Genomic DNA, 71166 nt, shown 5'->3' with positions numbered 1-71166 from the left:
AATTGCACCGATGCAACTTTAATTCCACTACTAATAAAACTTAACCACTTGCAACTTATCTATGCAGCCAAACATAAAAACAGTGTATGTATGTGTGTGTATGTGTGTGTGCATACTGTGCATACACATACATACGCATATGATTGAATGTGTTGGTGCACATTTGTATACCTACATGCATTCATACAAATATGACTGCACGTGTGTGTGTGTGCATGTGTGTACATACATGCATATATACACACATGTAGTTTATAGGTACACATATACACATGCTTTTATGCATATAAAGATGTATGTATATGTATATATGTATACATCCTTTTTTTACTATCCACATCATGTACCCTCCACTGTTCATATTTCCATAGCCCTAACGACATTTTCTGTCTTTTTATGTATTTTATTTCTTTTATTTCTTTTCTTATAGTCCTCAACATTCATTTTTTATCCACATATCTTATCTTATCTTATCTTATCTTATCTTATCTTATCTTATCTTATCTTATCTTATCTCATCTTATCTCATCTTATCTTATCTTATCTTATCTTATCTTATCTTATCTTATCTTATCTTATCTTATCTTATCTTATCTTACCTTATCTTAACTTACCTTAACTATCCTCACTTTACTTTGCCTTACCTTACCTCACCTTACTGTATCTTATCTTATCTTATCTTATCTTATCTTATCTTATCTTATCTTATCTTATCTTATCTTATCTTATCTTAATTTAACTTACCTTACCTTACCTTACCTTACCTTACCTTACCTTATCTTATACATACTTACGTATACATATTTTGGGCGTGTGTGTGTTTGTCAATGGTGTTTGTGGGCGTGTGTGTGTGAGTGATATAGCGATTGAGGTTAAAGGTGACGGGAACAAATCCATTTGTGTTCTTGTGCAGGAGGCGATAGTTAATAATGTCTGTGCTTATTTGTTTGCGTAGCGAGGTGGATGGGGGATACGCTGCTGATTAATAATCCAGTAGACATCTCTGCTCGTGTTACATTACTCTACCTCCGTCTCCTTGGCGATGCTGACAGACACATCTTTGTTGGCCACGGCGGACCGTGTTTCTGTCTTCAGGTGGCGGAAATGGTAATAACTCTTCAGGTCTCCGATCTGGCGAAGAGAGAGAAATGTCGATGGTGAAATGAACGCGTTTTGAAAGAAAGCTGCGTTTTCCGACGCCGCTCCGACTGGCTTTTAAATTATGAAACCGAAGTCGGCGTCTTTCACGGCGGCGAGCTACCTTACACCTGGGATGGTTTTCACAAGAGCAACCCGAGCCACAAGATTCTCACAGGTGTGCTTGAGTGTGCTTCCGTGCGTGTGAGACGTGGCGAATCACTCTTTTGAGATGAAGAAATTACCCCAAAGACACCCGATCATGAATTAATCGCTATTTAATCATGAATATATGGGAAAAACCTTAAAAAAATTCATTCACAACATTTATGTAAATGACTTTATCAGTGGCACATGCTTTGAATTTACACTTTTTTTTTGGGGATAAAAACATCTTTATTTTAATGATTTAGTCGGGTATTTCTGTCGGTCTGTTTACGAATAAATCCATATTCTAAGCCCTTCCAAGTTGGCTACTTTTAAGCATGATTGAAATGGTAATAGGGAACTATCATACGTGGTTTTTTGATGCTAATTGGTCGAGTAAATGAAAGGTTAGGTTATTGAATAGTTCAAGCAGTCAGAGAACAGAATGTGATTACCGGCAGTTTGGTTTCTCACATCAACTAATATCTTATCTTGGTTGCCACGTCGACGGGCAGTTCACCCTGACGCAATGTAAATCACTTGCTAACTCTTCTGTAGTTAATGTAATTAAAGTAATATTTTAATTGAAGTGTGCAGCAGCTAACAGTGGCATTTTATCGCCCGCTACATGAATTATAATGATTTCTGGCATTTGAAACATCTAATGTGAGTGTTCGTTTGTTTGTTTTTTTTCCCCCGGAATTTAAAATTAAATATTAAATAATTTACTCCCCGATGCAAAGTTTGCACTACACATTTGGAAGTGTTCATTTACTGTGTTTCTTTTTTTTTTTTTTTTTTTTTTTTTTCCAATATTGCCTATTTGAGCGTTTTGCACTGTTTGTTATCTCTGGATTTCACCTAAAGGCCATAATCAACTTCGACGACCGTCAAATCGCGAGTATAAACATCCCGTCGACGTATTTCTTCCTCTTCCAGTGTCCGATCAAACTTACCTGACCCATATTTTCGAAGCCATATTTCTCCGCTATCTTGCTTGCCACCTTACGGCCGGCGTTTATTCTCACGGCCCAGTCGTTGGTGTAAATCGCAGCCTGACAAAACTGGAAGAGAATTCCCATCCGCAGCATGAAAGAGTACAACATAACTGCCGAACAGGACCAAAAAAAAAAAAAACACATTCAATTCAGCTTGTGCCAAGGTGTTTTATGCAATGTCCCTGCAACAGTTTCTGTTGCGGTATATCATTGTCCAAAGATAAAAAAAAAAATTAAAAAAAATTCAATTCCTGTGGTGAAAAAATTTCATCATTCATTAACAGGAATCATCAAATGTTTTTTTTTTTTTTTTTTTTTTTTTCCCAGAAAGGTGTTAGATGCTGCTCAGCTCAAACCCAAAGACCAGACTGTCTTTCAATGCGAATGAGCCGATATCGAATTACCGTTTCAACATGGGAGCCAGGTGTCGGCTGCAGAGTGTCCTTTACCGGGTCGGAGATGTGGGTTGCAGCTAAAAATGCCCTTGAGCCGCAGTCTCATCTGTATTATGCATTTTAATTAAACACACCATCATTTTCCATTTCAGAGGGAGAACCGTTCAGTTCGAGCTTTCAGATTCCATAGATATATTGTAATTTGCATTAATTAAATCCCTTTGTCAGCCGTCATCATAGTTGACCTCCATCGTTTAATGACCGCAAAGAACAGAGAAAACGTCGGATTTAGAGAATTAATTAAAAAAGAATGGGATTCCTATCAAGAAATAAACAGCAGCGGTGTGCGTTTGCAAAGACCAAATATATGGACTTTGTGTGGGATTCCACCTACTGTATTTTAAAGGTGTTAAAGAAGGGTTTTGTCGTGACAAATCAGAGAACGAGTTTGTCTTTAAGCAAAAATACGTCCGGGCTTTGTTTGCAGAAAAAAAAATAACCGCTTGAATTTATAGATGAATAATAAAAAGGGCTTTGTTTCTTCAGAGATGATAAAGGTCATATTTAGAGATGAAAAAGTTGGGCTTTAAATTAAGAGATAAAGATGGGATTTCTGTTTAGAGATGAATAATGTGGGTCTAATGTTCAGATAGTGGAAAATGTTTCATTTGCTACGCTATTCAGGGACAGAGGTGGAGAATACAACTTCTACTGAGTTTGCATTCATAGAAACGAAACGGTGCATAATCATCATTAGAATTTCTTCCAGAGGATGGCTTATTGACTTCCCAATTCTTGTATGGAATTGCAAAAACAATTTGTTTGGTGGATTGAGTGACATGGAGGAAAAGAGTGGATACGTGAAAAGCGCTGGAGCTCGTTGGAACGAGTGGCCAAACCATACAATTACAAGTTGGACTGCATTGATTGGTGTTTTTTTTTTAATTAAAATTATCTTTTTTTTTTTGTAATAAATAAATGATGAATAATTTGCTATTTTATACACTGCTCAAAAAAAAAAAAAAAAAATTGCGTTTGGAGTTTGATTGTTCTCATCGTATCTTGGTGGGTTTCTTTCGTGTTTTCAGGTTTCCTCACACAGTCACCGGAGACCTGAAATTGCCCGAAATTGGACATACAAGACAGATGCGGGACGTTCTTACACAATATAAGATACAAAATATACAAAGTATACAAGATCCAAAATAATATTTGTATATATGAACATGAATGATTTTAAAGTAGAAATAAAATGCTCAAAAAATTTCATATTTAAATTGCTATTTTTTTATTCAATTTATATGATACCATAAAAAATTAAATATGAAATTTGAATTTTTATATATTTTTTAATATTGCAATTTTCACTCTTTTTATGTTCCTGTCGTTTTAGTTTTCTATTTTTATCCTTACTGTTTTTTTTTTCCATTCTGTTGCCCATTCTTAGCCTTATTGTTTTTGTTGTTCTCTCCTCTTACCATTCATTTGTCTTTTGCCAATTTCTAATTGTCTTCTAATAGTCTCTCTATCTATATTTCTATTCATATTTACTGACACAATAACTGTTTCGCTACTGTGACAAAAGAATGTCACCTATTCACTTCCTTGTTGTCGTTTTGGTTGTCTATTTTCACCCTTTTTTTTTCCATTCTTATCCTGGATGTGATGTTGTTGTTATTGTTGTTGTTGTTGTTGTTGTTGTTGTTCTCTATGCTGTCTATTTATTTGTGGATGTCTTTTGTCTCTCTATTTATATTTATATTTCTTGATACTAAAACTGTTGCGCTGCTGTGACAAAAGAATTTCCCCCTTATGGCGATCAATAAAGTTTATCTTTATCTAAATGTGGCCCCGTGATCAACAGGTGACTGTTGGAGGGCGAACGCATCTCTTCGCCCAATGACAGTTGGAACGGCCATCCCATACATACTCATTGGCCGTACAGAAAACAAATGAAATGATCTTATTTAAAGAGTCACAAGTTGTAAAGGTTTATTTTTACCCATCAAAAGATATCCAGCGTTCTAAACTGGTTTGACAGAGGAGATATTATTCTGTTGCTATCGGCAACTTCGTCTACGTTGATCATTTTCACGTCAAGTCGGTGTAAATACTGAATACATCCCCTTCCGGCGGCCTCATATTTTTTTGACGGGATGAAGTCCTCCTTTAAAAATCATACAGGTTTTCTTTGTACGCGCCGCGCGCTCCTGTTTATATTCCGGCAGCTTATTTGCATGGAGGGTTGCGGTGCTGTGAATTCTGAAGAAAAGGGTGCCTGACATTGAAAGAATAGAATCTCAATGCGGTAGTTAAATAAACATCATATGTGCCTCTACGAAACTTTCTCGAAGTTTTTAATGACGGGAAATAAACTAAAGCCGGCTCTGCGTTTGTTAAGAACAGGAGCACGCCGGAAGTTACATATGCAAATATTTGTCGAATTCGCCTTCTGCTTTGCATACGACGCGGTTACGATGCGGCATTAATAATCATAATATTGTAGCGTCCGGTCAACAAAACTCCTCAAAGATTTCTTTAAATTTCACGAATCCGGCTCCCGAAGAACAAAAAAGAATCGAACAGTCTGAGATTTTTTTTTTTTTCAAATCTTTACATCCTTTTTTTTTTTTTTTTTTGAGCCGCCTCTTTGAAGTATTTAAGCGCAAAACAACTTCTTCCATCTCTTTGTGAGGCGTGTACGAGTAATGAGCTCTAACTTCGTGTCTACCAGAAACGGTGAATAAGCAGATCTCCGCAGGTGCGTGACGGTTCGCTTTGAGGACTTGAACGCGGCAAAAGAAACAAGCTGCGCGGCGGCGACTTTGCACGAGGAGGTTTTGGACGGCGTCTCGGCGTGACGGCCCTTCCGAACTTCGACGGCGAAGGGATCGTTCCGACCGAATCGGAGCTCATTATGTAGGTAAATGCAAATAGAAAAACGCAAGACACCCTCGTGAACTATGGATCTGAGAGGAAAATACCACCCAAAGGGAAGATTATTCATCATTAAGCGGGATAAATGCACATCGCAATCAGAGGACGATCAATTACGCCGTCGTTACTTCCTGATTGATGCCGGATTCCCGGCTCCCGTTTCGAAAAAAAACGCGCAAGTGATTAGCTTCGCGCTCGGCGGCCATCGTGTCGTCGAGACGTAAACGGCAAAGGACGGGTTCATGATGCAACGCGCACCGCGCTCTATCATCTACTCCACAGCGGCGTGGAAAACAAACTAGTTGAGCAAAACAAAAGGAAAAAAAGCACCTCTTGGCGAAGCAGTCGCAGGACTTTGAAGTTATCTAACACGTCTTCAGAGAGACTCTTTGATGTGCAGAAAAACTCGACTCAAACCAGTGACACGTTCCCCTGGAAATAGTTGTCAAATGTCTTTCCGAGCGCATCGACTGCCCCGCAGGCAGCGCAGGCATGAACCCTTGCTTGTTCCCTTCCCTTCCCCCCCCCCCGTTCAAATTGTTTTGCTGCTCTGTAATTTCTCATTGTTTGGCGTCATGAGATTTACGCGCCGTGACAAAAGTTCCCATTACATGGTTGCGTTATTTCTATTATTCGTTTTTTTTTTTTTTTTTATCCAGCGTCTTCCGAAGAAACTCATCAATCCGACGGCAGGGACGGATGTTAAAAAAAAAAAAAAAAAATCGCCAATTAAAAAAAAATCCAAAGGGCGATTCCGAACAAACACGGCGGCGGAGATCCGATCACGGCGTCGCGTCCCCGCCGTCTGCTTCGCTTCCCGGCGTCTGTTGCCGAACGCTCAAAGTGTCAAACAACAGCTTACTTTCCTGACATTTTAAGGGTAGTAAACAGCGTTCTGAATTCATCCAGGCATTAATTAACACACTTCCAAATGCCACCAGCCATTTATAAACACTCTCCTAATCACCACCAGGTGTTTAATAATGGCTACCAGGCATTTAATTAGTGCCACCAAGAGTTTATAAATGGCCGGCGGTATTGGAGCTGGCGCGGTTCGTGTTGTGGACGGGCCCTCTGGCACCCGGGGTGTTTAGCGGGCCGGCCCCTTCGGACGCCAACGCCACGAAAACAACAGCGAAAACTGGAACAGAAGTAAGCATTTCAATGACTGGGCGCCTCGCGGAGCAGCTCCCGTCACTAAAGTATGCACGGCGTGTTTGCCGATTAGTTGGTCTGACTGGATTTTCCAGCATGATCTATAACGTCCTGCACGCTAGTTTTGCTGGATAATTTCTTTTTTGGAATATTAGAAGATAAACATCTGCATTATGTTTAAAGTCATTTTCACCGAGGGCTGCATCAGCATCATGGTTGTCCTTAAAGGGCCACATGTAACGGTAACAGTATAAATGTAACTGAATGTAACCAAATGTAATGTAAAGTCCAAAAATGTTATATATGCATTTGTGTAGATTCTATGCAAATGCTTTTGATTCTTGGACAATTTGTATTTCTTTTTTCCTGGCTAACTTTAGCATACTTAGCCCCGTGTTTAGCGTCAAAATGCCGACGTAGATTGGACTCTTTGACAAGCGACGCTGCCTCGTAACACGAACATGATCTTCATGAATTGTGGATAATGTAGTTTGTCAATGCGCACATTTGACTTGTTCATTTTAAGATAAATCAGATGTTTTTTAAGATGTTCTCGCGGGCCGCATAAAATGACGCGGCGGTCCACATTTGGCCCGCGCGCCTTGAGTTTGACACGAGAGACTTAAAGGATTCACGCATCCACACGCTCATGTTGTCTGCAGCTAATTTCCATTTTTTGCACGAGAGTTGATACCCATATTTTATTTTCTCTCGATTTACGATTATTTGTTTGCCACTGTTTTTTTTTTTTTAAACTCATGATAATAATAACACTTTCTGTCGTGCAAATTCGATTCTACTTTATTCACTTTGAATCTTGAATTTTGAGTCTCAAGTGAACCCTCTGTGCCATCATACATTTAAGATATCAGAAAAAAAATATACAGGCTGTTAATTTGTGATAAAATAACAATAATAATCTGGCGATGCAAAGAATAATCTTTGGATAAGATTACCGTCATTTTCGGACTACAAGCCGATAGTTTTTCACACCCTTCGAACACCGAGGCTTAAATATCTTTATTTAGTTATTTATTTTTAGCCTTTGTGTCTTATATATATATATATATATTATTATATATATGTATTTCATTAAAATCTAAAAAAAAAAAGTTTCCGTCTAAATATCTCAACACCTGCGTCCGACACATATATTTATTTAGTTAGTTCATTCTTTATTTTTAGCCTTTATGGCTTATATTCAAGAGCGCTCAATAGTCCAAAAATTACAGTATACTGACTCACCTATTTATACGGAGATGCAGCAAAATCAAACCATAACCAAGACATATGAAAGAAATGTTTATATACTGCATATATTGCGGGAATGATTGAGAATCAGAACGGATGTTTCAGTCCGACTTAGGTGCGATTTTGTTCGTGGGGATAACAGATGCCGCTCACAACTAGCAGAAAAAAAAAGAAAAATAGCTCCATTTTAATATTCTTCCCGTGCTCCGATTGTCTTCATCTGGGAAGTTTAACCGAATATTGCGAACCACCTCCAACATCTGTTTGGGTCTGGGCCCTGTCAGATATGGTTGGGCTCCTCCCCAGAATCCCCGCTCTGCCTACCCACCATGAAATTCCTTGTGAAGGCGAAATGTCCGAGACAAATCAATACTTTGCGAGAGGCGCCGCCAAATTCAGCACTTTGGGTTTGTTATTTGTCGACGCGGCCTGCCAGAAAACTGTTTGCGTGTCACAAACGCCCGATCACGGGTTCCGGAGAACCCCGATGTCGCTGGTCCGCCGTGTTTGCGTCCTCCTCGGCCCGCCACCCGGCAAGGCAGGATTCAGCTCATGTTTTATTAAACCAATACGCGGCGATCACAGATGACTCAGAAACTTGGCAGGTCGTCTGGAAATGGGTACTTTTTAATTCATTATTAAACATTTCCCAGAGTGCGTACACACTCATACACACACACACACACACACACACATTGATATGCAGACATAAATTCAAACGGACAAATATGCTAATGCACACACACACACACACACAGGGGTACACGTGCAAGCGTGCAAAGGCGCGCACGGGTGGATTCGCAAGTGTGTACGCGATGCACGGGAACGGACGTTTTTGTCTCGCCGTCCGCACGCGCGCGCGTGGGTGTATTTTTAATTTGGACGTCCGATCCATATTTTTCTTTTATTCGGTCACTAATGAGCCTCCTATCTCGGTTCAAAGGGAGGAGAATTCTTTCAAGTGTCATCGCAACTTCGGGACTTGTTTATCAGCGTCATTATTAAGTCACGGAGCGGAAACACATCATTTATTGCATTAGCCTTCAAATGAAATTATCCCGCCGCCGCACTCGCCGACAGGTCGCGTCCGCGGATCCCGACGTCTGGCGCCGAACGACTGTGAAACGACCTCTTTAGCTTCGGTGTGGTAAACTGAAGCATAATATCTCCGTGGCAGCCTAAGCTCAATGACTCATGCAGTATTAGCCGCCGTGCCTCCTCTCAGCATGCCGGGGCAGTTGTAGTTTCCACATGCCCATTATGCACGCTTGTTGATGCCTCAAGACATAGTTATTTTTTTTTTTCTCCTTCATTTTCAACCGACTGATGTTTCTCCGAATTGCGTGAGCCAACTTTGACCCTTGATGTTCCTTTGAAGAGGCCCCTCAAAAATACGTTTTTTTTTTTTTTTTTTTTAACCCTTTTTCACACGTCGCAGACCTTCATCTTCTCCGTCGAGGTTCCCTAAAAAAAAAAAAAAAAAAAAAAAAAAAAACGACCAAAAACCCATTTACCTTTACTTGTCAGCGTGACACCGCCGGCAAACCCGAGATGGTTTCCGATCCTTCCCGCGCGCTCCGTCCCTCCGGATCCGTGCGCCGGTATTCTCGAATATAGCACTGCGGCATCGCTGACAAAATAGTTACCTACCTCGCCCCGGAATCCGTACAAGCGCGCACACACACTCGCGTTCTCTTTATGATTCAAAACCAGTCTTCTCTGGCTCCTTTGTTCGCCACTCCAGGCTGGGCTCAGATCCTCTCTGCTCTCTGTAAACCCGCTCTGCTCTGTCATCAGGATTACAGGCTGTGCTGTAGCAGATTAATGACTGACAACTCTACACTGCTCTCCATTGCGTGGCGCACACAGAGCCACTAGGAGGGAATACGTGCCTGGTTGTAAGAGAGAGAGAGGAACAACTGCGGGGGAAGAAAATGCTTTTTGTTGGCCTAAGAACAATATGTTATCTTACGATTGTGTGTCTGCGTCCGTGTGTGTGCGGATACATGTGAATCTGCGGTGGTTCACGCCGGGCGGAAAGCTTTTTGGACTTGAAATTCCTGGTCTTGAGAGCCTCAAAAAAAAAAAAAAAAAAAAAAAAAATGAAAATGTTTACCAGATCGGCACGTAAATGGTTTTTTTTTTTGTTTTTATTTTTTTTCCGTGCGACGCAGCTGGACGAAGCCTCGTGCATCTGCTTGCTTTGTCAAAGGCGGGTTTAAAAGTGTTTCAAACACGCTAGAAGGTAACACTTTCCAAAGTTTTGTAATAAATTAGGCTGGGATCTCGCAGAAGCTGTCGATGTGTGTCATGAATTACTAAGTAGTAATATTTGGGGCTTCTTGCAGCCATCAAACAGCTGAGGCTTGATTTCCTGAGACTTGCCCTCAAGTGTCCAGGAAAGTGGGCTGTCTGAGTCGCAATTTGAGGTCTGAGTACTTGCATTTGGGTTGTGAGAGAAAACATTTTCTCCTGCCAGAGTCGAACGAACCCACACATACAAAGTTTGTGCATCGCATTGACTGAGAAGTCAATCCTAACCTCAACACACACCTCACATTCATCTTCCTTAGCACCTTAGAATTATCATATCGATGCATTAAGAGCGCAAACGTGACTCCGTGAGGAGGTGACAGAACATCTAACACGGACATTGTTGAATGTTCAAGCCCCATTTAGCGGGACAATGTCGCCATTTCATAGAAATTATCGTTTCTATGCTTGACGACAACTTGATGACGGAAATCCCGTGAAATTGGTTCAAACGAGCGCTCTCGGAAATTTGCAGAAATGACGGATGTTACGAAAGAAAAGAGGGATTACGTATTTCGGATAGCTGTGTTAAAAGATTGACGTGTTATAAGCAGGTCCGGCACGATTAAGTCTCTCACAACCGCTCGGCTTTTTGGTTCGATGTTCTGAAAGCCTTGAAAGGCAAGAGATAAAATATAGATCTATAAATAACGTTAGTACTTGCAACAATTGCAGCACACTGCATCAGGTAAGAAAAACAGGTCGTCCTCAGCTTGCATCAAAGAGCTAACATGATCCTGCAAACTCTCCCAAGAGCAATATTTTATTTATTTTTTTTATTTTATTTTACTTTATTTTATTTTATTTTACTTTATTTTATTTTATTTTATTTTATTTTATTTTATTTTATTTTATTTTAATTTATTTCATTTTATTTTATTTTATTTCATTTTATTTTACTTGGCTGTTCGTATTAATTCATTCACCTCTAGTCTATAATTTTTCTTTTGAAATAAAATGGCTAAATGCTCATCTGTTTTTTTTTGATTTGCACCTAAAACATTTCCCATCATTGCCCCCCCATATGAAAAAAAATATATAAAAATGATGTTATATTTTCTTTTCTTTTTTCTTTTTTTTTGCAATTTATATTAATATCGTAATGCTAGAAAAAAAGGTGTTAATTTCTCAATTTATCTGTTTTATTTTGTTGTTTGCACAGATCACCTCTATGGGCCTAATATCTTCTGAAAGCCACATTAAAATAAACAAATGGTTAAATAAATAAAAACACACCAATCAGCTGTGGTAAAATACTTTTATAGAGCAGTTATCCATATCTGAAATATAGCATCCAAGCCAAACAGTCCTGAAACGCTCAGAACTCAACTCCTTCATTTTCTCAATTCGTCAATGTTTTTTTTTTTTTCTGTAAATATGTCCGTTCATTTAAGTATGTATGTCATTTGTGTGTGCGTGTGTGTGTTTGAGTGTGTGTGTGTGCTGTTTGCTTATGTGGTCATGTGCAACATTATTTTTATATCCCCCGACAATTACAATATTAAAGTTGTTGTTTTTTTTTCATCTTTTTAAATACAGGTCATTAATAATTTCTTCAAATGTCTCTGAATATAAAAGCTGGTGTTCTGACCCTCATTAGTCCATTAATGAAGATGAATCACTCGTCCTCCGTTTACCTCCGTATCTTTGCGTTCATATAAATTATATTCATTTCATCTTACATAAACAGCTCCGTTCTGCCGTATCGCCTCGTCGCCGCGCTCGGACCGACGCTATATTTTCTTTAAATCTCGTAATTGCTTTCCGACCGAATCACACGGCGGATTGAACTTTTACCGTTGTTTGACTTCAGCACGTTTACCTTCCTACATCAGTATCAAAGCTTTAAGTGCTGAAGAGGAATTTAAAAGCTGCAACAAGTGCCCTCCCAGTCAAACAATTCTTATCAACTCCGACACCCAGAGCTAAACGCGCGACTCTTTCTCCTCCCACATCATTTTATTTCTCCGTTTCTAAAATCACATTTCCATAGGTGTGTGTTTAAGGAGGGTGCGCAGTGCATTACAGTATCAAAATGTCTTTTCCCTGATCCTCGAGTTCAGAGGAACCAGAAGCATTTCTTCCTGTTCTTCTTGGTGGCGGCGGACGGACGCACCGCTTGAGGGGAGTCTTGTTGGTGAGGCGTGGAGGGCTGGGGGGTGGCGGACTGGGGCGAACCCTCCGGGGGATCACCTACCTTCCACGTGCGCACCACCTGCCCTTCCTGCAGCCGGAAGTCGTGCTCCACGCTGGGGAGAAGGGCGGCGGGTAAGAGACGTGAGTCACGGAAAACAGCGCCCAAATCGAAAAAAACTCCGACGGCCTTTTCCGGGTGAAGCTAACGGAGAGATAAAATGCTGAGTGTCGGGGGAAAAAAAAAAAAAAAAAAAACAAACCGCGCGGCACCGGGAGGGATATCAGGATTGCGGTTTGCACCGAACGGGAAGTCAGCAAGGTGCATCGTCAGTCGCATTAGAGCGTCGCCGAGGGGTTTCGCCGGCGAAATGAGAATCCGACCCCGACGCGCCTCGGCGGAGACTATCGGTAAAGGTAAGCAATAATGAATGAACGCATCTGCGCTAAAGAAACAACAATATTTGCTTTTCTGAATTACATTTGTCAGCAGATATGTATTGTGCGTACATCCCTCCCACCCCCTCCGTGAACTGATTCTTTTTTTTTTTTTTTTTGTTCATTTTACTTTGCTGCTATTCTTGCTTATTATGCAGTGGCCTAGTTAGCCGGTGTTTCTCATCACAGCACAGCACAGATGCTGGATGGAAATAAAGAGGACTCCCGTGGTCGAGGATACGGGGGGGGGGAAAGCGCTGCAGAGGAAGCGCGGAGGACGGGGCTCGGCGACGGCGGGGCCCGGAGTTTTCATGCAACAACAATGAGGACCCGCGTTCGTTTTCCATCTGGCTTTAAAACACCCACTCCCTAACTCAGTCATCCACTCCACTCTGCGTGCCCACCAGTATTCAAATGCGTGGAAAAAGTAAACGAAAACAACAAACGAAACACACGGGAGCGCCGTGCGGGCACGGGGTACGGCTAGGGTAAACAGTAAATGCGAGCGGGTACACAAAGAGCGGTGGAGAGGATTTCTTCCATCCACAATATTTACAGCAGGTGGAGGGGTCGGGGGAGGGAAAAAAAAAAAAAAAAAAAAAAAGCCACTTCAACTAAACCTCTTTGTGGCGGCGGGGACGGCTCCACAGCTTGAAACACACCTCCAAAGCTGCATAAAATGAGGCGCTAGTCAGCAGGAAAGACAGAGATGGAGTCAGTCTCGGTTGTTGAAATGAAGAGAGTGGGTAAAGTACTCGGCGGCCTCCCTATTTGTGCGTCGGTGCGGCTCGGCTCCTCGTAGAGGCTCCCCGGTGACTCTCGCCTTCGCCGCGATGTTCTTTGCGAGACTCCGCGTGAGCGACGCAGCGGGGCGCCGTCCGACCCTCGACCTCAATTATCCGCAAGCCGACCCCGAAAGATGAGAATCCGGCGTCCGAGCGAACCCCCGTTCGGACGCCGGCATTTCCCTTTCGGTTTCGGTACCGAAGACGACGTTCATTTCGGAGCTCATCTTGAATATTCTTTCTTATCGGACTCATTTTCGTGTGTGTTTTTCCATCCGGTCCGTTTCGGCCTTTATAGGAATGAGTCAGCATTTCCGCGAACAATTCACCTGAACCCCGAAAACCCCCTCTGAGGTCGGCGCCGGTCCTTTTTTCTGCTCCGGCTTTAAGTCTTCGCCGCATCCGCTTACGCCGCCTGTAATGAAAAGTGCTTCGAGTTCACTTTTCCTTTCACCGACATAAAGAGGCCCGAAACCCCGTCGGCGGCGAATTGGCCCAGAACACAAAAAGAACGGTGTCAAATTTTTGTTGCTGGATTTTCAGAGGTTTAGACGGTACATATCAAAACACCCTCGCTAGATTCTCCGGTTGAGGTTCATTGCTTTGGATCGAAGTTCTTAAAACGGTTCGCGGTGGAGCCTCGCTGCTTCGCGGTTCGGCTTTCGCCACCTCGCTATTTCGGGGATTTTTTTTTTTGTAATTCGGTTCTCGCGATTTATTGTTTTGTAAGTCGCTTTGGATAAAAGCGTCTGCTAAATGACTGTAATGTTAATGTAATGTAATTGGTCCGGAACCTTTTTTTTTTTTTTTTTTTGCAGTTTTGTTTTTTTTTCTTCCAATAATGAAACAGCCATATCCTAACCTAAAAAAAATAAATAAATAAATAAATTAAAAAAAAAATTTTTTTACAAAAAGTAAAATATATTGTATTATTGAACTAAAATTAATTTTATAAAATAAATACAGTACGAGACCTCCTTTGCCGGCACGCATTCTTTAGGGGATGGCTTCTCCGACACGACTCCTGCATTTTTTTTTTTTTTTCCCCATCATGAAATAGCCATATTCTAGCCTAAGAAGATAAATTAAAAAAAAAAAAAAGGAAAATAAATTTTTTTACAATTAGAAAAAAAAAAAGTAAAATTGAACTAAAAATAATTTTACAAAACAAACAAAATACAAGATCTCCTTTGCCGGCATGCATTCTTGGAGGGGATGGCTTCTCCGACACGACTGCTGCATTTTTTTTTGCAGTTTTTGAATTTTTTTTTCCCATAATGAAATAGCCATATTCAAGCCTAAGAAGTATAATTTAAAAAAAAAATTTTTACAAATAGTAAAAAAAATATTTTAAAATTGAACTAAAATCAAATTCATAAAATAAACAAAATACAAGATCTCCTTTGCCGGCACGTATTCTTTGAGGCGAAGGCTTCTCCGACACGACTGCTGATGGCATCAATGGCTAAATGGCTAAAAAAACACCATTCGGATCCGTTGACGGACGACGACCTCACCGAAATGAAGAAGAAGACGAAGAAACCAGAGACTGTTCTCACGCTCCAACAAACGCCCTGCAAAATATGTCGCAAGATTGGGACGACGATACGGGTCGGTCGGTCGGTCCACTTTTGAAACTTGATATAAAACCATTTTCAAGCAGAAGAAAAAAAACATCAGTAGAGCAGAAGGTAAAGCCGTGTGTACAGGAAGGTTTGTAAAGGGTTAATATATCCGTAAATACCATCAAAATTATCATGTCTCCACTTCACGGAAATTCACAGGTACCCTTTAAAATTTTTTTTTTTACAAGCAGGTAATTAAATGTTCAATAACAAGCATTTTGTTTCACAAAAATTGACTTTTTTCCTGATTCTAGTCCATCCTTAATGCAAGTTTGCGGTTTAAAACTAACCTTATGGCAGATATGGAAAAAAAAAGCCAAATATCTATAAATATCTACCGCAGTGGATCCATTCTACCTGCTACTTATTTTTTTTTTTTTTTTTGTGGAATTATATATATATTTTTTTTTATTCTATGCTATTTTTTGGGGGCGTGTAATTCCGCTCAGTACCTGACTGTCGATGCATTATTTATAAATACAGCATATGAATTCAGTGAAAATGATGAGATTTCTATTTCCACTCATAAACGCTCCCGTTGTTCCTCCGGTGGAGGTTTGTACTTCACTGATAGTGTTTGTGTGTGCGGCTTGACACCATGTTTTCCCATTTATCTGCTGCGCTGTTGCTATTTTAAATGTGAGTTTGAAACGTGTTAACACATTTACACGTATTATGGAGAGCCGACAGAGACGGATATGTCTGCGTGTAGGTGGGAGGCGGTTTGGTGTAGATAAATAAAACATCTTTCGGGAACAAAATGGGCTCAACACCTGCATTTTCAGTGCGAGAGGTAATGTAATTTTCTACTACATATAAATCTGTTTTGTTCTGAGACTATATCAGGATCAAATAGTGCCAAATCTTTAGGTCTGCGGATTTGCATCAATGACGTCATCGTGGAAAGTGACCCGCATCAGCCGAATACCACCTGGAAATGTCGCTCCCAGAAAGGTTTGGGATTTTTTAAATTTTTTATTATTGCCCCAATTGTTTTTATTCTATTTATGTCTCTTTCTGTGGTTTTGCACTTTTTTTTTATTTTATTTTACAAATAAGATCCAATTGTTTAAATCCCATGATGTACTTATATCCTTGGGGTTTTGGGATTTTTTTTTTTGTGTGTGCATGTATTTGCTTTTATCTGGCAAAATTTGTCCAAGACACTTGTCAAAGAGGAAATGAATCAACGCATTGAAAATGAAGAACCTTGAATTTGAAGTTTCTCAACTGTCATTTCAAGCAAACGGAATTTTTTTCTCGAAATATCATCACAATTTATTTTCCGTCTATTGTATAGCGCCGCTGACATCAGATGAACTCACAAACAATTCTGAGGCTTCGGGGGAGTGATACTCATTACAAACTCAGCCAAGGAAAGCAGTCATATTGGATAGGGGGATAGTGGGAGGGGATCGACATGCCCAAAACAATATTTTAGAACAGTTTTTTTTACAATAAAATAAGCATAGGGGTTGAACAGGGCTTCATCTCTTTTCCAACCCACCATCTATAAAACATTCATACACCACCACCAGCAGGAGATCATCATTCCTCCATCACTTCTCTGCTTTGGCTGAGACGGGGAGGAGAGACTTTTGCTGGAGAGAAATATAGCGGTGCTGGGGTAATCAACTTTATACATTTACAATTTTCTCTCTCTCTCCTTCATAGAGTTTCCTTAAAAAAAAAGGTGGGGGTGGAGGGGGTGGGGTGTTATTTTGCAGCAAGAATTACATGTGCAGCGAATCTCTCCGGGGATCAATATTCATCTGCTGCTGCTGCTGCTGCTGCTGCTGTATATATGCATGCAAACGGTCAATAGAATCGATATATGTGCATGTTGTTAGCAATTTGCACACATGTATGCACAGAGATAGAGAGAGAAAGAGGAAGAGAGTAGTTAACACATGCGGTGAATGCATCGGCTTCCCGTCACTGCGGCTGTGTCTTATCTCCAAAGAGTCTTTTTTCTTTTTTTCTTTTTTTTTTTCTATAAAGTATAACTGATGCAGTGATAAACCGATACAGATAAATGGGATTTTTTTTTTTTTTCCCAACATTTCTGGTTAGAATGTTGAGTTATTTTCCATTCTAGATTGAAAGTAGGTTTTTTTCTGGGATGGAAAAAAAAAAAAAAAAAACTTGGAAAAAGTACGATTTGACATGATCATCCAGACAAGCGGCAGTTGATGATGTATTTGCAAAAGGTGTTGAGCCAAGCGGGGAGCAGTGACGTGTTCTGCCTCGCTGTGTCTCCTGCTGCAGCGTGGCTAGGCTAACCCCACGGCACAGCTATCTTCATCAACCGCCGAGGTTAATTATTTACCGAGCCGAACGCTTGAGGAGGCCGAAAATTTAATTAGCAAAATAAAATTAAAAAAGCAGCCCTGGATATTCTGCCCAAAAAAAAAAAAAAAAAAACAATAACTGATAACTGATGTTGTAATTTCACAACTCTTGCATAGTGCATTTTTAAAGAATCATTTCCCAAAAAAAAAAAAAAAAAAAAAAAATTAATAATAACACCAAGCTCGAAAAAAAAAAAAAATGTGAGTTCCAGATTAGAAAACCGCCTTCTGTCCAGAAGATAATAATTGGCAAAAAGCAAGTTTTAATGTGGGACTTTTAATTGACAGCAGGGTGTTATTTTAATGATAAGGCGCAGGTACAGATGCACGGAGTGAGCGCTCTCGGAGGCCTTAAAAGGCAAAAAAAAAAAAAAAAAAAACAACAAACCCCATTATCCATCTCGCACGTTGAAATCTTCATCAAGTCCGCAGAAGTCTGTGGAAAATCTCATTAAAAATTAAGATACAGACAGGCTTTACTAACAAGACCGAAGACTCGGGCGACATGTGATTGAAAGCGATTTCGGCAAACAGATGGAGAACAGAAGAAAAGCATCATCCCAGTTAGTTTGTCTGGGATGGAAGTGAGCGACGGAGCGAGAATAGAAAGATACTGACGCCGGAGTCATGACCGATACCCCTTGGATTCGGTCAATCCACGGCGGGAGTCGACCGCGCCCTGTAATTTATGCTAATCACTGGATGCTAAAAGCCCATTTACATTAATAGCGGTCAGATCAGATTACAACACATCACCAGACGCTACAATGCACTTTTTTCAAGGTCGGTATATTTGGCTTCACGACCGAGAGCCGGAGGATCTTGGCAGCGCCGCACATATTTCAAGAAAAAGTATTTAAACAACACAACCTTGGCTGCTTCAACCTTATTTTGTCCGTTAGCCTAGCCTCTCCGTTTCGCGTTCCTTTTTATCCGCGCGATAATGCACTGCTTGTATTTACATTTCTATGGCCGTTAACCCACATAGATTTAAATAACATGACCTTATTAGCAACCTCTGGCGTTCTCAAAAAAAAAAAAAAAAAAAAAACAACAGCACAGCTATTCCCAAAGGGAGTTTTTCTTTCCACGCTACGTGAATAAGATAAACAAAACACGGCTTATTGAGGAACGCATATGAAGAACGTGGAAGGTGAGAGATCGGGGGGGGGGGGGACAACAACAAAGATTCTCCCACAGAAGGGCAAGTGAGGTGATGGTGGAAGTAAAAGTAGACGGGCGATAGGGCGCCGCTTTTGTTTACTTGACAGAGCGGTTTGCACCGGGGGGACCACGCCGCGCAAAGCGTACAAAAGTGAAACCCGTTTACACCGAATCGGCAGCCGGGAGTTAAGCCGGCGTTCCCGGGCGTTATGATTTGCTCCGGCGGGAAGAAAGACGTCCGCTGTGAATACACACTCATTACGGGTTTACTTTGGGAGTCGACTGTGTGCACGCCGCTATCTCACGACTGCAACTGTCACTATCTGCTCTGAGCAACCTGATTAGAAAATGTTACATCACAGAGGAACTCTGCTGAAAGCTGCACACCCTGGAAAAAAAAAAAAAAAGAAAAATGATATCAAATTCCCGGGTTAGTCTTAATTTCCTCATTTCTATTTTTATGTCTTGATTCATTTATTCGTCCATCCATCAATCTATTTTTTTTAGTCATAGTGCAAGTTGTGGCTCAGGCTAGCACATCATCTGTTCAAAAAAGATAGATAGATAGATAGATAGATAGATAGATAGATAGATAGATAGATAGATAGATAGATAGATAGATAGATAGATAGATAGATAGATAGATAGATAGATAGATAGATAGATAGATAGATAGATAGAGTGTAAACAGACTGTAGCTGTATATCTTAAATGCTTGCTAATGCTGTTATTTTCAGTTTGAAAAAATGATAACACATAATAATTGCAATATACATTGTGTGGATAAAGTTGTTATTATTTATAGTTATTTATTATTCTTGCAGATGGAAAAGAAAGAATGGACCTCTAACACAAGCACATTTAACTGCACCTTAACGGCGTCTCAAGAAGCTAAAAAGCATAATTGGATTTAACTATGACTTTAAGCAGCATCTAGGAAAATATCATTATCATATTAAGTCTTGTTATGCAAAAGAGAAGCCATTAAGAAAATCAATTTATAAGATTTCGAGAAGATTAATCTCTTTTTAAGACGAATATTGCATTTTTCATCACCGTAGTTCATAAACATCAGTCGCATCCTATCAAACCCGTCACGGTTTCCCCGTCTGCGTGCGAAACGCTCGCGTCAGCACGGACATCTATTCTTGTTACGCCCGTCAACATCATTCCTGGAGGACGTAACCGTGAAGAAACACCGCGGGACAATTAAGAAAATAGTCAATGCTGATCTTTGTAGCGCGCCGGTGTTGAGAAAATTGGACTAAAATCTACTGTTCAGCCTCCTGAGGCTGTTGTGGGCCAAATTTAGTGCAACATATGCGATGAGGTGTGCTCACCCAGGCTGTCCTGACGTTCAAGCCAGGATTTTTTTTTTCTCAGCCGCCCACAGAGATGATTTATCCGATGCTCAGTGACGGGGAGACGGGAAGACATGACTGTGCTGCAATGTGGCCCCCTTCATTACTAGGATATGCTGGTTATCGGTCAAAAATGACTAAACACATTCGCGATGAAAAGATATTGAACGAGAAATGACAAAATAGTATTGTGAATATTATGCTAATGCCGGGTGAAGTTGTTTCAAAGCCCGGACTTAGACTTATGAAAAATGCATTCCTATATTTCTAACGGTTTCTTGACAGGTTTTCAAATACGTTTCCGGCGAGGAAAAAAAAACGCCCGATACGTTCCGATTACTAAAACCGTGTCTTGGTACGATGAAAAGTCAGCGCTCGGAGTGGAAGAGCTTCCGTAAAACGTTTGCATATTGATTATTCAAATGAGGAAAACTCATTACCGAGGGATAAATTGTTTTTATTTTGGATTCGAAAAAGTGGATAAAAGCCTCACGCGTTCGTCCGGACGATATTTACGAGAAATGAATCGATCGCGATGTTATTTGTAAATGATGAACTCTTCGGCGCCATCTTTCAACACGATTCAAAACAGATCGGGAACAGGACTCGTTGGATTTGGATCAATGAAGCATTTCTTCATGAATTTTGCATGGTTAGTGGATCAATAGCTGATCGGTCATAAAATATGATAAGATCCGATCGTTTGAATAGAGGTTTGAAAAAATCAGAACACCGAAAAGATTTATTTTACATGAAATAAAAAAAATGTATTCTCGCTCTTTCGAGCCAACATAGGCTCTTCCTCAAACGTTGTGGTGCCATTTTTTAAAAGTAATGATCACGTGATTGATTTATTATATATATTTACATTTTAACATTGTAACATGCAGTGTGTGTGTGTGTACGTTTGTGTATGTCTTTCTCAAAAAAAAAACAACTCACTAACCCAAGCTTACTGTTCTGTATATTTCCTGTGCATCGTGTATTTGCAAGTGTATTTGCAGTCCCTATGTCCTCTATTGTAAGTCGCTTTGGATAAAAGCGTCTGCCAAATGCAATGTAATGTAATGTAATGTAACATTATCTTCGAAAAATGGAAAAAAAAAAAAAACATCTCTGATAAGCATCTTACATTTTTTTGTTCCACATGGAAAAATAAATCATCTTTATTTTTGAAATTTTTTTCCAACTTTTCGGATCCCTTCCCGAGCAGGGGATGTCGTTTTTTTTTTTTTTCCTTTTTTTTTTTCCCCAAGATCCGCTCATTTGCCAAATCACGCCGTCGCTGTGTTTATGATTCGTTATCGAACCGCGGCTCGGATTTTCCGGTGACCTTTATTACAAAATTCTGCCAATATAATAGCCGGTTGACTTATCATGATAAAGTGCAGGTGAATTAAAAGGCAGAGAGTGAAATTTGGCCGCGGGCGGTACCTGCCTGTCCTCGGCAGCACAGACGTATCGAGTGATGGCTGCTGGAGCGGAAGGCTCTGATGGATGACTGGCTGTTGAGCGGATCTGAGGGAGGGAGGTGTGACTGCAGGGTGGCAGCCGGCCACCTGGAAAAAAAAAAATCATCTCGTGGCTCGCGCTCATCTTTATCTGTGTCGCACCCCGTTCGTAAGCAGGCGTTAACATATTAAGGCCTTTTTTTTTTTTTTTTTTTTTTGCAGGTTTATGTGTGTGTGTGTGTGTGTGTGCTAAGAATGATTTTGTTGGTTTTCTTTCACCCACACGGCGTTCAGGGGTAACGATTCGGGGTGAAGGTGAGCCGCGGGGGAGGATTGATAACCTAATATTTATTATGCAAAAAAAAAAAAAAAAGGGCCGGGCGGCAAGCTTGGTGGTATTTTGCAAAGAAGCAGGAAAAAAAACAGTCGGTCGACATCGGCGTTAATCTGTTTTTTTTTTCTTCTTGTTTTTAGGAGTTTTACCATGAAGAATCACAATGAAGATTTATGACATATTCCTGTAGGCGCAAACCCAATTGAAAGTTCTTTATTTTCTCCGCTGCAACCAAGAATGATTGTTTCGCCTTTGTATGCAGTCCATGAAATGGCATTTCTTGATGGCCGAGGAGGGGAAAGAGACAATCTAATCAAATGAGTGTTTTGATTAGATTGTTCGCTCCGCTGAAAGGTTCGCCGTTGCATCTGGAGAGCATTCGTAATGCGCCGTATTCATCTATAGCATCGGTTGGTTCACTCAAAGGATAGCTTCGTGTAAATTATGCAGATAAAATTAGATAGTGTTTAATGATATGAGATGTGGCTGGGAGCTCTATGTCTGAAAAAATAAAAGCTCATTAAATGTGTTGAGATTTACATTTTTTTTTTTTTTTTTTTTTGTTAAACGTCGAAAAGATACATAATGTAATTGTTGTCTTTATGATAAGTATTTTTCTCCTCGAGGCTGCTTTATAAAATATTTACGGCCCGCAAATGTTGGGACCTGTGACAGGAAATTTGTTGCCGAAAAAACCAAACGCCAATATTATTTATATTCGACTATCTGGAAATTTTGTATTGTTGAGAAAAGTTTTGTTTGCAAGTTTAACTTTTCTTTTTTTTTTTTCGAAATCCAGATTTTCGGGCTCTTTCCTTATCACAGCTCGGCAGAAACAGCGATGTCTAGCGCTCTCGTAAACAAAGCGTAAAGAACTTAAGTCAGAGTTCCCGGAGGAACTTATTCAATTATTTTACTACTTTTTGTTTCGAGGAAAAGCAATACGAGTATCTTTCTCAAGCTCTTTTTTTCATGATTATTTTTCATATTGTTGCTATTTTGTTTTCTCGGAAGCGACAGTGATTGGAAAGGTTTCCTCGGAAATTTTCCTTTCACCACGATTTCATCCGCGCCCGAGATTTTCATCTTGCATTACCGTGGCTGCTCGAGCGCGGCGTCGCCCCTCGTGATAACGAGAAAAGCCGTACGTGGAGGAAATTCTTACATCGGCGCCACGAATATCCACGAAATTTACAAAAAAGGAATTGGAAATTTCAAATGGTTTTCTTGTATGAATAACAAAGCTTATCACTTAATCAAAGCAGCGATTGTCTGAATTGTTATGATTAGTATGAGATCAATCGTGCCGATCCGACCCAACCTTCGTTTCTTTTTCGCAATCTGTCCTTCTCCCTCGCTCTCTTGCTTTCCAAGCCAACCTCGACTTCGGATCCGTCCGAAGTTTCTGCACCAGGGTTTCCTCGCTCGCTCGCGTCGGGTTTAAAGAGTGAGATCCAGAAGCTGCTCTACAAAGAAAGTGTTGTGATTCGGCGAAAAAAGATTTCTGTGGAGGTTCTCAGTCATCCAAGTTGTGGTGAATTCTTATGGAAATCTACTTGTTTTTGGACTTGAATTTCTTCACTTGAAGATGTTTCAGGCCTCAACCGAGAGGCTTCTTCAGTTCTAATCAGTTTCCCGATATGAGAGACAGTTTTTTGGGCGGGTCTAGGTTATGGTGGCTTATTGTGTACATGGAGAGTTGATCTGCAGAAACTACCATATTTTCCGCACTATAAGGCGCACCTAAAAGCTTTTAATCTTCTCAAAAGTGCGCCTTATAACCAGGTGCGCCTTATATATGGATCAATATTGAGCCGCAAGAGGTCTGGCAACTACGGGAAGCAGCCGCCGACTCCATTTTCTCCCGAAGAAGAAGCGGCGCGCGGTGCATGCTGGGATATATGACTACGCGAAGAGTACATTTTTATGTGTGTGTGTGTGCGTGTGTGTGCATGTGTTGCCAAAGTAGCAGCATTAAAAACGGTATAGGGGAATTCGAGTCCCACACCACTTGGGTGTGTAGAAAGACCCCAAAATGGCACCTTTCAAGAGACACGCTTACGACGGAGAGTTCAAACTCAATGCGATCAGTCACGCAGTAGAACACAGGAATAGAGAAGCGGCGAAAATTCAACATTAACAAATCAATGGTGCGGAAGTGGAGGAAGCAACAAGAGTTAAGACGACTGAACAGAGTTTCCGAGGGAACGAAGCGAGACAGACTTGAACAGTGGGTTGTTGAACAGAGAGCCGCAAGTAGAAGCATCTCTACAGTCACTATTGGAATGAGGGCAATATTGCCAGCTAGCGACATAAACATCAATTAATTTAGAGGCGGCCCTTCGTGGTGCTTTTGTTTTATGAAACGTTTTGATACTGTGATAAGTTGAGCTGGAAATACATTGTTTTCAACGAAGGCGGCGCAAATACTGGCGAGAGCTACCGGCACATAAGGTACCCTATTGTGAATGCACTTGTTTTGGGAGTGAACAAAGTTGTCAGAACGTTGGTTTGTATTCTATTAATAAAGTTTGACTGACTTATCTGATTGTTTTGTTGACATTCCCTCAAACGCAACCCCAACCACTACGGTAGCTTCTATTATATGTGCCTTATAATGAGGTGCGCCTTGTAATCCAGTGCGCCTTATGGTGCGGAAAATACGGTAAGTGTAAGGGGGTTGGAATGGATTAGGTAAAGCCAAACAGGGGAGATAAACATGTTTGACTCCTGGTGACTTCTTTGTCAAAACATCTAATGAATGAATACTTTATTAATCCCATGTGGGGAAATTTGTTCCCTGCATTCAACCCATCATGGATGAACCATGAGCAGCTGGCTGTCGTCTATCGGCACCAGTTAGGGGTTCAGTGTCTTGCTCAATAACACTTTGACACACTAGGAAGAGCCGGGAATCCAGAGACGACGGCTCTATCTACGCGACCTTTCACAAACGTCCAACGCCGTACTGGGATCAACACCAAGACGGAGTCACACACACAGACCATCCGCACCCTCCAAACGACCAGGAAAGACCAGATCCAGCCCCCGGTGACGTCCACATGAGTCCCAGATCGTACAGTCCAACAGGTTTCACTCCTTTGTTTAGCTTTACCTTTTCACCTTCCAATCCAGGCAATCCCACAAAGTTGCTTTTTTTGCTTCAACGAACGACAGCCTCATTAGCATAACGGCCTCCATTAGACCGAGTTTCCGCAGATCAGCTCTTCCATTTACGCAACAAGAAACCAGAACCTAAACCCGACCAAAAACACTTATATAAACTCTCCATCGGTCATTAGAACTGAAGAAGCCTTGGAATCAAAATTTTTAATTGTCGTTGTGCAATGAGCGTCCCGGCTAGGTGCATGCACAGGATGTTTTTTTTTTTAAATAAAACTAAATGGACAGACAAAGTTATTTACATAGTGCCTTGTATGTCTATTCATTTCTATTCAAGTCCAGTTGCCAAGACAAGAAGATTTCGACCAGTCGGCTCAAAACGGTGACCGATGACCGTAATCCCTAAATTTTAGTAGTTATAAAACTAGATCCCATTCTTTCGGACTTCAGCCCTGCCATTTGAAAGTCTTGATATTCTCCCGGAGCCTTCCCGGGCTTTTAAAGGCAGCGGAGAACCGCACAGTCCGCCACCTAGAGGCAAACTCCACAGGACCAATTGTGATGATTAAAAGCGTAGCGTGCAAAACGCTCAGGGTTTTCATTAAGTCAAAGCCAAACGCCACCTGCTATCTTTAAGGCGCAACACAAGACGAGTGCACAAGGCTGCCGGTTCAAAGGGACGCTCTTAAGTGCCTTCAATAATGAATGGGTGTTTTTGTGTAAAACACTGATAAACAAATTCGAAGGACAGCTTCGGTGCCCCGTTAATAGGCGGTAGATCCAGCTGTCTGGGCACAGCGGTAGCAGAAGGACGTTTTTTTTTCCAGGACACGAAACGAATAAAAGCCGTAATTAAAGAATACAAAAATGTTAACATTTTTTTCCATCTACGTATCAACCCGTTCTTCTCGTTCGGCTAGAATGACTCTTTCTTTTTCTGCCCTATTTGTAAAGAGGTAAAGGGGATACATTAAAAAAATCAAGATGCAAACTTTTAGACTTTTGACCCGATTCGATGTCCGGACCTCGGAGTCGACTCGGGGGTTTTCGACGTGAGGACGCGGGAATTAAATCTGCAATCCGCCGTCGAGACTCGGGTCTCGTCCTTGGCCCGTGGTGTAATAAATTGGCACTTCACTCGGGGCTTCAGCGTAATAGCTCGGGACTTACTTGGATCTTGTAAAACAATGACTTGCTACCAACGCTGCTAAGTAGCCGCTAATAAACCAATTAGTCGCGGCGATAGCCTCATTAGAAGAGGTGCATTTTCTAACGGGCGTCCATAAATACCGCTTCGGACAAGTAGTAAAAAATGTTTCTCGTATTAGCGTTCCGCATCTTATACGTAATTTATTGCGCACGCCTGATCAAGACGTATGTGCGGTGCCAAAGGAAAGGGAAGATTGAGAGTGGGTGCTCGTGAAAGTGCTCCAGGGATCTAATTTAGCTGTGGGTGTGATTCCAGTGTGATTAGTATTTATATGACACATCATCCACATGAGGCAGCGCTTCCCTGTTCCACATGCCACTCTTGATCTTCCTCCCTCCTCGCCGTTTCAAAGACGCGGCACAATGGCGACGGGCACCATCTGGCACTCTCCGCTGGCACCGTTTCGGATTTTGCGACGATTGCCAAACAGCAAAACAAGGGTTCTCGCTCTTCCCCTTCTCGCGGTTGATTTCACACCCGGCGCCGTCGTGCAAACAAACAATACGCCGCGCACCTTCTCGCCGGGGACGCGGATCGAGTTCACGGCGTCCGTTCCCGTCCGACGGTTCGAGACAAAAGGCTGTTCTTGGATGGGCGACGTCCTAAAACTACCAATTTGTCAGAGTGGTGTAGTAAGACGGGGGGAAAGCAGAACAAACAATTCTCTTCATTTCTACTTTCTTGTTTTTCGTGCTGTGTAAATCTCCTTCTCCTGCTGGCTGAGCATTTCATCTGTGCAGCCTCGTATGAATGAGGGCAATGCCTACGGTGTTTTTTTTTTTTCCCTCTCCCCTGTGAGACGCCTGTTGCTCCATGGCTCAGCCCTGCAGTAAAGATGGATTACTGCAGAAGAACTGCCTGCCCTGCCCTTTACACATTTCACACACACCACTTCTCCATTATCAGCCTCATCCGTGGGGGGAAGCGGCGCTCACACACATGTATTTTCGCTCACAAACACACGGGGCTGAAAGCTGACGGGGTTGCGAGAGAAAGGTCAGAGTCAAGAATCGGAAAAATCTTTCTTGGGAGAAATGAAAACCTCTCATGTCCGTTTCGTTTCGAGTTACCTCTGCGTCGGTTTCTATTTTCGGCGTTTTTGGTTTAACGCGCACCGGAATCGACGCTCCGTCAGCCGGACAAATACATTTGAATATTGAATAAAAGCCGTGATATTTCGATACCCGACGGAATCATGTCTCATTATTATGTCAAACCCAGCCAGTTATCTTTAACTGAGCCGGAATCGAACCCAAATGAATGAAATAAAGTGCTTTAACCCGGACAGGTGACGCCGGATGTCGGTGTCAGGATGACCTCCGGAGTATTTAGCATTAAAATAAAAAGAGGAGGACGCCGAGGTCGTTTGGCGTCTGTCGAAGGACGATCCTGTGCATCTGTGCTGCTTCCACCACCTCACCCACTCACATGCTTGCATCCTGTCTATTTCTGTTCACTTATTTTATCCTTGTCATTGTTATTGTCACCCTATTTATACTATCGTTTACTTCTGGTTGTGTATTTTACACCCTTCTAACTGTCTCTATTTATATTTATATTCAAATAAATTCATATTTATAACTAAATATATCAAACATTTACAATAATTAGTTTATATTTATATTCATATTAATTAATATTTATAATTAATATATTTAATATTAATTAATTTATACATCCATTCCTTTTTTGTTTATATTCATAATTAATATATTTAATAGTCACATTACTTAATTTATATTTGTATTCATATCAATTAATATTTATAATTAGTATATTAAATATTCACATGAATTAATTTATATTTATATTCATATTAATTAATAGGTATAATTCATATAATTTACATTTGTATTAATTAATCTATATGTATATTCATATTAATCTGTTTTTTTTTATTTTTGACATTATAACTGTTGTGCTGCTGTGACAAATTTCCCCCACGGGGATCGATAAAGTTTATCTTATCTTACATGTGCCGGTCGGCTTATATCTGCATTTCAATACGAACGGAAGTTCGATGATGATGACATTTCATAATTGCTGTTGGAAAACGCCGCGTTCATCCGCCGCTCGTGCGCTTCGGAGCGCGGTATGCCTCCACTTCTCGGCTATCCACCCACGCGTACGTGATGTAATTTACGTCGTAACGCGCCGCTCGCACCGTCTCACCCAAGGACACGTGCACGGCGCGCTCGGGACGTCGCCAAGCAGAAGGGTTGGCGCTTCAACCGTGAGCGAGCGCACAACCAAGGTCGTATGATGAATATAAATGCTTAAAATATCAGCCGCAGGATCATAACAACAAAAATAATCATAAAAATCCACTATGGTGCGAAAGGCGTGTTGTGATCAGAACGCACCAGGACTCTGTTGCATCCGGCCAAGAAACGCAGGAATCCCACTGCTTTCCAGAGATCACTTTGAAGTTTCAAAACCGTTATGACTGACAGGGATGGAACAAGAACACTGAAGTATTTTTCGGCTGTTGGGACCATGAAAGAGCTGGATACACACCGAAGGCATATGAAAGACAAAAGGATAAGTGAAGCAAACTCACATATCAAGAAGTAGCAAATCAGTTTTTGCAGATGTTACACCGACTGCTCCACTATGTTTTTTTTTTTTTTTTTCCCGTATCAAAGGGTGATCCTTGGGTACCGGTTTTATAAACCTATTAAAATGCATTTGTCATAACTATGAATGACAGAAATATTCTAACAGAACTATAATTCTAATTCAATTCCTGTGCATGCAAGATTCACTTTGCTTTTCGTGTTTTGTCTATCGCCTTAAGATAATTTCAATGAGGAAAATCACATTTGGGTGATCAGCAAAATAATAGCAACTTAAATACCGTCTTAAATTTGGCTAAATTTAACGTTACTGTTTTTTCCCTGCTGTCAAAGGGTGATCCTAAAGTACCATTTTTATATACTTACTAAAATATAATTGTCATTACTATAAATAACAAAAATATTCTCCTTAAAATCGCAGAACTATCACTTTAATTCAAATCCATTTTCCAGTTATATAAGATTCACTTTGCTTTTTGTGTTTTGTCCATTGCCTTTAAATAATTTCAGTGAGGAAATCACATTTGGACGCCTTGTAGCAACTTAAAATTTGTCATAAATTTTGCTAAATTTGATTCCAAATAACTCTACTGTTTTGTCCCTGCTATCAAAATGTGATCCTAAACGACCGTTTTTATAAACCTAATAAAAAACATTTGTCATAACAACATATAACAACAATATTCTCCTTAAAATCGCGGAACTATCACTTTAATTCAAATCCATTTCCTGTGCCTGCAAGATTTATTTTGCTTTTTTGTGTTTCAATGAGGAAGATCCCATTTGGGTGAACAGCAAAGTAATAACAACTTAAATACCGTCATAAATTCGGCTAAATTCGGGTCCAAATAACATTACCGTCGAAATAAAATCATCCTTAATTTGCCTTTTTAAATGGGATATTGTAATATCTGCATTCCCCACATTTGCAAGGGAATACATTTCGTATTCAGTTGATTCTTTTCAGCCCCTGTTTGGGTGATTGCAGAGAGTTGCCAGTGTTTGATGAATGGCTGGATACGGTTTCACAAATATCCCTGTGACCATGGACGTGAGAAGTTCATCTGTAATTTGCTCACATATCACGGTGATTCAGAGGTCCGCGGCTAAATGTGCAGATACAGATTTATGGCCCGTGTCAGTCGGATGTGATTGGTTCGTTTTGTTGCTTTGCCTGTCGGTCCCTTGGCAGGATTATGCACAATGTTATGCACAGGTTCCCGCTGAAAGGTTTCCCGGGGAGGGTTGGCACCGGGAACAGATCATGCAGTTTTGAGAGTGAGCTCAGAAATCTTTTGAAGGTTTTATTTTTATTTTTTTTTTCCCCCCCCATTTATCAGCCTGTACGATGGACCCTTTTTTTTTTTTTTTTTTTTTTTGGTGGGGGGGAAAAAAAATTCAGGTATATTTCTGATATTTTTTCTTGATATTTCGAGACTTTTTTTTTGACAGCGACAGCTTGGAATTTTTCATCTCCGGTATTTTCTTCTCTCTCCAAATGATCCGTCGACGCGCTATATGAAATAGCTGAAATATTTCAGAGTTTGCAAACGTGAAGTCGCCGAGTCCCTCGAACAGCTCGGCGCCGCGATAGAAGCGTGAGGCGACTCCCTTCACTCTGGAGCCAAATTTGTCAGCTTTTCCCTTTACGCCGAAGATTATTTACACGAAAAGCAAACATTTTTGAAATCGCACCGGGTCCGCCGAGCTCACGCTAGGTTTGTTTGTTTTGGACGCGATTCTGCATTCAGTATGCGCACGCAGATGTCGGTTCCTTTGAATAGACCCACGCGTAAACATTCAGGTTCTGGCTCATTCGGCCGCGAAGAAGGGAAAAGCAAAGCCGCTGCCGAGGAGAACCTCGACGCGAACCTCTTCTCCGACTCTCCTATCGCCTCTCTTCCCTTCCCCTGCAGCTCCTGCAGCCGTTTCCGAGACGGGAGTTTGCGCCGCTTCTCCTCATCCCCGTTTAGGTGTGAAATGTATTTATATTAAAAGCGCGGAGAAACGGAGAGCGAGGGCGGAGGAAGTGACAACAGCGGTCTATCGGAGGAAAAAAAAAAAAAAAGCCGTATTCCTCTGGATAAAACCAGGACAATGAGAAGCTGTCAGTAGCTCTGGGCCGGCGTCGGGACCACGTGGGGAGCATTTGAATTGGACCGCAATGCCCTCCTGGGCCGCATGAGAAATTGAATCAAAGCTGCGAAAGGAAACGTGAGGCCAGGCCGAGAGGTAGAGCGCCGGAGATGTGGACCGAGACAGAGGCGAGATGGAGAGGCCGGCGGGAATTAAAGCGGCCCGCGGCCGAGCCGGGAAACACACCGTATCTTTCACGCTCTTCTGCGATGTTTACATCTCCGGTCGGTCGGGATTAGCATAGCGCGCTACTTAAAAAAAAAGAAATGTATTAATGACACGTCCGGTCTTTTCACCGATCGGACCTACTTAAACCGGTATCTATTTATCGGATAATTATTCCGATCATTACGGTCATTTAATGGAAAATGCTAACTTTCGTTAGCATCTTTTTAATTTGTATCCACCACCTGCAGATCGTGGTAGTACTATTTTTATATACTTACTAAAATATAATTGTCATTACTATAAATAACAAAAATATTCTCCTTAAAATCGCAGAACTATCACTTTAATTCAAAGCCGTTTCCCAGTTATGTTAGATTCACTTTGCTTTTTGTGTTTTGTCCATCGCCTGAAAATAATCTCAATGAGGAAAATCACATTTGGGTGATCAGCAAAATAATAGCAACTTAAATACATCATAAATTTAGCTAAATTTGACTCCAAATAACATTACTGTTTTGTCCCTGCTATCAAAGTGTGATCCTATCAAAGTGGTATCTATTTATCGGGTAATTATTCCAATCATTACGGTCATTTAATGGAAAATGCTAACTTTCGTTAGCATCTTTTTAATTTGTATCCACCACCTGCAGATCGTGTTTTAAATCGTCACAAAGTTTGGATTTTTTTTTTTTTTTTTTCCCAAAAACATGTATCGTAATTGATTTTAAAGTTTAGTCCTGGTCTCGACGAGCGCTATATATCGATTAAGCACTTTTTTTTTTCGTCTCCGCGTCCGAAACACAACGTGACATAGCATCCCCGCCTAAACTTTAAACAATAATCTATTTATTTCCCTTGAAAAAGATGAGCCGGCTTTCAGGTCACCGGCTAACGTGGACCGGCCGGCATCCATCCTCACACACACACACACACACACACACACACACACACACACACACACAAAAGAAGAACGGTCTCCAGGTGTCTCTCGATGCTATTATTACTTTTTAAAATCTTTTAAAGCGGATGTGATTAAAGTTTTATCGGGATGAATATTTCACCGCGTGCCAGAGTTAAGCATTTGTATAAAGAACAGGGGAGAGGAAAAAGTTCAGCTATTGAGATGCGTGAAAAGGCATCCCAATTTCCCCTCCCGATACCCGCTCTCCACCGGCTCTTATGCTCCGCCGACTCACTCTCTGGTCCGCCGCGATCGAAGGACGGCGTGAGAGTATCCGGACCCGACGTGAAATGTCGTGTCGGCGGAAGGAAGCGCTGATTCATGATGGCTGCGCGGTAGGAACGGCGAGCGATGAGTCGTTACCGTAGGCGCTGTCACAAAACGTTCATCTCAGGCTCTCCCGATGGATTATTGCGCGTCCGTCTACCCGCCGAAGGAATCCTCCGCGAGCATATGCATATCGGCGATATGAAGAGGCGCCGATTGAGAAATAGGACGTCGGCGGAGTCGGTCCGGACCGCGTACGAGACGGAGAAACGAGGCCGCGGTGCGGATATCAAACAAGCGTGAGTGGCATCCCCGCAGATAACAGTCAGCTAGCAAGGAAGAGGAAAAAGAGCGAGAATGCTTCTTCAGCAACCCTTTTCTCAATTATCTGCTGTTCAGCGAAGGCGATGACGGATTGTCTTTGGTAAAAAAAAAAAAAAAAAACTCTTAGTGGACTTGTAGTTTAGCTGAAAACGCATGGTCCGGAGAGTCATTAATCCATCTCAAAGTAGCAGCCTATTGAGCTCCTGCAGCAAAATACGTGATCGAGCAATAGACAGAGGAGTAGCGGGGATAAAGCAGAGCGCAGATCTGATTAGGCTGCCGTCTCCGCACACTCCACAGGGATTAAGCACAACAGTTCCTTGTTAGACCTCCCTGCTTTGTTCCATACAGCACATATGCCATTAGCAAAAAGGATGATAAGGAGGGGGCGGCGGGGGGTAGGTAGTTAGATCACAACCCCACTGACTAATTAACTCTCCTGCATGGCCACACAATAACACTCACACGCTGATATATAGTTAATGTGCCATTGGATAAATAACGTCAGATACTTCATGCATTATTCTCCCCGTAATACGGGGCCCCTAAAAAGCAGAACAAATGAAGCGCTTATTTATGAGTCCCGGTTTCGGTACAAAATGTTACACTCTGTAACCAACTAGTATCCGCATTTGTATGCAAAGTGTCATTTGCATTTTTATGTAAGTTGTGACCTGGAAGAGGTCCTGATAGCGAGGGAAAAAAAAAAAAAAAAGAGAGAGAGAGACTCGAGCAAATATGTATCATTATTTTCCATTCCCCCGCATTATTTTCCTTTTTTTTTTTTTTTTTTGCTCTTGAGACGCGCGTCACTTGAAAGTAGCGCACCTCATCTTCATGAATGAACGAAATCAGCAACGCTTCTCATTATAAGCGGGTTCCACCGCAAGATAAATTACAGCCTTCAAAAGTCACCATTCACATAAATCCACTCCTCTCTTAAACGCGTTCGGTAAAAACTTAATAATATAATCCCCATGAAGGGAGGATTTATTGCAGGGCTTTTGTATTAACCTGTATTAGTTACCTCCGGCTAAGAGGTCATATTCTCCGTGACATTTGTCTGTCAGTCTTTTAGCGGGATTACGCGCAAAATACCCGTGAATGTATTCATCGGTGCGTGTTGTTGCCGTGGTAGCGTTACTCCGCACCATCAAGGAAATGCTTCGATACCTTCAGGGCGGGAAGATGAAGCCGTGAAACAATTGCAAGAGGGCCGGATCACCGGGCGTGGCAAATATCACCGTAGCGGCGACAAAAAAAAACAAAAAAAAAAAAACGGAAAAATCAGCTCCCGTATACTGATTGAGCAGATATGACTTGACATTAGCATATCTTTCTTGATAAATCTTATCCGTCTGGAGACAAAGTTATTTGCGAGGCCGAAAAGCAGGAAAATGTATTTTCTGAGAAAATGAGTAGGAAGAAAAAATGCGAAAATTTGAGTGGAAAAATGAGTAAAAGGACCCGGAGACCAGAAATAATCCATCAAAACGCTACCAAAGCGACGGCTTGCTAATGATATTGTTTGTTTGTTTGTTAGCATGCGGCTCGCAGCGAATAAATGCATTACGGCTAAAAATAAAAGAAAAAAAAAGGGGGGTAAGATAAGAACAACTTTATTAATCCCGAAGGAAATTGTTGTGCCAGAGTTACAGAAAATATAACAGTAATAAATAATAAAAGAAAAAGGCAGAATTAGAAATAAAAATAAACTATAAACTATAAAGTGTCTCAGTAAAACTATAAGTGTCTTAGTAACAAGTGAGGTAAGGAGTGCACAATAGTATGATAAAAGGAAAAATTGTAGTGTAGCTGTTATGAAATGAAATATTGCACCGCTCTGAATATTGCACAGTGAAATGAAATATTGCACAGTTTTGTTTTTTTTTTTAGGTTAAAGATAGGTTAGGTATACGGAGCTGATTCCTCTCATAATCAATTCGCTTTTCAGAATCGACACTCATTTGCTTCGGCGAGTGTTTGCACGCCGCTCGGCTTCTCACCCGCTCAATGAATAGCGCATTTAATGAACGTTTCCATTTCGCACCTGCTGTTCGCCGCGTTTTACCTGAAACGATACTTTTTTTTTTTTTTTAGAGGAGACGCGCACGTGGATGCAAATGTCCCCGTCAGTCAGATCGGACATGAAAGATTTATGAACCAGCCTGCTCCTTTGTGTAACCTCTGATTGAGCTGGTGTGTGACACGGAAGGGCTTCCTCCCGAGAATTCACCGCCGAGCGAGTAAATACGTCGAATGAGGGTTTTTTAGACGAGGAAAATATAAGCATCCTCTCCTGGGGAGGAGGGCAGGGGGGGTAATTTACACAAGAAAGACCCATCGAGACGTCAACATTTTCCAACCGGAGACGGGGTCCTCTTTGGCGCGACTGTGTTTTTTTTTTCTCCTTTTTCGTCACTTCATCCCGTCACGCGGCGCCGTGTTCTTTTAAAGCGGCTTTGCTAATAGACGGGAGCCGCAACAAAAGACAACGAAGAGTAATGATTTGTTTTCCCCTCTCGTAAAGTCGTACTTTTTCCGATGTTCGCGGAGGTTCTCGGTGGATCTTCTCGCTGGAAGACGTTTCAACCCCTCAGCCGAGAAGCTTCTTCAGTCCCGATGAGTTTCCGGATGTAACTGACGGGTTTTTGGGGCGGCTTTACGTTACGGAAGCTCGGCGTTTAAAAGGAAGAGTCGATCCGGTGAAACCGGGGAGGTTGTTATTCCGATGGGGGTGTCGTTCGTTGGAACAAAAGAGCAATTTCAGCGGATTACCCGGGTCTTTCCTGGTCGTTTGGCGGGTGCAGATGAACGACAACGCGGTTAGCATAACAAACCCCTTACACATTCTGCGGATCGACTCTTACATTTACACAACAAGCCACCGTAACCTAAACCCGCCTAAAAACCTAGCGGTTCTATTCAGAAAAAAAAAAGTCATCTTAGTAGAGTTTTGGAAAAATCTGCACGCCGAAAATGCTCCATAAGGAAATTGTATTTTACACATCACGCAAAAAACTCATTCTGACACGCGTGATGTTTCGAGCAAAAACTACAAGAGAAAGGTGTTAAGTTTTTTGTGTTGTATTTAAAATGTGTGCAGATTTTTTCAAAAGAGATTCATTTGGAAACTCCTCATAGGTCATTAGAACCGAAGAAGCCTCTCGGACGACGGGCTGAAACACCTTCAAATGAAGAAATTCACGTCCGCTTGCCGAGACGAGAAGATTTCGACAAGAATTTTTCTATTTTGGGATTTTCAACGTGATTTTCTAATATCCAATGCAGTTTCCACGAGGGAGCGGGTCAGGGAATTATGGTTTCGTAATATTTATTGAGTATTTATGTGTGTGTGTGACTGGTATTTGCCCTTCAGACAAACTGATTTTGTTTCAGAAATAAGAATCAGTGTATCATTTACAACAGATTTCTGGGTAAAGAGGTTTTCACTTCTCTCTATATTGTTTTTTTTTTTTTTTTTTTCTGGTGTTTGCAGGCGAGGCTTCCTTTGCCGAAGCGGGTTTCCTCCGGGGCCAACGGTTTCTCCGACCGTCATAAATATTTAGGTTAATTCTCCTGTCAGCGGTCTCTGACCGAAGCACTGGCGCAAAACTGGAGTCGGGCCCTGAGCGCCCTACAAGAGCGAGCGCTGCTCCTCCGGGACGCCTTCAACGCGGGGCCGAATTCCACAATATATGATATTTGCGTGACTAATGAGCGATCAAACCTTTTTATTGTAACAATTCATCCGCCGCACGGCCGCGTTGTTTCCAAACGATAGGTTTCGGAGGCGTGTCCGAAGGGTGTCTGACGAAACCGAATCGAAAACGCGCTCCTTTTATATCGCGAGCGATTATTTGACTCAACGGTGATATAAAAAAAATGATTACGGCGGCTTTAAAAGAAGAAGACGCTGAAGCATTTGATGTACTCGGGTCACGGGGACAGTATCCGCGCATGAAAATTCAAAAGTATTTGCATGTTTTAATACATCGCGGTCCAGGCTTTCATCTAGATTGATATTGTGCCGGCGTGCTGAGCTGTACTTTTTCTTTGAGCTTTTTAATTGATGGAATCCGTCTTGTCAGATTTTACGACTTTCCCATCATTCACTTGGCTTTGCGGCGCTCTCTTTATGTTTTTTTTTTTTTTTTTTTTTTTCCCCGCCTACCCTCCCCAAACACCTTTTTCTTCACCTGCTGGCAAATTCTGCTTCCGGACTTTTCCAAACTTCAGCCTCAAAGAAAAGAAGCCCTCCCACGCGCTTCCCTTTGAAAGCGGGAAACTCCTTTTGTCACGACTGAATGAAGCGCGTGGACTTGACAGGCGATTGAGCGCTAAGTGCTAATTTGACCAGAAATAGCGGTTTTTCGGGATTGGTGACAGCAAAGCGCGATATTACATCAATACTTGAGGAAACCGTAAAATACCCGTCTTCTGTCAAAGAGCCAACGTCTTCATCGTCTTAATCTTGAGGACGAGGAGCGAAACTCACTTTTAACGCTGACGTTTCGTCGATGCGCCGTCCCTCCGTCCCGTCATCAATCCCTTCTTCGCTCGCGTTTTATTTTCCCCGATGTCGTATTTTCTTCTTATCTTCCCGCTCGACCCTCTTTTTTTCCCTCCCGTCGTCTCTGATTGATTAGCTTTGCATGTACGGTCAAAATAAATTACTGAGAATAACCGAATTAGAATAATGACCCGACTGAATCATTTATGCAGTTTACAGTAACTCAACTTCAGGAATAATGAAATTTGTTTGATAATCAGGTTGGTGTCAAGCGCGGTATGAAGCCACAGGAAACATGTAATAGCACTAATACATAATAAATGAGTGAAGGAGAATGCGTAATGAAATCTGCGTTGGCAATCACTCCAAGTTGTGTACCTGCCACAATTCCAAGGTCCTATTCGCTAATGAAAAATTGACACTAAATCCCGGGTGTGTTAATTACGTTGTGTTTTCTCAGATTTATGAAACAATTCCCCTTCCACAACAGCTCCGCGCGAAAGTTTCGATAGTCAGAATATCGTCCGCGTTTTGTTTGCGCGCTCGCGCTATCTGCGCCGTTTCATTCGCTTTTTGTGACATTTATAATCGCTCCTTTTTTTTTTCCCCCCCGCCTTCCTGTAAACAGCGAAATCATGTTTGTTAATTGGTTTATTTTCAATTCAAATCTCAGAACAGAGCCGTTATGTCATAATTCTGTTTGTGCGTATTTACTTGCTCGCAACCGTGTGTGTAAAGTAAAGAAAACACCGAGAAGGGGAGAAAAAAAAAACAACAAAAATAAGAGTGGGTTTCAGCCTGCATTGCCGTTCGCCTTATTAAATTTGTGGGGAAAAAGCACGAGAGAGCTCGTGTGATAAATCCTAATACGTGTCTCATAACCGTGCTCGGCGATCAAACCTGGATGTTTGCACGTCGACCGGCCGCGCTCGAAGCGCCGATTCCGTCGGCGCCGTCACGCCGAGCAGAACGACAACCCTACCAAGCCGTAAAACTGAATTCCCCAAAAGTGACGTGATGGGAAATGACAGCGTGATGCACAGAACGGCGCTAGCGGGACACGCGATGTGCTCTCGGAAGCCGCGCGGTAAACGTGCGGAAAATATCCGCACGTGCGTCCACGTACCTGTAGATGATGCAAGCGCAGTCCCTGCAGGTCCCGCAGTTCTCGATGTCCTGTCCAGTTCTGTAGGAATGTCTTCTGTTGAAAAGCACAGCGATGACATATCACGGGGTAAAAGAGCGCGTGTTGTGTTTACGTGTATCTATGAAGACACATTTAGGTTATCATTTCCCGAATGTTTCGCCCCGGATCTCGATGAAATCACCCCCGATTACATTTTTAATGAACGATATCCCTTCTCGCGGGCTCGGGCTGTTACGAAACCGTGAGTCACCGCATCATCGCCCCGGGGCATTAAATAACGCTCAGGAGGTAAAAGCCGAGTTTGCGTGCTTTACACTTTGCCCCGTCGCGAAATTCTCATAGCGGATCGTGCGAGATCGGAACACGGCGAGGCGGAAATCTCGAGCTCTCACATGTTCAGCGAAGACGTCAGCAAAGTATGGCGTCGGCTTAAGCTTTGGCGGCGCGCTTTGGATTGCTCAGATAACGGTCGAGCTTTTTCCGTGGAGACGCGGACACACATCCATCCTGTCCCGTCCCGGAGTTTTCTCATCATGCGCTATTTTGGTGCGATAAGGCGGGAGAAATTACTAAGCAGCTTACAGCAGATTAATTAAATGATGATGAGTATAGTAGGGGGTTTACACTAAGAGGCATGAAGAATCCAAAACCACCAACATGATGACAGCCAAATGCAGATTTCTATCTGCCTCCACCTGCTGCATACATACATACATACATACAAACATACATGCATGCATACATGCATACATACACGCATGTGAAAAGAGCCGCTGCATAAAAGGTGCAGTTCGTTTCCCAAAAGAGCAGCGTTGTGACGTGGTATCACATACAGAGTATTGTTTTGCAGCATCACGGGTACGAGACTCTACGTAAAGTACAAACTACAAATATCGACACGCCGTTTCGTCGTTTCGTCGATACCAAATTGATACCGATTTGTTTTTCAATGCCTAAAATGCCGGCTTGGGCGTGACGGTTATCAAAAATACTCGTATCGCATCGTTCATATTTGTCGGATGTTAATGTGCCGAGAATAAATAAGAGTAAATTTCATTCTCACAAAGAGCGACGAGCGATGATGGTACTGTCGTGTTCTGTATGTTTTTGTCCGTCTCGGCACGGAACGGCTCTTCGGTTTTTCGGATACCCGGAACACGTGTTTTAAAAGCGAGAGGTTCCCGCTGCCCTGCTCATCTGCCCGTCCAAGTCTTTCTCTTTTTTTAAATAAAGGTTAACAGGAGAGTGAATGTTAAAGTTGGCAGCAAACTACCAGATGGCTTGTCACACTACACTTGGCCCTGAGCAGAGAGTCCCTGTTAGCCCTGGGTTTACAGCGCTATTAGCCCGAGGCTCACGGTCATTTCACATTTAACAGCCTCAAATTTGGGATAGCTCATCGTTTTTTGGCCTTTGGCTGTCACACTACATTTAAACCCGAGCAAACATTTCTCAAATCCTTGATTTAACCCCGGGCTGCGCATCGTTTCACAGGATTGTTAATGCTACCTTAGCTGAACATGTGCTGCAGGGAAGAAATACAAGCGTCAGCCATCTACTCGATGAACAAGGACACGCACCGCGCGCACACGTAGTCGCGTATTTTCGTTTTCCAAGCGCTGTCGCCGTATGGATACCGTGTTTCGAGACGATATATATATATGTCAAGTGTCAAGGCTGGAGAACGCTTGTGGAACGGGCGACCGACTCCTTGTTCTTTTTTACATTTCTTGTTTGGTGGCCCTTGCGAAAGAATGAAATCGAGGATTTGTGACTTTGAAAGTTTTTCCGCGGCAGGAGGAACAGCAAGAACCATTTTCCGTTTCTATCGAGCCACGTCTCGGAGAGGACTGAGATGGGGTGGTTTCCCAATTTGACTTATCGGTTGGTCATAAAGTAAAAAATTAAGAGTCGTTGCTCATTTATTTGAAACTGTCATATGAAATAAGTAGATTGAGAATATAGTGAGCCAATTGATTCGACATTGTCGTCGGTCGTCCAAAAATATCAGGGACGGGATGTTGTTTTTATTTAGAAAAAAAAAAAATTCTAAATTTTTTTCTAAATTTTCTAAAAAATTTTTTTTTTTTTTGGGTGATTATTTTTCGAAAATTCAAAGAAAAATCCGAAAATGAATTCCACCAATCACTAGATGGGATCGTCTTCTTTCTAAGTCGGTACGGTCGTCTTGACACGCTATCTTAGTCTCTCCCAACGTGGCATTAGTGTGGAACTAAGTTTAAGCGGCCTCTCGAAGGCTTTCAATCCGGGTTGGCTGACGGCTAATGAAGCGCAATTATGAAAAGCCTTAAGAGCACCGGGCTCTTGATTATCTCATAATAATGTGGTAATTATGCAATTACGCAAGCATTTTAACCCGCCCGATTGATCTTAAAACACCGTCGATTAAGAAAAAAAAAAAAAAAATGTCCGTAAATAAACGAAAGCGAGAAACGGAAAGGACGCCTCACCCATCTCTCTCGGCTTCCTTCTTCTCCAGGTCTTGAATGACATCCAGTAGGACCTTAATGGTATTCTGGCTGGTCTCCAGGACGCCCTCCAGGCTGTGGAGCTGGTTCTGCAGGCTACGAATATCATGCAAGGGTCCGTTGGGACTCAGGAGCTTCTCCGTCACCCTGGCCGGGTCCAGCTTACACCTGGCCCCGGCCACCAACCCTCCCAGAATCTCCTGGACCTGCCTCAGAGTGTCGGCCTGCGAGGCGGTCAGGGGCCCGGCGGGAGGCGCCTCCTCCGAGCCGGCGGAACCCCTGGCTCCGGAGCAGCCTTGCTGGTTTGGAGAGAGAGGATGTTGGCTTTTCGGGGCATTGGCTCCAGAGCAGAGCATTTTGTGTAGAGCCCCAAGCTGAGCCTGGGCTGAGCTGAGACAGCTGGGCTTAAAACAGGCCTTGGCAGGAGAAGATGAAGAGGAGTCCTTTCCTCCCTTCATCGCAGGAGCTGGCGGGGTTTGAGCTCTGTGCTTTAGAGAGCTGGCTCTCTGACAGTGCTTGGGCGAGTCCATACATTTTTTATCTTCCTTTTTCTCGGTTTCCTTGTCTTTCTCTTTCTCGGCGGCCTTGCTATCTGCCCTGAGCGCGGGTATCCGGGTCGCAGAAGTTTGGGGGTCGCTTCCCTGTTTGCGTGGAGTGTACGGCGGAGGCGGTGGCGGCGGAGGAGGTGGAAGTCTTATGCCCCTCTTATCCTGAGTGCTGTTGGGGGCTTGGGAGGGGGGAGTGTATGGCGGTGCGGCTCGAAATTTGGAAGAGTAAAGAGGAACGGCTTTAGTCGGTGTCGCACAGGTTTGCGCATTTGGAAGAGCGGACAAATACATTTTCACAAGTGGAGGCGGAGAAGTGCAAGATTTTAGTTTGGGGACCGGGGACGAGTACGGAGTTATGCCTATGCTGGCAGAAGAGGTATTTTGCAGAGCTTGACATGGGATGTTGCAATGAGACACAGTTTGTATGAGAGTGGCGTAAGACGGCGAAGCAGAATTCTGATGCGCGGGTCCAGCCGGATGCGTGGTGGTATAATATGATATCGAGGTGCAAGACAAGGCAGTCTGAGTTACAAATGTACACTGTGTTGCATTTGGATTCACCGCTGACGTAGAGTTATACGCGCCGCGGTTTGGTTGGTTCTCTATATTTGGGACGGTAGGGGGATCGGTGTTGGTTTCTGACGGGACAATATTGGCGGTTGTATTATTCGGGGTCGGGCTGCGGTAGCTCAGGGGGGTAGGCGATACATTTAGGATCGGGGGATTGTAGTTCTGGATGGGGCACGGCAGTGCAGCTGAAGGGGGGCTGGAACAGACGGCTGTGCTAGTGACTACCGGTGGCGATACAACCGTATAATACGGGACCGATTGCCGAACTATGTTGGGTGCGTAAGTGGAGCAAGGACTCGGCAGTGCCTCAGCAGGAAGTGGAGAGATGCAAGCAGGCTTGGTTGGGGAGGAGCAAGCTGGTACAGCTGGGGAGGAGCAAGCTGGTACAGCTGGGGAGGAACAAGCTGGTACAGCTGGGGAAGGGCAAGCTGGTACAGCTGGGGAGGAGCAAGCTGGTACAGCTGGGGAGGAACAAGCTGGTACAGCTGGGGTAGGGCAAGCTGGTACAGCTGGGGAAGGGCAAGCTGGTACAGCTGGGGAGGAGCAAGCTGGTACAGCTGGGGAAGCGCAAGCTGGTACAGCTGGGGAAGGGCAAGCTGGCTTGCTGGGAGTGGAGCAAGCCGGCTTGCTGGGAGTGGAGCAAGCCGGCTTGCTGGGAGTGGAGCAAGCCGGCTTGCTGGGAGTGGAGCAAGCCGGCTTGCTTGGAGTGGAGGAAGCCGGCTTGCTGGGAGGGGAGGAAGGTGGCTTGTTGGGAGTTGAGCAAGCCGGCTTGTTGGGAGGAGAGGAAGGTGGCTCGCTGGGAGAGGAGCAAACAGGCTTGCCGGTCGAGGAGCAAGCCGGCTTGCAGGGAAGGGAGCAAGTTTGCTTGGCACAATGTTCAGGAGTCTGTGTTGGTGCACTTAAAGGTGGTGAAGGTGTACAGTAAGGCACAGTACTTGTTTGGGCGGTAGGAGGATCTTGCGTCACAGTTGGGGTTACAGGGCTCTCAGGTTGAGTTGGGACTGAGTTGGCTGACACTGTCAAAGGCGGGGAAGCACAAGAGCTGCATGTCTGTGTCTGGGTATTGCAAGATTGTTGATTCGGGGAGTGACCGGGAGAGTCCGTTTGTACTCGGGTCTTATCTTGCTCAGCATTTGAGCCCACGCTCGGATAAGATTGACTGCTTTGATTTTGAGTCAAAGATGGTATTTCGCTCGAAGGCGGAGACAGATCTTGACTTTCAGTTTGACTTTGGGTGGTGCAATACTTGAAATTGGGGGATGGGGTTGTGCATTCGGTTTGAACTTGGGTGGTACAAAGTTTTGCATTCGAAGGAGGCGCGGGCGCACCGGGGTTTTCGGTTTGCGTGGGAGTGGTGCAGTAGTGCACCTCCTTTCCGGGATCGCTCGTTGTTCTATTGAGTCGCTTCCTCCTTCTGACCGCTGAAGGAGTGATGCTTCCCTGGCGCTTTGGGCCATCTCTGTAGGAAACAGCAGAACAGTGACATGGCTCAGAATTGTGAAGGACTAAAGGAGGACAACTGTGTCTTGCGGTTTTCACGACAGCGACGGACGATTTAAGTTCTGTCCTTGAGGTTTTGGATCTCCTCTCCACCGCGGTCCGGTCGCCGGACCCTTGAGGACCGTTTTGGTCCTTGGACCCGAGCGACCCCGGGTGTTTCTGTGTAAGGTACTCGTCTTGGGAGTCGTGCTCGTCGTCCCCGTCGATGCCGACAGAATCCCCCAGGCTGTGGCTACGTGTGTGGGCGGAAGAGAGGGACTGGGGCTTCTTCAGGCATGGGGAGGTCTGAATGGCGGTGCTGGTGCTGGTACCGGGCTTACGAGTCATCGGCAAAGTGAGCGAGTTAGCCTGCGGAGGAGCCCAGCATCGACGCGTGGGGCCCGGCGTCAGCGGATGCGGAGGTGCCCGGGCCAAGAAAGCTGCCACCACCTCGATCGTACTCGCCATGTCCCCGCGCACGGCCCCCACCACGGAGGTCTGACCCGGTAGACCGTCGGCCACCGGCCCGTCCCTGCTAGTCCACGGCTTGGGAGACCTGCTGCTGCCGTGTTTGCGAAGAGGATGCGGGCTGTCACAGTCCGTGGCAGCCTTCTGATGGCTATTGTTTTCTCCCGTCCCGCTGTTGCCGCTGCTGCTGCTGCCATCCTCCAGGTCTTTAAAGCGGACCTGGTGGGTGCGGTTGCGGCGTCGCTTGAGGCGGCTCTCGATATCCGGGGAGTCTCGATTGAGCAGCACAGAGCGCACAGTCATTGTCCCGGGCAGCTTGTCTGCCAGGGCGCTCTTGCCATTAGTTTGGCCCGTGAGCAAGAGGTTGGGCTCTTTGCTCACCATTTCTCTCACTCTCCTCTGTCCCCGAACATCCAAAGGCTCTGCCGGCAGTTTGATGATGTGAAGGCCTTGTCGTGTCAGTATGTCAACAAGTAAACCGAGCTCCTACTTGCCGCATACCGTTCGTAACGGGAAGAGACGCGCGCCGCCGATCGACCGAGCTCCGGTCTCATTCCAGGACAAACTGGGGCTGTAGCTCGTAGTCCTTTTCCCAGATTGTGCACAGGATATCGTAGCATTTCACAAAGAGCGCTAACTTTGTCCTTAACGAAAGATGTCTTTCCATATTTACACCTCAGAGTGAAGTTTCAATGAGTACACCAAGAAATTGAATATGGGTTCTACTCATATTGTTACGATGAGTAAAACTTAAGCGTAGTTCGTCCGATCGTCCCGTTTCACGAAAAGACCAAACTATTAGCGCAGCCTCAAATGTTCTCTGAAATGAGCGTGTCTGTGTTTTCCCAAGTCGTGCATTTTGACACTTAACTTTTTCCTAACATTCCGGGGAGATTTCCCCCGGGATTGGGATCGGAGAGATTACAAACAAGTACGAAAGGCGGAAACAATCGCGGCTTGTCCATCCTTTCTGGTGTCCATCACATCGGTTCATCCGCCCCTCCGTCAGTTCTGTCCCCGGGTCCCTCGGGAGGTCGGATGGCCAAAGACGGGACTCGGCCTGCTCGCTTTACCATGTTGGCCGATCTTCCTCGACTAACTTTAATCCCCACGTTGGTGTTTTATCGCCTTCCGTCCGTCGGTCAGTTCCTTCGGTTCTCACGGTTGAAAACGGCAAGAGTTCCTAAAAAGGAAAATTTTAAAAAAAAGAGTACAGACAAAGAGAGAAAGAATAGGTGTAAGAAACGGTGATCGCTTCCGTATTATCGCACGGCCAACGAACGGCAATGTGAATTTTTTTTTTTCCCCTCGGGGTAATGAAGACGCTATAAGATAGGGCGATATGTTAAAAATGCATTAGCACCGGGTCGAAACAGAATAGAAAGACAGATCTATCAAGAAAAGCAGTGAAAACAGGGGGGAGCAGGACAAAAAACATCGGGTATATAATCGCATTCGACCCCAAAAAAAAAAGCACAAGCAAAGAATTTTTCAAATCAATCACTTATCTAAAGTCATGTTATCCTTTTGTTTTCGCCGTATTATCGTTAAAAGCGACCGTTTCTTATCATTCTCGAGATTTTCCTTTTTTTTCGCGCCAGGTTTAGCGTTCTGCTATCGGCCCATGACGGTCCGCCACGGTGACATCCTCTCTGATTCATCCGGTCACAGCGTGCCGTAGTTACTCGTATGTTCTCGTCACCTCCGAATCCGCCGTCGTTTTTTTGACAATCTACGCCCTCGTCACGTATATATACACGTATCGCTTCCATTTCCGGTGGCGGCGAAGCGTTAGCGAGTTGTTTTCTTTCCGCAATCTACGCGTGCACGCCTTGTTATTTGGCCTCCAACGACTGACAAGGCCGGGGCTGATTCCGTGTGTGTGTGTGCGACTCGCCGTTACTCTGTTCCACTCTTGTCTGTGGGAGGGGTAATTAGTGACTCCTTCACAGCTCCCAGGTTATTTAGGGAGAGAGATACCCAAGGGGCTGCCAGGATTATTTACGTCCGATGTCCGACGGCTTCGAAGAGGAGGGTCTTTGTCACGGCCGCGGCCTCCGTCGTCCACCCCTTTAAGACCGCGCTTGTTTGGATTAATTGCAAATAAAAATCACGGCGGAGGAACCCTCGCGGAGCCATATCAACGGCGCGGATATATGAATGAATTGCTAATCGAACGACGCTTTCGAAGCGGTATTCCCCCGCCGACGGTGTAGGATTCAGACAAACGCACCCTGGTTGATTGTTCGCGTCGGCTCATGCGAGGAGGTCCCGCACCGCAATGACTCAATAGAGTTATTTTTGAATACAGTATAACCCTTGTTTTTCATGGGGGTTACGTTCCAAAAAGAAGGCAAAATCCGTGAAGTAGAAACCTTTGTTTTTTTTACAATTATTATACGATTAAATACTCTATTATACATCGCTGCTGTCGTCCTTATGTTTTTTTCTTCCTTCTTTATGGAACGAACGGAAGATTCGTTAATTCCGTAATGCCGGAAGCTTTTACCTTCCCTTAGCATGTCCAGAAGTTTAACTTTATCTGCGATAGATAGCATCTTCCGCTGCCTTTTGGGCCCTGCAAGGTGCTTTTGTCGCTCCAGAGCGTTTTGTCAACATTACGGGTTTTAGAGAAACTCGAAATCGCAAGAGAATTTGCGCGTACGTCATGTAAATTCGGCAAGCTGTTTTACGTACGCGTACGTATTAAACTGCGACGTTATTGACGCACAGGTAGAGAGAAGAAGCGGGGTGACTTTTTAACCAATCAGAATGCGGAGCACAACGCACGACGCAAATCCGTGAAGTAGCGAAACCGTGAAAAGTAAACCGCGTTATAGCGAGGGATCACTGTAATACGGAATACGGATTGACGAACGCGGCGAAATTCCATTTTAACCCCCGCCCAGGTAAAAAAAAAACGGCGTTCCGTCCCTCCTATTTTTCACTGATATCCCATTTCACTCAGGTCATTGGTCTCCCAACCAATTCCTTGTAAAAAGCACTCCACTTTCAACCTTCACCCTGACAGATTTTCCTCTGAGCTTCATTCACCAGTCACAGGGCCATTACCCTTACTCATCCTTTGCAGTGTCATCCTGATCCTTCCCTCTTTCAATCTTTCTTCCATCTGGCCCCTCTCTCTTCTTCTTTTTCTTTTTTTTTTTTATTTTCACCCTCGTCACTTGGATCTTCCCTCCTTCCTCCCGATACCACTTGCTGCGCAGCAATTCCGCTTTCTTTTCATCCCACATTTTTTTTCTTTTTTTTTCCCCGCTGTTGCCGCCGCTCCGTTTCTCAGCTGCCCTCAAATCAAAATTTACACTGACAATTTAATGAATCTGGATCCTCTTTATGTCGCCGGGGCTCACCGGTGCGGCCGAGGCCGGCGCCGTCCCACATGTGACATTTTCATGTTGAGGTTTATTGGCAGGCGAGAGATAAATTACCAGACGGGAGGAAGAAGGTGTGCGACCGCATAATGCCAGCAAGGGTCGTAACTCTTTCGGGTTATTATTTAAAACGCTACTATCGCCTCTTTTTCTAGCCGTGAACACGCTTTACCGCGAAAAATCGGATTCCGGCGCGCGACGTTTAACGCTAAGGTTACATCCGACCTCGCCGCGCGAAGCCCCCCGCCGACTCCGCCGAACACATCTGGTGTATTTAAAATACAAAAAGTCCACGAGCGCGGTTGCGCATCTCTAATAATATCCACGGCGTTTCTCCCGGGGATGTCGGAAATTGCGGGGAAACGCACCTTTTCGGTCTCACCGTGAGACCAGAAGAGGTGGAGCGAGGCGGCGTCGATTGACTTGTTATGTAAAAGCATGTCAGATCAGATCGTCTAGGCGCGCTTAAATTTGTCAGACAGGACTGAGATGAAGAGGAGGCAGCCAGAGGAAGAGGAAGGAGAAGAGGTAGACGCGTTTGGTTATATTTATAGACGTTATGAGACACATAGCGAACTAAGAGGAGTAGGAATCTTAATAAGTAGGAGGCGGAAAGAGCCGGGCGGGCGGGCGGGGGGGGGGGGGGACGGCGAGCGGAGCAGGAGGGAACGAACCCCAGCAGCAGAGGAAATGTCATGGTTAGGGTTCAGTGAAGTGGTAAATCAGGAGCATCAGCGTGTCAGGGCATTTAAGGGGGAACTGGAGAGGAACTAAGAAAAGCTATATGATCAGTTATTGGCCCTGTGAGCGCTACAAGGGTACGAGTTATACCTGCGCGCCGTCGCCAGGATTTACAACGCCGCTCGCCGTCTCGTTTGACCCCGGGAGATTTCGAGGCCGACTGCCGAGGTTGGGATTTTACCGGCCGCGTCCAAAACGGGGATGGTTTTTAGGTATTAAAAATGCAAGATGTAAACGCATGCAGGAGGGCGGACGATGGCGTGAACGCATCCGTTCGCTTGGGCTCGTAACGGGAAAAACACCTGGGAAAAAAATATACTGCTCGAAAAAATAAAGGGAACACTTGAACAACACGATGTAACTCCAAGTCAATCGCACTTGTGTGAAATCATAGTGTCCACTCAGGAAGCAACACAGATTCATTTTGACTTGTTTTAAGGACATTACATCAAAGTTGGATCAGCCTGGAGTTTGTTTTTACACTTTAATTTGGAGTGTGATTCCTAATCCAGACCTCCATGGGTTGATACAATTGATTTCCATTGATCATTTTTGTGTGATTTTGTTGTCAGCACATTCAACTGTGTAAAGAGCAAAGTATTTCATAAGAATATTTCATTCATTTAGATCTCGGATGTGTTTTTTTTAAGTGTTCCCTTTATTTTTTTGAGCAGTGTATTATCTAAGAAATATTAAAGAGTAAATAACCAAGGTAGAGTTCTGCCCCCGAGAGCGGAAAATCCCCAAATCCTTCATTTCTGATTCAGAGAGGAAAGAGCGTGGCTTCCTGAGAGTGATGAAATCTTAAGCGCGATCATGCTTAAAAACAAATTAAATTAGTTAAACAAACACTAATTAAATCAAGATTGTGAATTAATGAAAACATTCAAGGCAACACGGCGAACAGAAGACGGAAACGCCGGTGTGTTTGTTTATCGCCGCGCGCCGGACGGTCAGCTGACGCGGCGCTCTAGATTTTTCAAAACGCTGGATCCAAGTTTAAAATAAATTACCTAGTTCTTCTGTTTTGTTATTTTTATTTTGTTGCGTGACTCCCCTATAATAATAGAGAGTTATTATCGGCCCTCGGCACCAAAGAGAAGTCTTTTTAGGGTGATTGAATGACCCACTTTGATTGACCCCTGCGTTTTTGTTTTTTTTTGGATGAAAAAAACTACAAGTTGATTAAAAGTTGGGGAGGAAAAGCGATCATACGTGAGGTTACTTGTTGTCCTCTCCGTTTTTTTTTCACCATTTAGGCTGAGATAAGCAATCGTGGCATCTGAGTCGAAACAGCAAATGATTTGAAACTGGTGTTTTTCTCCAAAATTTAGATGTCAGTGTTGGAAGACTTCTGAAAAGAAGTCACCTCATCACCTCTGACGTTTTAAAAATGAAGGCGTGGCCGGATGGCCGTTTACGGCAGGTTAGTTTCGGCTTAAGATCCACGCACACGTTATCAAAATCTGCGATCGTTTGTTTTTATTTGTGGCTTTACCTTCTTCGGACACATTGAAACATCAAGGCGATTTCTCTTCTAGTTTACAAGATCTATCCCGGCTCATGCTAATCATGCTAATGATGCTAATGATGCTAATCACGCTAATCAAAATGGGATTTCCTTTGTACGACTTCAGATGTCCGAGGTCGACGCGACGCCCGCTTATTTGACGGTACCTCAGATTTAGAAGTCGAGCAAACGTGCACAAACGTCACCCTGCGAGAACGCCGCCCTGTTTGCTCCACTTTCCTTGAAGGATGTTTGTGTCGCCTCTAATTTTTTTTTTGCAGGATGAATGCAAGAAATGATTTGTTCCATCTGTCCTCCTTCAGTCAAAATCCTCTGCCTAATATGAAATCCCTATATGTAGGCCAGTGGACTGTGATAAGCATACTAAAACAACTGTGAGCAAATGTGAGGGTGTTTGGGTATCTGGGAGAGAAATCCAGAATAAACATTGCTTTTCTTCTCGGAGTCCCTCTGAAGCCTAATTGGCTTTTATTTTTCCCCCTCTCTCGATTGCGCTTTTAAAAACTCGTCACCGCGTGTCTCTTTTCTCGTTCAAAGATTTCCACGCGCGCGTCCGAACAGATCGGGCGGCGAACACGCGACGCGATTTCCAGAGTTTGCAACGTTCCCGTCAGAAATAAGCCCGAAGACTAAGTCATTGTGTTTTATAGATAAGTTGCCACCTGTCCAGAAAATAAGCAAACTCCAGAAAGCAAGAGGGAGAAAAGTCCATTTTTTGTTGGGAGAGCGAAGCCTGATTAATAAACTATGCAAGAAAAGTGGTGGATGGAAAGCCTGGAGAAAAGGGATCCTTAAAAGACACGAGATAAGATAGAAATAAAAGATACCGCAGAGAGCGAGGAGGAAAGCGAAGGCTGGCGTGGCGGTCGGGATGAACGGCACCGTGCACTCTCCTCTCACGTGTGTTTGGCGGCGGTTGCACATTTGCATGCGATATGTGAGTAATTGTGCACTTTATGTGTCATTATACCGAATCTGTGTGTGTGTGTGTGTGTGTGTGTGTGTGTGTGTGTGCATATATGCACAAGAAGAGAGTGCTATTACACAAATCAAATGGGGAAGCGATTAAAAAAATCTTCTCATCGGCCAGCGTCCTGCGATGATTGTTAGCTTAAAAGGACGGTGTGAAGCCAAGTAAAAGCATTTCGTTGCATCCTGCACACACACACACACACACACACGCACACACACACACATATATATATATATAAACACACAGCTGCACAGGGATGGAATTCCCTCATTCAGTGCCTCCTCCTCTTCCTCAAACTTTCTTCCCGAGCCCCCACCCACCCCCACTCACCCACCCACACCCCCCCCAACCCCCCCCCCCCCCCCATTTGCCCCCCCGTTTGCCCTCCCGACAGCCCACATGACAAATATGCAATGAAAGCACTCTGCTGGAATCTGCAAAGCTACATCACTGACAGACCAATCTAAGCTTCTCACTCTTTAAAGCTTCTCATAAAGCTGCACAATCTTGGAAAATAACTCCCACACCTGCAGTCAAGCAAATCCCAGAATCCAAACGCACGCGTGCACGCACACACACACACACACACACATGCACGCACAAACACTGCGAGGATGATTGCCCCCCCTTTCCCGTTTGCAAGAATAAATACATGCACACACACACACACACACACAGGCTAGCACTTTCCAAACACATAAACAAAAATATAATCGTGCACGTGTGTGCGCGCATGCAAGGACGTCGGCCGCCCGGCTGGCTCCTTAACTGTAACATCACACTGTGGGAGAATAAAAGCAACAACAACAACAACAACAACAAAAATCAAAAAAAAAGGAGCCAAAACAAAACAGTAAGTAGAGGACTGGCGTCAACTGCACACAAATACCAACACATCTTTACGCGTTGCTCTGAAATATGTCAGATCTGATCTTCCTCACTTGGTTATCTCAGCGCTGATGCTGAGAGAAAGCTGATGGAAAGATTGCTGTACTATCTTCCATCAGGACACGGGACTGAGTCACACATACCCCATCTCTCTCTCTCTTTTTCCGCTCTGTGTTTTTCCTCCCATAAACGCTCCTCGCTCCTCTTCGCCGCTATTCCTTCACGTCTCCTCATCCCATTCTTCCATCCCTCCGGTGTTCATATTTGCTTTTTCTTCCCCACCTCTGTGTCACTGCCGCTCGCCGAGCTTCACACCGTTTCTTTTCCTCTGTGCCGAGTCCATCTGCTCCTCCGTCTCCCTCTCCTTTTTTTTTTTAAACACACTCCTCTAAGGATGTGTCTTCTTCTAGCTCGCCCTCCTCTTCTGCTGTGGATTCATGCCTTTTTTTTTTTTTTTTTTTTTACGTGGGAACCTTTTTTTTTTTTTTTTTTTTTTTTTTTTTTTCATCCAACCCTCAGAGCTCTGAGCTCCGCTGCGCCTACCTCGCCGCCGTCTGAGCGTTTGGGCTGTGAGTGAAAGTGAACGGACAGGAGGGGGAGTGAGAAGACAAGAGTGAGCAAACAGGCAGTTATCCTCTCAGCTTCTCTCCTCTTCCCTTTCCCCCCCCCTCTCTATTTCCATATATCTCTCCATCATGACCTCGTCTCGGTGTCGCCATGCGAGCCCTATCCTTTTAAGCGAAGGGGGGGGGGGGGTTGAGGAACACGAGGCATAGAGGAGGTGGAGCCAGCGAGCCCGTCTAATTAAAAAGCAGAGTATGTACAGCTGCAGAGAGCAAAGAGGGAGGCAGCTAGAGGAGGAGAGAGGGGAGCAAAGTGATACAGGGGGCGGAACCGGAGGAGGGGAAGGGGGGAAGCATCCAGCGAGGGGCGAGGGGTGGTGTGGCGTGGGAGGAAGGGGAAGCGGGGGGTTAGAGCGAGGCTCGTGGTGTGAGGTGGGGAAAAGGACAGAGCTGACAGGACAGCAAGGTCAGCTGGAGAGGAATGCAGAAAGGTCATGCATAGAGAGAGGGAGGAAGGAGAAGGAGATGCGAACAGACAGGTAGAATTATTCTACAGATATCCAAGGGGGGGGGGGGGGGGGGGGAGGGGGGGGGGGAGCGCCGGGGAACCGTGACCGGCGGGATAATAGAGACGCGCCGACGACCGGGCTGACGGACTGGACGTCGAAGGTTAAACGGCGACGTTTTCCAGGCCTGCACGCGTGTGTTTATTTACCGGAGTTTTCAACCCCTTTTTTTTTTTTTTTTTTTTTTGTTCTTGTTGTCAAGCCTTGATCACTAAAGAAAATTGATTTTTTTTTTTTTTATTGTTGCCCATCGACCCCCCCCCCCCGTCATCTCCGCGAGAGCCGTTGTCACCTGAGGCCGGTTTTCGCCGAAACGGCTCCGTACGGCCGAGATAGAGAGATAACGTCGACACCTAAATGCCTTCGGGGCTGAGACATCTCATCTCTTTTTATCAGCTCTGATCACTTATCTTGTACTATCTCTCCTCACCCGATCGGCCTAACATTAACATTCCCGCGGATCTTGTTTTAATATCTTTCTGATGTTCTACTTTCACACTTTCAGACCCCGGGTTTCTGGGAATCGTCGTTCGAATCCATTAGAAACAGGATTTCATGGAAAGAGCACGATTTGCGGGGACGGGAAGTGGACATGCGATCAGCCACGGCGCCGGAGAACGTACGGAATAAAGTTCGATTTAAAGTCAGATTTAAAATACAGCAAAAGATTTTTTTTTTTTTTTTTTTTTTTTTTTTTTCAGTTTTGACACAGAAATTTCGTGTTCGCCTTCTCGGATTCCATCCCGGCGAGATTTAGAGCTAACGGCTAATTGAGCTAAACAGAAAAGCAAGTAAGAAAGTATCAATAGTAGGCAAGCGCTTCATATTGCTAGGTTTTTTTTTTTCTTCCTTTGCGAGTTGAGGATTCAACTGTCTTCAGCTAATTAGACGCCTTTTTAACCAGAAACGCATCCGGAATTAAGCAGCAAGCACCAGATTGTCTGCAAGAGGCCAAAGAAGCCGGCAAAAAATGGACAAAACCTGCCTTTCGTTTCTTTTTTCACTCTGTATTTTGGACGTCGTTTCTCCAGCGAGGAAATGGAAGTCAACGGAAAATCCGTTTGTTTGCACCAGCAGTTGAGACTAACATGTAAATAGGTCAGATTTAGGCATTATTTTCTTGCTTATTTGCCGCGATTTTCCATTTTCTTGCATATCGGCAATGGCCGTTTCAATTGGGCGTTGAGTGCGTTTATCCAAATGTTTAGCAATATGCTAAGCAACTTTGATTACGAAACTGATAGAAACATACCAAATTAAAGGATTCCAGATTTGACCGTCGCACGAACAATTATGGTAGACAGATCTGGATGACATTAAAAAAAAAAAAAAAAAAAACTGACACTGAAAGAAAGCAAAAAAAAAAAAAAAAAAAAAAAATCTGTTGTTCATTTTCATGGAAAAATTCCAAACTAATTCTGGAAGAATCCCAGCGAGCTGCACCTGCAGCTGGGTGAGGCAGAGTGACACATGTGGGCTGAAGGGCTGTTCGGGGTCACATGGCTGCGGCGGCGAGCGCTTCGCCTCGCCTCGCCTCGCCTCGCCTCGCCTCGCCTCGCCTCGCCTCGCACCGCCGCAACGCGTTTGACGTTCGCCAGAGTTGAAAGACCAGTGATCTTTTGAATCAGCGCGTGTTTGTGGCTGTCGGAGGCCGTGAGCGGGATGAGAAACAGATTGGGGTAATGAAAGGATGACGGACTCGGCCGGGGTCGCGGACGGCTGTCCGAAGAAAAAAAAACGGATGGTTTTTAAAAAGTTTGCAAAGTGTCGGCCGTCTCTGGTGCCGCACGAGGGGGACATGAAAGATTTGTGTGAAGCTCGAGGCGTAAAAAACAGACCCTTGTAGTTTCTAAGACACGGATTGGGTGCTTTGTTAAATAAAACAGAAAGAAGAGGAATAATCAGCCGCCATAGGATCTATATATCTTTATATATTTATGTATTATTTTTTTATTATACAAACATATATATTTATATTTTAAATATATTTATATTTACAAATATTTTTTAAATTATTTTTAAGGGATAATTGAAGGATTTTTATATTTTAAATATAAATAAATTGAGGTTCAGATTAATGAAAATGAAAAATTTCCATTCCACGTCCATTTTTAATTAATTTCATGTGTTTTGGAGAATTGGATTGTTTTTTTGTTGTTTTTTTTTTTTTTTAGTCAAGAAGTGCTCCCATTCTCATTTTCTCACCATAACATATGACTTTATCGCAATCGTTATGCAACCTTTACGTCTGAAAAAATCTCAAAGCGGAGCATGTTTTTTTCCAGATGAATGAAAAATATAATCTTGTTTAAATCCGTCCGGCTCTCTTTCAGCCTCGCTCCTCAGGTATATCGACTGGAGGGGAAACACGCAAACAATATCGATAATAATTCATCAAATAAATCCATAGGCTCACGGAATCGCCGAAAACACCCCGCGGTCCGACTGCGACCGCTCATCCGCGGCGGCGCGGCTACATAAAGCCAATCCGAAGCCGATCTTTTAATATATATCAAGATCAAATCATCAATCACGGTCTAATAAAATGTTACAAAATGTGAATAATGGCGAAATCCAAGTTACCTGAAAAGATCTTATTATTTTGCTGTCTTACTCCGGAGCGTGATGGATGAACGAGGCGGGCAGTCATTTGCCGGACCAGAGTGCAGCCGGCATCTCCTGACCGAGCGCGGGACATTGTCAAAGATCTTAAGTTCTTTTGATGGATGAGGAAACTTTCCCTCCTTTGTTTCTGGGCCGATTAATGGCTTTCCGCCGCCGCTCTCTTGTCTGAAAACAAAGATGGAGGTCAAAGAGAAACGCCACCGGGCGACATAATAAATTGGCGGGGAGATGGGCTGAGAAAGTAGGGATTTTTCAAATGAGACCACGCGCACGGGAGGTTTCCTCGCCACAACCGTGTCATTTTTGACGCCCGACTTTTCCGTTTCCCTCCGGAGGAAAAGGAGATCCGATGACTATTGACGTGAATGACATTTTACTTTTTTGGGGATTTTCCTTATTTTGCTGTTCTTTCTTTTCTTTAAATTCCTGGAAGTGCGTCTCTCCACCAGGTGGTGATGTTGTTCTGGAAGTGTTTAAAGTGTTGAACAGCACGCTTGGATCTTCATACACTATGCAAATGATTCAGGAGACATGATGTCTCCCGAGGGTTGTCGTGTACGTTTCGGATTTTTTTTTTTTTTTTCGGAAGAAACACGCGTGGTTTTTTTTTTTTTTTGTTTTTTTTGTTTTGTTTTTTTGCGAGGCGTTTATTTCCTCTTGGCGACGGGAAATGAAACCCGGCGCCGAGTCCGCGCGTTGCCGATGTCAAGAATGTCTTGAAGGAATGTCGCCGAAATGAGGAATCATTTTCCCAGAAGAAGATCTGGACCTCGTTCTCTGAATTAATAAAACGATGACACCGCTACATGACATTTTTCCAAATGTCGAGGATTAGTCTCAACCTACGGCCCTTTTTGCTCCCCTCCACCAAATCACAACTATATTCCACATCTACTCACGTGAAGATCTTCGTCCGCGGATGAAGACTAAAGAAGATACAGAAAAAAGAAAAAACCGAAGCTTTAAATTTCAGAATGCACCGTCACGAAATTCTGGATATTTCATGTCGTCGGTTGCGTGCGTGTCTCACACAGGAATTCAGAAATTGTGAAATTGAAACGGACCGCAATGGCAAAAGCTCCTGTGCAAACTGCAAGAGGTAGAAAGGTTAAAAAAAAAAAAAAAAAAAAAAAAAAAAAAATCAGTGATTTCCTGAAAATGAACTTTTCCTTCAATTTTTGGAGCGACATAAAGCGTAAAGATTCCAGCTCTTCGACTGCGGTGGAAGTAAAAGGAAAGCGAAGCTGATGCAGAGAATTCACGGAGCTTTTCCAAAGACGGCGTTCTGCACTCCGGTTGTAAATACTCGAACAAAACCCCACCGCAGCGACGCTTATATTTCCTGATGGCGAGCATCAGCCGAGACAGATAGACCGCTAAAAAAGTCTTTAAAGAGAAGTTTTTCCCTTTACGGAAATTGCAAAGAGAGCCAAGGTATCAGAAAAGACGCTTTTCCCGGGCCGTCCGTTTCCTGTTATGAGCTGGAGCGACGTGAGATGTCTGGAAGACGTCCGGTTAAAAGAAAGTCGCAGCTCCGAGCGGCTTTACAGAGTCCAGGTCGGACCGACCGAGAACTCGCCGTCGAAAAAAACCCATCGGCGTAAAAAGAGAACCCCCTTGAAATTCTCCAGATGCTAAACCGCGGAAAATTTCAATAACAGCCAGAAAGTCGCCGCTTTTTAACCGATCTTTAAACCTGGCGGGTTCACGAAAACTCTATATCGGAATTTAAAGCGCGACGTTTTCGCCCGAGCCGGTCGAGAAGCGCGCTTCCTCTTCCTCGCGCTGTATTTTTCGCTTTGAAAAAACGCGCAGTCATTGACACGACTGATGTCGACTGAAGCCGCGCCGAGTTCGCTGTCAATGAAACTCTTATTTTTACCCTTAAGACCAGATTCACTCGGTTACAGAACTCGGGGGGGGGGGGAATATTCACTTTTGGACAGACATCTATTGACGCCCTGGCTGGACTTTATGAATAGCTTATGAGTTGCCGGCTCCGCATTCCCTGACATCTCGCCGTGTTTTTCTCGCCGTCTCTCCCGGAATGACCCGCGAACCGTCCGTTTGAAGACCGAGGCGCCGCTCCTCGCTGTCATCCGGCCCGCGTCTTTTTTATTTATTTTTTCCTCATCATCCTCCGCTCGCCGGCCGCTTTCTATACCGATGACCATTAATTCTTTCTCCGGCGCCATTGTGCGAATCACCCGGCGATTCCGCGTTTTCAGACGCACAAATTGCAGCATCTTTGAGCCTCAAAGACGGCAGCGCTTCGGCGGTTTGCGCTTCCGACTCTACCTTGGTCTTCTCCATCTCGGTCTCCCCCTGCGGAGGGAATCCTTTGGCTTTTAGCGCCTGCAACGGCCTCAGAGGACAGAAACAGCATCCACAGAGGGAAAACCCAGGTGTGTGTTCGGTCGATGTGTGTTTGTCTTCACACGCGCAATCATTTGGAACTCGACGTATACAGTATACGGCTACAAAAAAATAAAGGGGACATTTAAACAACAAACACTGTCCGCTTAGGAAGCAATGTTGAGCCGCATTTTGTAAAATGTAATCACTTTTTCATTTCATTTTGTAATAAACTGCCAAATTTTGTAATAAACCGCCCCAACGCATTTTGGAATAAATTTTGCCGCATTATGTAATAAGTTATCACATATTGAGAAGATTATCACAAAATGCACTTGCAACTGTTTTATTCTCTAGGAAATGTAATGACATGGTGCATTATGTAATAACAATTCTAAAGCATAAGTTTGTTAATTACATTTTATTTTACTTAAAAGTATTTGTCAAAGCTAGGCCTATTATCAGTATCACTGTATTAGCCTAGTAGCAGCACTTAGCAATTACTATCAGTGCACTATTCAAAGGTTACATTAACAGAAAATATTCTATAAATTCCATGTTATTACATTTCCTAGAGAATGAAAAAGTTGCAAGTGCATTTTGTAATATTGTAGCAAAATTTATTACAAAATGCGGCAGTTTATTATGAAATGCGGCTTTACTACAAAATGAAATGAAAAAGTTATTACATTTTGGACGTTTATAACAAAATGCACTGTTATTACAAAATGCGGCTCAACAAGCAACACGGATTTATTTTGACTTATTTTAAGGACATAAAATCAACGTTGGATCAGCCTGTCGTGTGTTTTTACACTTTCATTTGGAGTCCGACTCCAAATCCAGACCTCCATGGGTTCATACTTTTGATTTCCATAGATAATTTTTACGTGATTTTGATGTCCGTACATTCAGCCAATTTGTTTAATATTTAATATTATTATTTATTATATTTTTATATTACTAATTAATATTTTCATTCCATGATAGTATTTATTATTTGTTAATAAATAATATTTTATATATATAATATATCATATTATATTTTGTATTGAATACGAATTTAGATCTTCGATATTGTCTTGTTATTTTAGTGTTCCCTTTATTTTTTGGGGTAGTGTATATTATTTATCACCTGCATATCTACAACAATAAGAGAGCAGAGGTCATCCAGGTCACGGTGAATTCTTGTGGAAATCTTCTTGTCAAGGTAACTGGACTTGAATTTCTCCACTTGAAGACGTTTGAGGTCTCATCTGAGAAGCTTCTTCAGTTCTAACGGCCCAATAGAACCGCCAGGGTTGTGGGCGCGTCCAGGTTATGGTGGTTTGTTCTGAAAATGTAAGAGTAGATCGGCAGAAACTTGGTCTCAGGATTTTTTTACGCTTTTTCGCCGGTGTTGTTTGTCGGGACCAAAGAGCAACTTTTTGTTGGATTACCTGGATCGGGGGCGACGCGGTGGCGCTGCGGTTCTTGCGTCGTAATCACGGCACGAAGGACCTTGCGTGTTTTCCCCGTGTCTGCGTGGGTTTCCTCCAAAAGTCCAATAACAGGCAGGTTGATTGGAAAAAAAAAAAATGAGAAAATTTCCCCGAATGAATGAACGACCGAACGGTTGTCTGTTTTTGTACGTAGCGCTGCGATTGACCGGCGACCGATCCGTGGTGGAACCAACTCCTGCTTAACGACAGCTGGGTCAAATTTAGCCGATGCTAAATAGCTCAATGTTTCTTCTTCTTAATCCAACAGATTTTGCTTCTTTGTTTAGCTTTACCTTCTCACATTCCAATCCAGATAATCCCACAAAAGTTGCTATTTTGACCCAACGACCAACACCTCCAGTAGCATAACAATCCCCTTAGACTCGGTTCCTGCCGATAAACTCTTCTATTCGCAAAACAAGCCACCACAACCTGGTGGACTTTACTGTTTGTTTTTTTTCTATTTTGTCTATTTGTTTGTTTTAGTTTCACACCGGCGTGTTGCTGTCTGCTGGACCGACCGCAAATAAAGTCACACATATGTGAAACACGCGTCGCCTCCAGACTCCGCGAAGAATATGCACAGATGGTATCCGCAGGCATCGCGCTGAAGGGAAAAAAAAAAAAAACAACTTACAAGAACAGCGGGGTCGTCTGTGGGTTCTCCCGCCGTAATATCTAAATTTTGTCCGATGCGACGGGAGCTGTTGCAGGAGTCCAGTCCTGCAACCGGTTGACAGTTAAACTCAAACAGGGATACAGAAAGTAATACACAAGCGGTGGTGAGCGATGATAGATGTGCCTCGGGGCATCCGTCAAAACAAGCAAACAACCCCAAAAAAAAAATTTGTCATACTGTCTGGACTTGCACTGCGCTGGATTATGTAATTCTAAAAACCTATGAAGCATTTCAATTGACTTTTATTTATCCGAGGATGTCCTGTTTTTGTTAAAAAAAAAAAAAAAAAAGGCCGGGTGAAGTCCGGCACATCGCATCCCTGCTGCTTGTTTCCGCGGCTTCAGCACCTGCTGACCTCCCTGCCTGTTTTGTTTACCTCCTCCCCCCTTGACATGTGGGAGGGAGGCAAAGGGGGTTTGCAGGCAGGCAGGCAGGGAGGGAGGGAGGGAGGGATGGAGCGGATTAGCGAAGCGCCTGTGACTGGTGGCCTTTTTTTAGGCTACAACAGACACATGAGTGACCGAAAGTAAAAAAAAGGTCCCGGACGACGACGACGACTCACTTCCACCTGCTCGCTCGGCCTCAGCATCTCTCCGAGCTCCAGCCCAAGGCACCCGAGCATGTCTCTGTCCGGCTCTCAGACACCCGAGGATGGACTTTATGGTGAGTGATGTCGGGCCTGCGTTGCGTTGAAGCAAATGATTATCTAGAGATAAGGAAATGTTCATTTTGCGCAATGCTAATAGCGTAGTTTTGGCCTCCCTCGCTAGGCTACACTTGATTCTTTGTCGATAGGTAATGCAACTTGCAATGTTGGTTCATGAGAAAATGTAACCGGTTCCAAGTGTTTCAAGGGATGCTGTGCAAATATTCGCATTTTTTTGTCTGATAAAATATCAATTCGAGGAAACATGAGGTCGGGAGAGATAAACGGTCACTTTTATAGTTGTCGTTGTTGTTGCCACTGATTCATTGTGTAAACGGATTCCCTGACTCACCTGTTTGTATCTCTGTAAGCCAATTAAGCCGCGGAGATTTCCTGACGCTTATAGCCGCGTTGCGCCGCTCGCACATTGTCGGTGTCACGAAGCTAGCGCCGAAGCGGCCATTCATAACCCGACGCGGGGACGGGGGGACGGACCCGTTTCCTCGTCGTACCTCATCGAAGCCGTTCGACATCCGGCTCGAGTCCTCGGCGCATAAATCCGATCCGGCGTCGACGCAAATTAACGTGCGTAAAATTGCGCCGTAAACCGATCCGGTGCTGCGGAATGGTGACAGATAGATAAACAAAGCGGTTGTTATGTCATAACTCTCCACAGAAAAATAAGTAGGGCAATGGCACAGCTCGCCCTCGCTCCCGCCCCTCCCTACGGCACTTTGCCCACTCATGTCTCCGCTCCTCCCGTTAATGCGACTAAACGGTGTGAACGCCGAGGTAAAGCGAATATTTAAGAAACGAGACGAAGGCGGGGGGGGGGGAGGCGTTGATATTTCCTCCGTGCAGCCTCGTGTTTGCAAGGCGTCGAACAACAGAAAGAGCCGGGTGAGGGAGGGCGGGTGAGAGGGTGAATGGCTAATCTCTACCAGAAATAAGATCTTACGTAAGCCGGCACGCTGTCAGCCCGAGTTAGCCCTGCCCAACTGTTTATTTGTGGGTCTGTGCACAGCAAACGCAGCGGCGTGCATGTGTTCATGCGCCCCCCTTCCGTTCATGCACTCACTGAACCCTGAGTTGTTATTCATTCACAGACCGTATTTTCATGAATCCGCTGATTATCGCTTGACCTTTTTCCCCGAGCGCATCAGGTTGTCACGTCAGGACGGCGCACGAGGCCGCGGCATATGCGCAGAAACAAGCCTCGCACGGCGCCGCGCTCGTGCTGTTACGGATTAGAAGATGAATCGACCGGTGTCGAGCATCTCCCGCAAGTGATTATCGCTAATTAATATTATCCGTGCACAACGCTGATGTTTTCCTGACAAAAAAAAAAAAAAAAAAAAATCGATGAAATTATCTTTCCATTGGAATTGTATTGGAATGATATTCAGCGATTTTAACAGGATGCAAAGATTATAAAAAATAAAAAAGTTGATGTGCCAAATATTATTATACGTCATTAGGGAGATAATATGGGGACTATTTGAACTTTAAGGCATGGGATTCGCAAAAAAAAAAAAAAATTTTACAAAAAAATTCAATGTGAGTCCTTGTGAGTCCTTATGTGTGTCCTTGATGTGGCAAAAATAATAAAGAATAAAAAAGTTGATGTGACAAATATTACTATACGTCATTTGGGAGATAATATGGGGACAATCTGAACTTTAAGGCATGGTATTCGCAAAAAAAAAAAAAAAAAAAAAAAAAAATGAACAAAAAAAATTTCAAATTTTCATTTGTTGTAAAAGGCTGTGATCAGAATATATTTATGATTTTTGTTTTTTTTTCCTTCTACCCTGCTTTTATGTTTTAAAAAAAATTTCAATCTAATTTTTCTGTAATTTTCTGAAGAATATTCAGGATGTGTGTATGGAATTTGGTTGAATAAACATTCCTGTTGTTATGTTCAATTCATGCTGCGGCCACAAGGGGGCCCAGTGAGCTCCCGGCGCTAATAACATAACAAACCCATGAAATATACATATACATTTATAAATCTATACATATTAACTATGAAATAAAATTATGTGAGTCCTTGATGTGGCAGATGTAGGTCCTATACCTCACTGGTTGAACACATTTTTGAGTAAAATCCCCAAAAAGCCAATGTCCCTTCCAAACATGAAAATAAGTTCCGGTTAAAATGTCATTATTATATAATGCTAATTTAAATGACATTCACATATAATGGGTAATTTCAAAAATCAGTTTTTTTTACTATGGATGTGAATTTTCTTTCTTACATTGGTGAGTGTGTGTGTGTGTGTGTGCGTGTGTGTGTGTGAGCGTGTGCAGTTGAGTTGGCAAAAGCAAACACAGCAAAGCCTTTCACTAATCCAATAATGTTTACAGAGAAACCATTTATAGTTTGGAGCCAATAAATAAAAAGTCAATAAATAGATAAATAAAAAGACAATATAAACTGGTCAAAGATAAAATGCCCAATTTATATGCGTCATTTCTTTCTCTGTATATTTTTTTTTAACCTTTTTTTTAACCGGATGTTTCTCGGAGGATGACGGCGCGGCAGTCGTATTGTCGAAGGGAGAAAAAAATAATGGGAGAGAATTAAAATAACAAGTTGTACCAAAATCGAATCGCACAAATAACAATTTATACAGACGCACAGGTCGCACACAAGCTGAGATACGGTCATTGAATGTCAATGGTAATTTAGACTTTTCGGATGAACGAAATCGCAAATACGAGACCAAAAATATCTGAAAAGCACTAATCAATAACATAATTCTGCTGGTATTAACAGTCGGACAGCGAATCGTCTGACAAAACAATAACCGTCAACCCACAGTATAACAATCTGCCATTCGCCTCTTAAAGAATGCAAGAAAAGCGACTGCATTGATGTTTATATCCCGATTTTACTTGACCTTTAAGACCAGACGGGGACGAATCATCGCGGGAATTATAAAACAGCTCCGACGCATTGTTTAGAAAAGCTTCGTCGGTCGACGTCGAACCCACGGCGGAATCACGCCGAGACATCTCCTATCTCTCGGCGGAGTAGAAAACGCTTCGAATCGCCTCCCGCTCAAAGACGGCCGTTTCGAGTTTGGATTTAAATGTAGTTTCCCGGTTCCCCCCCCCCCAACGCCAGGCTCCTGGGTGGAGCTGGAGGAGCTGATAGCGGCCGTCAGCCGCAGGGAGAGCCTGACGGGGTCCCAGGACAGCATCTCCTCTGCGCTGCAGGGGGAGCTGGAGAGGATCCTTCTGGAAGCCCAGCTGGAGTGCGAGAGGAGCAGGGACAGGTAGGACGACCATTTCCTCAGTTTCAGGAATAAACAGAACAAATCGTCCACTAAACTGTTATCCGTCACGGAGAATCCTGGCCGGCAAAGACGCCGGACACCGAGGAGACGGAGGTTAGACGGTTACAGCTCGGCTTCGACAGATTCAGGAAATCCTTCTTGCCGTCGGCCGTTTCGCTGCGCAATAATTCACCGTCTGCCTGCGCCTTCTAGTAATGGTTGTCCTCTGTGGGGGTCTGCCCTTTTTCCATCCTTTATGAGATGAGATGTACTTGAATGACCCCATGCTTGAATTATTTTTTTAATAGATATAATATTATAATGATATAATATATATATATATATATATACCCAATGATATATACATACATGTTTTCTTTTATAAGTTGTACATTGTTTAAACATCATATATATATATATTATAATATTAGAATAAGAGTATTACAGATGAAAATATCAATTATATTATTAGTTATAATATTAATGAAATAACATATCATAATAATATATCTATCTATAAATATGTATAAATAATATAAAGAAAGAAATATCTAAATAAAATGTATCTAAAATAAATAAATATCTAGAATGAATATATGTACATATGTATATAGATATATATATATTATCATACATAAAGTTTCACTCTAATGTTGTATTTTATGAGTTGTGTATTGTTTAAATATAATATTATTATTTTATATATATATGTACACAATACTGTATACACATGTAAAGTGTGTGTTTATACATGTGTATACATACATATATACATATATTATAATTGTCACATGAAGCTTCAGTGAAAGTTTAATGTAGTCTTTTATAAGTTGTACATTGATGAAACATTATGTATGTAATATATATGATAAGCTATATAAATAATAATGATAAAAAATATAATATATATCCATATATAAATATATAAATAAATCATATATAAATTAAAATAATAGAATAAATATAAATGTATATATTATCACACATAAAGCGTCACTCTAAGTTTAACTTTGTCTCTTATAAGTAACATATTGTTTCTATTTTAATATGTATTGTACGTTCTTGACGCTCCGCCCTTTATTGCCCAGGTTCAACAAACTACATTCTGTACTATTCCAAAATTCTGCAAAAAAAAAAGAAAAAAAAAAAAATCTTTCTATACGGTTCATCTGGATTGTAAAATAGCATTTTTACAATTGTTATTTCCTGGCGGTTCTCCTCAGCCCCCCGCAGGTGACGAGTCCACGGTCCACCGGCTCCCCGAGACCCTCCAGCGAACATGACAGTGACTGTGTCACCATCCAGGTACATTCTTATAAACCTTTAAAAATGATTTTAGCAACCGCTTCTGTCCATCTGTCCTCCATCTCCAATATTTTTAAATTCCATATAATCAATCAGGCAGGTTGTAAGAAACGACGGCGGGTCGAAGGAAAAGTAGCCCGAGAAGCTCAAACAAATATTTTTTGCGATGTTACTTTCACGGCTCGAAATGTTCGGGGGAAAATCCCGGTCTAGCTGCGGACTGTTTGTGCGCTTTTATTTGTTTTTAATTTCCTCCATATTGTCGTCCATCCCGCGCGTCGGGAACAGGAAGAGGCCGAGCGGCGAGCGGACAACGACTGGGTCTGGGATTGGTCCAGTAGACCCGAGAACATGCCGCCAAAGTAAGAGTTCGAAGTGATTTCTGCTTGTATTATTACTTTTTCGGTAGTTTGGGAAAAGTAAAAGAAACGAAACATGCTTGTTTTAACGGCCCTCTGCGTCGTAACTACTTTTTGGCTAAAAGCCGAACCCATCGCCATCCCGTCGTGACGTGACTTGGCAACCTGCATGGATGTACTTAGGTTTGATTAGAAAAATTTACATTGTAAAACTTCGTGGATCAAAAGCCGTATAAGAGTATTAGCGGAAGATTATAGTGGATGCAAATCGGCCTTTTGGGATACAAAAACAATTTAATTGGCGATTAGTTTGAATTAAACTTGTCAAGAATCACATGCTGCAAAGCTTTGTGCCGCAGAAAGATTACACCTTTAAGCGCAGAGGAATCAGCATCTAGTTTGCAGCAGCTTCCCAAAAAACCCCAATGCAGATGCAGGAGAGTTTTATCCACAGTGTATTTCTATATATAAATGTAATTATAAAATGAGCTGTACACGTACCCGACGACGATCAAAAGTCTTGGGAAACAAAGAGCGAGAAAATATCGGCACTTTGGAAAGTAGCAAAAAAAAGAATAAAAATCTTCTAAATGAGTAAATGAGTAAGATAAACCCTAAGACACTGATCATGAATTGAGCAAAATTTTAATTTCACAGAATAGGACGTGGGAAAACCTTTGAATTTTGAATATTTGTTTAAAAAAAGTTTTAAAAAAATGTAATGACTTAATTTGTTTTTTTGTAAATACATTTCCAAAAATATATAATTATATAAAAAAAACATTTATATATATATATCGGTGTATTTATATGTGTGTGCGTATACATACATATATGACAATATAGATATATCTATATATTCATATATATAGATATAAATATAAATAATAAGAATATATTATTAATATTAATATATATATATAAATTATATATATATATATATACATACATATGTGTGTATGTATGTATAGAAACATATATTTGTATATACATGTATACATACAGATACATTTCTACATACGTATATACATACATAAATATATATATACGTACATATGTATATGTATCTATTTATATAAATATAAATATGATATGTATCTACACATGTGTGTGTATATATATGCATATGCCTTTATATATGTATGTATATCCATATATACATATATTTATACACGCATATACATACATATATAAACACATATACATATATATATACACACACAAATATTTATGTACATATACATATATACACATGTACATGCATATATCAACACATAAACATACATATATATAGACACATATACATACGTATACATAACACATATACATACATATATATACTTATATATATTTTTATTTCCCCTACCTGTCTTCTGTCCCTGCAGAGAGTTTGTGTTCCAGCATCCTAAACAGCCGAGTTCCCTCAGCGTCAGGAAGACGGAGGTAATGAAGAGAGGGATCTTCTCGTCCGATGTTCTCCTCATCCTCGTTCCCTCGCTCCTGGCTTCACATCTCCTGACGCTCGGTGTCGGGTGAGACACTGATACACACACACACACACACCCTTTACATTTACATTGGCTGCGTATCTTCAGTTTGCAGCGATTTCTCACCGACCGTCTTGCTTTTGGTTCGTCTCACTTTTGTTGGATGACTGAAAATCACAAAAGTTACATTTATATGTCGTATATTTAGTACAAATCAGTCATATTCTTGTGTTTAGGGGCTCTTGAAAGGTAAATATATGGTCTTAATGTTAGTAAATATGGAATTGTCAGCCTGGGTGCCACGTCCTGAACTTCGATCGACAAGAGCATTAATTCGGTTTGTAACGCGAGCGGATCCCAACCAATCCCGTTTCAGCGGGCCCTGCGTCACGTTCAGATAAATATTCGCCGAGCTGGTAGCTCATACGGAAACAATCGGGCAAAAAAAAAAAAAAAAAAAAAAGCCATCTTGTAACAAAACCATTTTTCAGGAGTCGCGTTAGCTGAGTAAAATGTGTCTGTTGGTGAAACTCTTTTTTAAGCGACTCTGTCCAAACATCTCAGGTTGCGCTGGGGGGGGAATATCCTCTGCCTTCACGGCATCGCGGGAAATATTAAAATTCGTCGGACCCATATGTTGAGCCGCATTTTGTAATAACAGTGCATTTTGTAATAAACGTCCAAAATGTAATAACTTTTTCATTTCATTTTGTAATAAAGCCACATTTTGTAATAAACTGCCCCAACGCATTTTGTAATAAATTTTGCCGCATTATGTAATAAGTTATTACATATTGAGAAGATTATTACAAAATGCACTCGCAACTGTTTTATTCTCTAGGAAATGTAATAACATGGTGCATTATGTAATAACAATTCTAAAGCATAAGTTTGTTAATTATATTTTATTTTACTTAAAAGTATTTGTCAAAGCTAGGCCTATTATCAGTATCACTGTATTAGCCTAGTAGCAGTACTTAGCGATTACTATCAGTACACCATTCAAAGGTTGCATTAACAGAGAATATTCTATAAATTCCATGTTATTACATTTCCGAGAGAATAAAAAAGTTGCAAGTGCATTTTGTAATAATCTTCTCAAAATGTAATAACTTATTACATAATGCGGCAAAATTTATTACAAAATGCATTGGGGCAGTTTATGACAAAATGGGCTTTATTACAAAATGAATAGAAAAAGTTATTACATTTTGGACGTTTATTACAAAATGCGCCGTTATTACAAAATGCGGCTCAACACCCATGGCCGATCCGCTCCGAGATTGTCTTTATCGAAGCCACCGAAGCTTCGCCGGAGTGTTTTCAAGTGGAGCTTTTACCGAGGAGCACCTGGCGCTCGGAGCCGGGAACCAACACCGCGGGCGCACAGCGGCGCGTTAAAAAAAGACCAGCTGTGCCTGGATACCGTTGCTAAGCGATGACCGCAGCCGGTGGGGGGGGGGGGGGGGGAGAGTGGGGGTCTCGCAAATATTCGGTTCATCACCGCGCTCCGGTTTGTCTTTCAGGATCTACATAGGAAAGCGTTTGGCCGCTTCCACAACCAGCACTCTGTGATCCGTTCGCAAAGAGTGCGTCCGGAAAGGCCGAGTCCCGACCGCAGCCCTTACTCACCCCGTCCTTCTTCAACCAGGGGCGACTCTAGTACCTCCCCCGTCCGTTTGTGTCCCTCTGTTCGTCCGTCTGTCCCCGCAGTCTTTCCTTTCAGTCCGTGCACGTGGAAGCGCCCGGGGAGTGGTGGACGGATCGTGACCGACGAGTCGTTCGGAGGCGGCTTGTTTTTTTACTCTCCGAGAGAGTCGCGCAGATCCCGAGCAGCTGAAATACAATCAAGGAAAATAGATTGGCCGGATAAATGAGAAAAGGGAGAAAGAGTGTTTACCCGGCCAGAACAATAGACGCCCTTTGACGGAGGAGTGAAAATTGTTAGTCGGGAACAGTGTGTTGAGATGAAATGAGAAAGATAATATGTGGTAGCCTTTGCCCAACCTTTGAGAAAAGCTAAATGCCTGTCATTTGTCAAAAGTAATGGCCCTCTGTAAAACTCAGCTGCTGCGAGAAGTTTTTGTGATTTTTTTTTTTGTTTTTTGTTTTTTTCCTCTGCCGTGACGGCGTATCAAATGTAGAAACTTTTATTAGCTGGCTGAGTGAATGTAGGAGTGGCTGTGGTTGTGTTTTTTTTTTTTTGTCTCCTAAGCCGATTCCATGTACGACCTCTGACGAAGACAATCATGACCCCATTAAATATCGCTCCTCAAATCATTAACGCGTTTGATTTATTTCCTTTTTTTAAAGGCTCATTTCAAGTTTTACATTTTATAACCGCAGATTACAACACAGTCGAAAAAAAGCCGGCGGCGGCTTTCTGTCTCGACCGACGGAGGGATGGATCGAGCCACGACCCGAACTGGACAAATGAGAGCCCAAGGACTAGCTTATGTCTTCATTTAATTAAAAGATTTTGTCTTTTGTTCACCAGATTACTCGCAACCAATCATAGAAAGCTAGTAGTATTATGTGATTTTATTTTACTTTATTTTATCCCTCGATCCATCCGTTCATTATCTTCCACTTATCCTGCACTCCGGGTCACAGGGAAGCAGGAGAGTATCGCAGCCGTTATTGGACAAAAGACGGGGTATGACTTGGACTGGTTATTTCATTTTATTTTATTTTATTTTGCTTTATTTTATTTTTTTGCTTAATTTTATTTTTATTTTTTTATTTTGTTTTGTGTAATTTTATTTTGCTTTATAGTGCTTTATTTCTTGATTACTTTAATCCATTTTACTTAACTTTGCTTCATTTTATTTTTCTATTTTATTTTGCTTCATTGTGTTTTATTATGCATTATTTTAATTTTATTTTATTTAGCTTAATTTTGTTTTATTTCACCTTGCTTCATTTTATTTTTATTTTTTTATTTTTATTTGTTTTAGGTTACGACTTGGACAGTTTATTTTCTTTTTTTGTTTGTTTTATTTTATTTTATTTTGCTTAATTTTATTTTATTTCATTTTACTTTGCTTCATTTTATTTTATTTTATTTTTTTATTTTGCTTTGTTTTATATCTTGCTTTATTTGATTTTATCTTGCTTTATTTTGTTTTATCTTGCTTTGTTTTATTTTATTTTTCATTATTGCATTTTAATATTGCTTTTTTATTTTATTTTACTTTGCTTCATTTTATTATTCTATCTTATTTTGCTTCATTGTGTTTTATCTTGCTTTGTTTTATTTTATCTTATTTTCTTCAGCTTAATTTTATTTTATTTTTCTTTGCTTCATTTTATATTTTTTTATTTTATTTCACTTTATTGGATTTTATCGTGCTTTATTTTATTTTGTTTTGTTTTGTTTTATTTAATTTTGCTTTATTGTATTTGACCTTGCTTTTTTTTTTTTTTTATTTTATTTTGTTTCATTGCCATATGTTGTTAAGAACCTGCAAATGAACCATGGCGTCTGTTTGAGATCAACTTATGCATCAGTAAGAAGCCGATCACAGCGTATTTCTCCCCCGTTGTCTCCGCTGTGTGTGTTTACTCAAATGCCGCAGCCTGTGATGACTCTTCCTGTTGTCTAACCCCGATTCAGAAACGTCAACACACCAGAACGGCTCATCTTTCCATCTGCCTTTGTCATTTCTTGTCGCTCAAAAAAAAAAAAAAAAAAAATCCTCCCTCTATTTTTTTTTTTTTAACAAGCTACCTCTTTGACCGTTCAAGGGTTTGTCATTTTATCGCCGCCCCGTAAAACCGCAGACCCGTTTCCTCTCAGCGTCTCGCGAAAACAGCCGGCCCGGATTTCCAACCTGACAACCGCACGTTGTTTCTCCGGCGGCAGCCGGCGGATGTTAAAACGTGCCCGTTTGTCGTCCGGCCTGACCAAACCCGATGAGTTTATCGTCCATTAGCGGGTAGCCGGGTGTTTGATGTGAAGGCTCCTGGTGAGCTCATTAAGCGACGCCCGGACGCACCGAGCTGACGGTGCAACACCAGGCAAAACACAAGAACACCTGGTTTCCATTCTCGTAACGTGCCCACGCGCGCTCGTGCAAACTTAGTTACCGGTGCATGTTTTGGAATCGGTCTCGCACAACACAAAACAAAAGGAAGTAATCTGGTACGAGATGAAACGGCTTGCACGTGCCTTGGAAACGCCCAATCGTCAGCCTCGACCGCCGACGGCGCTTTACGGCTGTTGTTAAAATTTAAGTGAACGGACGAAAGGCTTGTTTTTCCCAATCTTGGTTTGCATTTTACTTGTCAACGCCGGGCGCCAGGGTGGTCCGGCCGTCGCCTCCGGTTCAAGAGAGACC

At 42.8% G+C, this 71166-nt stretch overlaps 4 protein-coding genes across 6 annotated transcripts in view; 1 reads left to right on the top strand and 3 right to left on the bottom strand.

Annotated features, from left to right (window-relative positions):
• pcsk5a (proprotein convertase subtilisin/kexin type 5a) overlaps positions 1–2390 on the bottom strand; it is a 50791-nt gene extending 48401 nt beyond the window's left edge. Inside the window, exons 1-2 of the mRNA XM_086152992.1 lie at positions 2241–2390; positions 1027–1131 (exon numbers count right to left, since the gene is read on the bottom strand). Of these exons, the coding sequence (XP_086009118.1) occupies positions 1027–1131; positions 2241–2390 (255 nt within the window). The remainder of the gene's footprint in view (positions 1–1026; positions 1132–2240) is intronic.
• Positions 2391–11574: 9184 nt separating this feature from the next.
• On the bottom strand, positions 11575–51899 carry LOC147230955 (uncharacterized). 2 transcript variants are annotated; one of them, XM_086151927.1, is made up of 4 exons: positions 51623–51899; positions 40872–45137; positions 38380–38454; positions 11575–12582 (listed from the first exon to the last, which is right to left on the bottom strand). In XM_086151927.1, exons 2-4 carry the CDS (start codon positions 44336–44338, stop codon positions 12393–12395), a joined length of 3732 nt encoding a protein of 1243 aa, XP_086008053.1. In that variant the 5' UTR covers positions 44339–45137; positions 51623–51899; the 3' UTR covers positions 11575–12392. The 2 variants fall into 2 exon arrangements, with proteins under 2 accessions (XP_086008053.1, XP_086008055.1); XM_086151929.1 differs by having other exon boundaries at positions 38380–38451.
• A 6764-nt stretch (positions 51900–58663) lies between these two features.
• LOC147230954 (uncharacterized) lies at positions 58664–61106 on the bottom strand. 2 transcript variants are annotated; one of them, XR_015106569.1, is made up of 5 exons: positions 60907–61106; positions 60311–60427; positions 59707–59792; positions 59028–59121; positions 58664–58921 (listed from the first exon to the last, which is right to left on the bottom strand). XR_015106569.1 is itself a non-coding variant. In XM_086151926.1 (5 exons), exons 1-5 carry the CDS (start codon positions 60859–60861, stop codon positions 58794–58796), a joined length of 540 nt encoding a protein of 179 aa, XP_086008052.1. In that variant the 5' UTR covers positions 60862–60878; the 3' UTR covers positions 58664–58793. The 2 variants fall into 2 exon arrangements, 1 of the variants encoding a protein (XP_086008052.1); XM_086151926.1 differs by lacking the exon at positions 60907–61106 and adding an exon at positions 60747–60878.
• LOC147230953 (BCL2/adenovirus E1B 19 kDa protein-interacting protein 3) lies at positions 60223–69106 on the top strand. Its single transcript, XM_086151925.1, has 6 exons — positions 60223–60411; positions 63525–63675; positions 64899–64980; positions 65269–65342; positions 66725–66871; positions 68353–69106. Exons 1-6 carry the CDS (start codon positions 60369–60371, stop codon positions 68399–68401), a joined length of 546 nt encoding a protein of 181 aa, XP_086008051.1. The 5' UTR covers positions 60223–60368; the 3' UTR covers positions 68402–69106.
• The last annotated feature ends 2060 nt before the right edge of the window (positions 69107–71166 follow it).

The sequence above is a fragment of the Fistularia commersonii genome, chromosome 9, assembly GCF_037954325.1.
Source record: "Fistularia commersonii isolate RoL2024-O1a breed Wild chromosome 9, RoL_Fcom_v1.0, whole genome shotgun sequence".
Classification (NCBI taxonomy): Eukaryota; Metazoa; Chordata; class Actinopteri; order Syngnathiformes; family Fistulariidae; genus Fistularia; species Fistularia commersonii.
This window is presented reverse-complemented; position numbering and strand designations above follow the sequence as displayed.

Coding starts and splice junctions, on each gene's coding strand:
- LOC147230955 (XM_086151927.1), bottom strand. CDS start 44,338: ATGGTGAGCAAAGAGCCCAACCTCTTGCTCACGGGCCAAACTAATGGC. Junction 38,455..40,871: donor AAGGAAGCCGAGAGAGATGG/GTGAGGCGTCCT, acceptor GCTTTTCAACAG/AAGACATTCCTACAGAACTG. Junction 12,583..38,379: donor TGCGCTTGCATCATCTACAG/GTACGTGGACGC, acceptor CCTTCTCCCCAG/CGTGGAGCACGACTTCCGGC.
- LOC147230953 (XM_086151925.1), top strand. CDS start 60,369: ATGTCTCTGTCCGGCTCTCAGACACCCGAGGATGGACTTTATG. Junction 60,412..63,524: donor ACCCGAGGATGGACTTTATG/GTGAGTGATGTC, acceptor CCCCAACGCCAG/GCTCCTGGGTGGAGCTGGAG. Junction 64,981..65,268: donor GTGACTGTGTCACCATCCAG/GTACATTCTTAT, acceptor CGTCGGGAACAG/GAAGAGGCCGAGCGGCGAGC.
- LOC147230954 (XM_086151926.1), bottom strand. CDS start 60,861: ATGAATGGCCGCTTCGGCGCTAGCTTCGTGACACCGACAATGTGCGAG. Junction 59,793..60,310: donor GGCCGAGCGAGCAGGTGGAA/GTGAGTCGTCGT, acceptor AACCGGTTGCAG/GACTGGACTCCTGCAACAGC. Junction 59,122..59,706: donor CAGACGACCCCGCTGTTCTT/GTAAGTTGTTTT, acceptor GGACTTTTGGAG/GAAACCCACGCAGACACGGG.